This window comes from Mustela erminea, chromosome 8 (assembly GCF_009829155.1).
Source record: "Mustela erminea isolate mMusErm1 chromosome 8, mMusErm1.Pri, whole genome shotgun sequence".
Lineage (NCBI taxonomy): Eukaryota > Metazoa > Chordata > Mammalia > Carnivora > Mustelidae > Mustela > Mustela erminea.
This window is the reverse complement of record NC_045621.1, coordinates 71,122,461-71,190,132: the sequence shown is the minus strand read 5'-3', so window position 1 is coordinate 71,190,132 and position 67,672 is coordinate 71,122,461. Positions and strand designations below refer to the sequence as shown.

The 67,672-nt window shown below is 52.5% G+C and overlaps 6 protein-coding genes and 1 long non-coding RNA gene across 7 annotated transcripts; 1 reads left to right on the top strand and 6 right to left on the bottom strand.

Annotated features, from left to right (window-relative positions):
* Nucleotides 1-9,004: 9,004 nt before the first annotated feature.
* Nucleotides 9,005-14,655, bottom strand: HOXD4 (homeobox D4). The gene is made up of 2 exons (XM_032356022.1): nt 13,082-14,655; nt 9,005-12,530 (listed from the first exon to the last, which is right to left on the bottom strand). The coding sequence occupies exons 1-2, from the start codon at nt 13,515-13,517 to the stop codon at nt 12,193-12,195; spliced, it is 774 nt and encodes a 257-aa protein (XP_032211913.1). The 5' UTR covers nt 13,518-14,655; the 3' UTR covers nt 9,005-12,192.
* A 13,601-nt stretch (nt 14,656-28,256) lies between these two features.
* Nucleotides 28,257-30,406, top strand: LOC116597816. The gene is made up of 3 exons (XR_004288791.1): nt 28,257-28,452; nt 29,636-29,748; nt 30,320-30,406. It is a non-coding gene; the product is annotated as an uncharacterized LOC116597816 (long non-coding RNA).
* Nucleotides 30,407-31,186: 780 nt separating this feature from the next.
* Nucleotides 31,187-35,854, bottom strand: HOXD8 (homeobox D8). The gene is given in 3 exon segments (XM_032356017.1): nt 31,187-34,193; nt 34,561-34,813; nt 34,815-35,854. Coding segments are annotated over 3 exon segments (891 nt in total). The 5' UTR covers nt 35,160-35,854; the 3' UTR covers nt 31,187-33,900.
* A 4,732-nt stretch (nt 35,855-40,586) lies between these two features.
* HOXD9 (homeobox D9) lies at nt 40,587-42,872 on the bottom strand. Its single transcript, XM_032356016.1, has 2 exons — nt 41,877-42,872; nt 40,587-41,530 (listed from the first exon to the last, which is right to left on the bottom strand). Exons 1-2 carry the CDS (start codon nt 42,664-42,666, stop codon nt 41,289-41,291), a joined length of 1,032 nt encoding a protein of 343 aa, XP_032211907.1. The 5' UTR covers nt 42,667-42,872; the 3' UTR covers nt 40,587-41,288.
* A 2,681-nt stretch (nt 42,873-45,553) lies between these two features.
* Nucleotides 45,554-54,026, bottom strand: HOXD10 (homeobox D10). The gene is made up of 3 exons (XM_032356014.1): nt 54,014-54,026; nt 47,890-50,541; nt 45,554-46,516 (listed from the first exon to the last, which is right to left on the bottom strand). Exons 2-3 carry the CDS (start codon nt 48,842-48,844, stop codon nt 46,239-46,241), a joined length of 1,233 nt encoding a protein of 410 aa, XP_032211905.1. The 5' UTR covers nt 48,845-50,541; nt 54,014-54,026; the 3' UTR covers nt 45,554-46,238.
* A 2,464-nt stretch (nt 54,027-56,490) lies between these two features.
* Nucleotides 56,491-58,752, bottom strand: HOXD11 (homeobox D11). The gene is made up of 2 exons (XM_032356015.1): nt 57,504-58,752; nt 56,491-56,747 (listed from the first exon to the last, which is right to left on the bottom strand). Exons 1-2 carry the CDS (start codon nt 58,282-58,284, stop codon nt 56,512-56,514), a joined length of 1,017 nt encoding a protein of 338 aa, XP_032211906.1. The 5' UTR covers nt 58,285-58,752; the 3' UTR covers nt 56,491-56,511.
* Nucleotides 58,753-63,564: 4,812 nt separating this feature from the next.
* On the bottom strand, nt 63,565-65,794 carry HOXD12 (homeobox D12). The gene is made up of 2 exons (XM_032354671.1): nt 65,221-65,794; nt 63,565-65,071 (listed from the first exon to the last, which is right to left on the bottom strand). The coding sequence occupies exons 1-2, from the start codon at nt 65,792-65,794 to the stop codon at nt 64,833-64,835; spliced, it is 813 nt and encodes a 270-aa protein (XP_032210562.1). The 3' UTR covers nt 63,565-64,832.
* Between the last annotated feature and the right edge of the window lie 1,878 nt (nt 65,795-67,672).

Genomic DNA, 67,672 nt, shown 5'->3' with positions numbered 1-67,672 from the left:
CAGGCTCCGCGTAGGAGGAAGAGCAGCAAAAGAATTCCCTACTCCGCACTTTGGCCGGCCCCGCGCCCCGCGAGCAGGGAGACTATATAAAGTGGCCACTGCCCGCCTCTCGGAGCAGCTCTGCCGGGTGGCCGGACGCGGGACGGGACGCGCGCTGCCTCGCCGGGGGCCGAAGACCTGCTGCCCGCCGCTGCCTGGGGACGCCGGGAGGCTCGCTGGATGCGAGGAGGCCCGCCCGGCGCTCGCTCGCCCGCCGGGGCCGTGAACACACCGAAGGGCTTGGGGATGGAAGGGGCGGCAGTTGCCGGGCTGGGACTTGGTCGGTGGTCCTAGTAAATTATGGACTGGTAGAGTCAGGGCAAGTTGAAAGAGAAGGGGGAGGCGATGGTTTGCCGGTTGTTTCTGCTGTCTCAAATGTTTCTAAGGTTCCAGTTGGCCTTGGCTCCTCTCCCTGTTTCTTCCTAAACCAGGGCCTCGGAAGCCCACAGATCTCTTTTTGGCGTACCAGACTCTTGCTGGGCATCCCCGTTAATTCTCTGGAACATGGCAACGATTCTTGCTCCCTGTTGGCTTTGCTACTTTGGGATTCCGAAACCACCCCTTTTCCGGGTTGCTCCGTGGGGATATATTTGCTGCAGAGCTGGGATAGCTTTCTGCCCGAGGTCTTGTCAGCTCTCAGCCTGAGCCTCTTCTGCCCTATGGGAAGCCCTGAGCGCGCCTTCTAAATCATCCTTATTTAGCCCAGATAACTCAATACTTAATACACCCTGCATTTAAGGCACTGGGTTCACCCCATTAAATGACCATAAATTTGAAGGCCGATGATCGGTTATCATGTAACGGGCAGCAGTTCACACTGAGGTGATCCACTTCAAAGCTGCCCTTTGTTTTATGTCTTGATGTATGAATCCTGAGATGGCTACCTTGAGTTGTAGGACAGATGGAATTGTAGTGGAAATTATTTTTTTTAAATCACACTACTCACCACAATTGTGTGTGTGTGTGTGTGTGTGTGTGTGTGTTCTCAAATTTTGTCGGTAACTCTTTTTTGGTTCTTCGGGTTCCTTTTGATATTCTGTTGAGGCAGATCTGGAACAAAATAGAAAACTCTCAGTGGCAGTTGCTTCTTTCTTACCCAAACATGTTGAGAGACTTTACCCCTTTTAAGGGTGTCTTAATCAATGTGACTATTGTATATGTTGCCCACAGTCATTCCAGGCGCCTTCCCCCAGGCAGAAAGGAGACTTGGTTGGCTTCTAGAGAGTGAGTGGACTTTAACACAAAGTCTTTGGCGGGATGAGGGAAGGAAGAGCTCTGACCTGAGGAAAATGCCAGACCCTCAGGCAGGGGATGGGATAAGTGAGTCAAAGGCACAAGGGGAATTAGTTCTCTCCTCCTGCTTCAACTAGCCTCTAAGTACAATCTCCCAGGCCAAGCCCACCCTCCTAGGAGTGAAAGAGAACTTGCAGAATTAGGGCCCCAGAAAGAAGAGGAGGAATATGTGGGTAGGTCCTAGTCAATGGCTGTCCTACTCAGCCCCAGTGGAAAAGGAGCTGGGTGCTATTTTCTGTTTGTACGTTGTATCTTGAAGGGTTCCCCTGAATTTATTTTATTACAGTAGGTACCCACTATTTTCCTGGACTAGGCTGCTCACCCATTCCTGGGTAGGGATTAGGCCGCAAACCATCCAAGAAACAAACATCCCTTCCACCTTCACCCAGAAGCAGACCCAAGCTGCCCACCACTCTGGGTGCCTAACGGGTGCCTGTTCAGGTCAGGCCAAAGGAGAGACAGAATCCCCCCTCTTGCATCTGCCCTGTGCAATTTGTCGACTCAGTAGTCTGCAAACACTAAACCACGCAGGAGAAAGCCCCACACAAAGCGATCCGGTCCCTTCTAAAGACCAGAGCACGAAGCCATAAGCCTTTGAAGTGACCTTTGGCTCACACGGCAATAACTCACCCCTTAATGAACACCCAACGGAAGCGCCTCAGAGAGATCCCAGCCCGTAGGGCTCCTAATATCTTGCCGGGGCTTGAGCTTCCAAGCCAGCCTCAGGCTCAGGGGGCTGCCCCGGAGGGCTGTGCAGCAGGGGCATACTTTACCCAGGTCCTAGAACCTGACTGATGGGCCCCGAAGCCACTTTATATGATACATTCATGGGAACGGACATCAACTTTTGCCGCTTGACTGTTTTATTTTATATTATTTTATTTTTAAAAGAGGGTTCTTTGAAAGTAGGATCTTCCCCTCAGAAGAGAGCTAAATTGGGAGGCCACCAGGGCCAGCCCCGTGCTGCCTATAGCTTTTCTTTTCCCAGCCATGGAGGAACAGGGTAAGTGTGCTCCTGGGTGCTCTGGGATGCCCCGTGCACCCTGTGCTCTGGTGCAGGCTTGGGAAGGGAAAAAGAAAAAGGACCCCAAGGGGGACAAAGTTGGGCCACCCAGAGTCCCCGCTGCCTTCTCACGCTCTTCCCTGCTCAGCCCACCCACTGTCCAGCCCAGGCCCAACATCAGCCTCCTGCTTGCCCAGAATCGCAGGCTGAACCCGGCTGGCTCTGGTCCACCAGCTCAAGTACCCTTTCCACAGCCAGAAACTGGGGGAGCAGGAGGTAGCCCTATCTGTGAGCTGTCAGTGAAGAGCTGGTCTGAGGCAGACCCGGCCCTATACCCCAACCCCCACCAGCATCCCCTGTAAAAGTCTTTAGGATAGGGAGCCTTGGTGCGGATTATTGAAATTTTCGGGGAAGTTATAAGTGAGTGCTCCATGGGGCCAAATGAAATGCTGCTCGCAGTAATTGGATTCAGCTGACTAAGTTGGCAGGCGCGCCGCTCCAAGGCAGCAGGCGAAGAAAAATGTCCAGCGACTTTAAGTTCTGATGGAGCCAAGAGCAGGCGATTGACAAAACAACTTTCCTGCTCTCCTTTGATGGCCGATGCCCTTGGAAGTCAGTCCCTCTCTAGCTAGGGCCTGTCCCAACTTAGGGTAAAGGTCTGCTCCTTGCTTTTTGGGATCCTTCCCTACAGAGGCCCAATCTGGCCCGGCTGTGTGGCATTCTCCTGAGCCCGGAGCTGCTCACTTGAACTCATGGAGCTGCTTATTTGGGCATTGGAGCCGGGAAAAACCCCAGGATGAATTGTCCTGTCCTCCTCCATCCAGGAGCCACAGGATCCAGTAAACAAAAGGATGCAAGGAATTTAGAAGCCAAAATATGATTTAGCTTTCGTCCTAGGTTCTTCGGGGAGAAGAACTCAGGAGCCCTGAATCTTTTCTCTGACACTACGGAAGTCAAAACCTAGATTAGTGAGGGGGCATGTGGAGGAGCCTCTCAAACTCTTCTGAGTAGTTTGGGGGTTCTCTTGAATTTGGGGGAGAAAGCCTGAGTAGCACTTTAACCTCTAAAGGAAAAAAGTATTAAGCCAGCAGCAAGAGATAAAGGCATGAGTATGTGGAGCTAGCTCCCAGAACAATGCAGGGAGCTGGCTGGTCACAGAGTTTATTTTAAATACATATAAATCAACCTGCCTGTGCCCAGCCAGGCAGCCCAAGACACGGAATTAATATGACGCTCCATCTTACTTTGGCAGTGACAGTGTAAAAAAGTTTCTTTTTATTCATTTCATTTTCCAGCCCATTCTTGCAACTGCACATTTACCCCCAAAATACTTCCTCCAGCCCCCAAACCCTTCGCCGACCCTCTCCTCAAACTGCCACCTCCTCCCTCTCCAACCCTACCATCAGCCACCCCCCAAGCCTGGCAAGGTAGTGTGTCCTCCTAACCTTTGGGTAGGCGGGGAGCACCCCCACAAAGCGCACCTCCTTACGATTAATCACCGTCCTCGATGTATATGTAGAAGTGTATCTAGGTCTACGCGGACTGCCTCACCAATTGGCAATAATCAAGATCACAGATTACACAAAATAAATCATATTTAGTATCCCATTCAGGGCAGCAAGCAGCCCGGTGCCCGAAGATTTCCATTTTGTCATGCAATTGCTTACCTGGATCCCAATTTATCATAAACCTGGTGTCCTCGGCCTCAGAGGGGGCGCCAGTGGGGGGCAGAGCTAGCCTTCCCCCTTTGTCTGCAGACAACACTGTCCCAACCCTGGTCTTGCGCGCTCGCAGACGCGGCCATATACCCGAGCACACAGAATTCCCGGTAGAACGGAACCAGGCTGAGGTTCAACTACCAATAAACGCAGGAGGAACGAGTTCGTAGTCCCCGAGCTGGCTTCGCCCGCGCTGCGCGCCCGTCGGTCCACCCGCCCGCCTGTCCGCTCCCAGGCCCAGAGCGGCGGCCACCCGAGCCCCCACCCTCTCCTGGGTTCCTGCCCAGCCCTCCCAGACCCCCCAGAGCTCGGGGTTTGTTTTGCTTTCGGAATGTGGCCCTTTCTGGATTTGGAGAGAGCCCCGGAAACCCCCTCATAGTCGGGAAATACAGACGCTGCCTTCAAATGCGAGCATATTTGTTCACGTGACCCCGAGGGAAGATTGTACTGATTGAGGCTGAAACTTTCACGCCATCCAGCCCCGGAGCGCAGCCAGGCCTGGGGGCTTGGAGGAGGGGCAGGAAACGTGGGATCTGGGCCCATTCCCCGGAGCAGACATGGGTGGGCATGGAGCGGAAAGAAAGTCCCCGTCTCGTTCGGGACCAACCCAGCCCCAGCCTGGCCGCCGGCAGTGGGGATGGGGGAGCTGGAGTCTCTCCCCCCACGACCTCTGACCCTGGCCCGGCCTTCCACCGGACTGGCCCACGGACTGGAAATTTTAGAGGCTGCCTCTCAGAGCCGTCTCCGGAGGCGGCTGTGGAGCATCAGAGGCCCAGGGTTCCCTTAGCTCCCCGGCCGGCCGAGCCCGGTACCTCGCATCCGCACGCACCCAGGCAAGGCTCTGCCTAGGCGGACGCGCTGCTCTCCCCCTCCCAGGACGAGACAATTAGTTGTGGCACAGAAGAGGCTCCGGCCCTGAGGTGGGTGACTCCAGCTCCCAGACCAGGCCAGACACTCCGGGGGAACCCCAACCCCCCACTCCCACCCCCACCCTCACCACTGCTCGAGGCCTTGGCTCGTTCCGCAGACGCGGCGGCGGAGCCACCACTCCCGAGAGCCAGAAAAGACGCCTAAGCAGCAGGCCAGACCGGTAGCGGTTTCCCCTCTCCGCGCCTTGCGCACTCCACTCGGGCGCCCGCGGCCTGGAGCCGCCGAGGCGCAGAGCCGCTGTTTGCCGAGACCTGCGCGCCTCCCAACCTGGGCCGGGCCCACGGAATCCGCAGGCCCCGTGACTGACAGGCCGCGGCTTCCCGCTTCCTGCGGCGCCTCCCAGAAGGCGAGGAGCCTGCGGTATCAGTCCTGGTCTGGCTGATCTGAGAGTCAAGGGAGCTTCTGTTTAGAAATAGCACATCGGGACCTGTTCCCAGCACTCTCCAAGTGGTCGGGCGGAATTTACCGTCACAATTCTGCGTGTGAGAAAGAGTTAAGCTCCCAGCCAGGGTGAGCGACCAGCCTCTAGGTCCGAGCCTGCCAAGAGCTACCACCCCCCGCCCCGCCCCATGGCCCTCTCCCGGCCCGACCTGCACCCCGGAATCCCGCAACGCGGGATTCTCCACCCCATCCCCGAAGTATCGTTGTCATGGCCAGTGCTGCTTCTCAGTGGCAATGGGCACGGAGCAGATGCCCTGTCACCGCTTGCAAAGTCTCCGACAGGCGAAAGCGAGGGTGAATGTGCTCGGCAGCTCCGGAAGAGCCGGGGAGAAGGGGGTAAAGTCCTCCTCATCCCCCCTTCAGAAGCACAGAAGTCCCCGAGGACAGGTCACAGGCTCGAGCCCCTAGACGGGTCAGGGAGTTCCTCCTTTTGTTCACCTGGCCGGGCCTGGCTGGAGGCCCACTCTGGAGGCCTCTAGAAGCTGGACTGTAGGTGCCCCCAGCTCACCCCCACCCGGAGGATCCTGCCCCCAGCCTCCCGCCAGGGGCAGAGCAACGGGCCCGCAGCAAGTGTTAATCTCCTGCCAAAGAGGGGGGCCGATTTGCGGGAATTTGTCTCCAGGAAAGGATCTAAGCCTTCTTCAATCGGAGCATATGTTCATAGAGCAATAAACCGGAAAGATTTACAGTCCTCGCCCGGCCCCCAACAGCCTCGCACCCTTTCAGGAATTACTTACGATGATTTATCACATCAACCCGGGCAATTGTCACACTGATAAAATAGCCCGGGCCGGTGCCCGCCAAGCCCAGGACTTGGGAGACTGCTGGCTGCCCGGCTGCCAGCGGGGCTGGGCAGGCTTTTGTGGGCTCCTCTCTGGGCCTACCAGGGGATGTTGAGGTGGGTCGGGGTGGGTGGGGTTGGGGAGGGAGGGGAGCAAATTCTCATTGAGAAAAACGCAAGCAGCTCAGAGAAAGCGCCCGGAATCTGCGTCGGAGTCGCTTGCAAAGCACATAAACATTTGTCATCTTTGAATAATTGAATTAATGTATTATTGTTTGAATGTATAATTCATAGCGGAGGAAACTTTGTCTCTATCCTGACGGGGAAATATACACAAACCAAAAAAGAAATCAAAACATACACACAATCCCCAAACAACTACCAAACACAGCCAACTCCAGCTAGCGGAAATCATCCTCAAAGCCAACGGGAGCGGGAGCGAAGAAGGCGAATAAAGAGGCTCTCCTCCCCGGCACTGGCCCTGAGCTGCGAGCTGGAGGAGAATGTCCGCTGCTGTCCCAACCCAGAGCCCCTGGCAAGCTGCGGGTGGAGTGGGTGGGGTGGGAGCCGAGGGGCTAGTGGGACCTCAGGGCTCCTTGGAGGGTGGGAGAAAAAAAGGCTATAAAATGGGAGGCGACGGGACAGACAGCTTTTGCACCACGACTTGGCCTCTCCCGCATATCCCTGCCACAGCCTTCCTTTCGCCCCCGGGGTCTCTTACTCCAGCCGTGGGGACTTCTAACCCGTGCCTTTATTTTAGATCTTCGCCCAAATTAAAAATACAAAAATTAAGGGTAAGAAGGGGAAACTCTTTGCGGGGGTGACAGAAGCAGCAGAGCTTGGGTGGGAAAGGAGAGGAGTGGAAGAAGCAACTCGGAAATCATTATCTGTTGGTTAAAACCTGCCTGGGGTAAAATTTCAACTCGATTTTATAGCCTTCTATTATGACGCAAAGAAAAATTTACGACCCTCGCTTGAAAAGAGGGCCGGGGCCTTTTCTCACCGGTTTAAGAATAGGCAGCAGATGCCGTGACAGCGACCATTGTTCCCGGTAGACACAGGCGACCGGGCAACCTCGGCCCGCGTGCGCCAGGCGCGTCCCCCAGCCGGGCGGGTTTTTAACAACTCCTGTTGTTTCGGAGCAGCTCGCGCGCACCCTCGCCCCTCGCCCCTCGCCCCCTCGCCCCTCGCCCCTCGCACACCCCCACATGCTCACACACACCCTCTCGCGCGCTCGCAGACACACACTCGGCCGCTCTCAGTAATTTTTCATAAGTGCAAAGCTTTGCTGAACCAAAGGTCACCATCCAAGCCACTAACAACTTCTCGCCGGCGCGCGGTTCCAAATCAGGAAGCAAAGGGAACTATTTGTCAGCGGCCCTGACAGCTAAGTTCATTAAGGATTTAAATCTGGAGAAATAAAAGTCGCCAAAATATTTACCTGCTGGCCGCGCTCCCGCGCCCGCCACTGGGGGCCCGAGGGTGGAGGGCTTGGGGGCGCCGCGCGGCCCCCCTCGGCGGGTGATATTCTTGGGATCCCTGCACTTTCCAAGTCGGAGAGAGCCCTTTGCGTGGCAGATTAATGACGACTCCGTGTTTCTTAAGGGACGTGCTGAATTAATTATTTCGCCAATCACGTGGTCGGGACTTGTAGAAATCTATTCTTATCATCTTCCTCGCACTTTGAAAATTCTCCGGGTTATGAGAGGCCCTCCCCCGGCTGCCGGCGAGCCCCGGCCGCCCAGCCAGGCGCGGGGGGCAGGGAGGGCTCCCCAACATGGCGGGCGGGCGGGAAGCGCCGTCTGCCGAGGGTCCCGATTTACTGTACTGTACTCAAGCGGGCTCGGCTATGGACTCGCTTCCTCCTCGTCCCTGCCCGTGATTCAATACACACCACGGTATTGATGTATTGGTGGGCACAGGAGGAGCCATTAACCAGAAGACGGGCAGAGGACAATCATAAAATGTGTCTGAATATTTAAACTTCTGTCTGCACACTTATAAATACACATGTCCACGCGTCTGAGGCGAGCCCTTCCATATATTAAGGACACATGTCTGATTTTATGCATCCTGCTCATTTCCTGTCGCGAGCAAGCCCCCCCTCCCCAGCTATTTTGGGACTCCTGTCTTGGCCCACTCTTCAAGGCCAGGCAAAGACCAGAGAAAGCCCTCGCGGGAGGAAAAAAAAAAATAGCGCACGCCACTTTTTATAGTGGGGAGTGTTTATTGTCGTCTCAAGGGCGGAGGGGGCTCCAGAGGAAGGAGGGGCAGGTGCAGGAGGCCCCAGTGGGGCTGAACAGCACAGGAAAAGTAGGCGTCCAAGACTGGAGGCCAGAGGGATCTGGTCCCAGTAGCCACTGGCCAGTCCCAGCTTGGCCCAGAACCCAGCACTCTTCCAGAGTTGGGGGAAGGGGGCGCGTGCAGGGAAGTCTCTCTCCCACCACAAAACAAAGAGAGTCTGAAGGGGTCTAGGGCTAACCCGGGCCACACAGAGAGCCAACTTGGAGCCTCTTTTTAGCCTAGGAAGTTACTTATTTTCCTAAATAAATAAATAAATAAATAATGCCCTGCAGCCTGAATCCAAGCTTAGGCTTCTCAACGCCCACAAAATATGGTGGCCAAATGGGAGTGTATACTTGTAGGGGAGAGGTCAATGACAAATTTGCTAACCTTACACAGTTTAACCTTCACATGTCAGGCACAATGCAGAAAATAATAAAATAAATTGTTAATATCGAATGTTAGCTTTTAGAAGACTTAATGAAGAATGCTTCTGTGGAGGCACCAAACAGGATGGAAGTTTCGCTACACCTTTTATTATTTCAAATATAGATCAATGAATTACATCAAAACTACAGGCAACAATTAGTATAAATAATACTTTAATCAGTGGCAGCAGAACAGTGGTCAATTCTATTAAAAAAGCATCTTGTGTGAACAGACACCATGGGGCTGACTGACAATGTCATCTCCCAACAAAAGGCTGCAATGGACAAAGTGAGATGGGAGTCTGAGGAGCAATGTCCTCAGTAAACACTTCACTCCTCCCCAGTCACGACCCCAACACAGTTTAAAAAAAAAAAAAAAAAACCAAAACAAACACTTCTGGCTCATATTTGGGGGAACAAACTGGAAACAAATAAAAGCAAATGGGCACTGCGCCTTTCCACATCTAGGTTTCTCCAGAGTATGTTCCCAGATGGAAACTCATTTCCTTCCCTGCCCTGGGTGGTGGTGGTTGCAGGGGAGGCACTGCTTCTTCCCTGCCCCACTCCTGTGGGCCCAAATGGACGCTGGGGTCCAATTGGGACCACAGGGTTGAGGGCTGCCCCCTGGGCCATCCAGGCTCCATTAACATTTCAAAAGACAATCCCTGGAAACTGAGGAGAACTGAGACTTATAAACAAAGAAGTTGTTTCTCTGACTAAGTTACTTTTCAAAGTAGTGGGGCTACATTTGAGAAGAAGCTTGGGTTTTCTTCATCAAAACATGCCTCTTGGCTTTCCTGTGGGGTATGAGTGAGGGCAGCTATGCAGTTTTGGCATTTGGTCTAAAGCTGGAGTGAATAACCTGAACTTCTGGGAAGGGGGAAATCTATATAATAATCTTTATAATATATATGTTGTTTGGTGTTGTGAAAATATATTCTTTTTCCCCCTCCCAAGGAGAAGGTTCAATATATTCACAGATTTGGGCTTTAGGAAAGAATCTTAGCAACTTTCCAACTTGCCTAACCATAGCGGCTCTTTTCAAATGCTACATCCAAAGACTGCTCTCCATGTTAGAGGGAGAAAAAAAGAAGAGAAGGGTAGTTAGAGTCCAAAAGGTTAAGGGTTTAGAGGTCAGTCCTCCCGGCTGAAATACAGCTAATCGAATAGAAAATTTGTCCTCTGGATGAACCTGATTCTGTAATTTAGCCGAACTTCAGTAAAATACCTTTTCAGCTTCTCAACGTGAGGGCGTCAGAAAAAAGACGTCTTGACTATGTATGAACTCTTTGCTTTTTGTCATAGAAACAATGATGCGAATAATGCAGGAATATCCATCTTTAATATCCCGACGTGGCGATATTCAAGTATTGCCATGTGCAAGTCTGAGAGCCAGGCTCACCCCAAGGAGGAACAAAGAGCTGTCCCCAGGGTCTAATACAAAAGACCAAGGCTTGGAAGATACTTTAGAGAAGTGGAATTTCAGCCTAGGGACTCAGTGAATACCTGCTCTCAGTTCTCAGGAGACACCAAAGAACATGCGTGCAGAAAAAGTCTTTTTTTTTCTCCCTCCACCTAAATATATTTTTAAAAAATTATCTCGGAACCCTCTGAAGCATTTGAAGGACTGAAAAAAATAGCTCCAGGTTTGAATCTCTCTTTCAAGCTCATCCTTCTCCCCCCAGCCCCTTTTGCCACTTTTCCGTAGCTACAACCAAAGGGTTTCTTTTTGGAGCCTGAGGCTTTGGGGTTTAAACTTCCAAAGTCTTGTTTCATTTGAGTATATGAACTCTGGCCGTTACCTTTGACTCTTTCCCCCTTATCCTTAAGGGTCAGCATTTTAGAAAAATGAGCTTTGAACCCTTCTCAGGCAAGGCATAAGAAAAATGACTGAAGAACATCACTCCTGTTGTTTGAGAGTGATTGTTCTTAAACCACTATTCTTTAAGGCAAGGAAGAGGGCCTGAAACTTTTATACTTTGACAATTTCTGCTTCTAATTAATATGTTGAGGAAAAACTTCCTTACATTTGTTTAAAAAATAAAAACTTCAGGAAAAAAAAATACCCCTAAGACCAACTTTTGTGGACTTCTAGATTCAATTAGTTTTCTGTCTCTTTTTTAAAGCAAGATTTCCCCTACTTTCCCATTTCCTCCCCACTACATACCCCCTCTCCCATATAGGCCATACACCAATTCCTATTTTAAAAAACTGCTATATGGGTTATTTGGAATCCAGCATTTGGAATCCAGTTGGAACAGAAAATTCGGTCATTATCTAATGACCCAGAACATAGAGGATTTGTTTTCTTTCCCCAGAAGGAAAATGTTGGACCATTTGTTTCTTTCTTTCCCCTTTTCTTTAATCACCCAGAACTAGTTGTAAGCGCAGTGCTGAAAAAAGCACATGTGGAAATATATTTTCAAGAACTCAACTTTGAGTGGACCCTTTCCTTCCCTCTAAAAGGGTTAAGGGCCCCCTACACACATTTCCGGGGAGTGGGGAGGGGGTGGAGTTCAAAATAATGCTTACAGCCAGAAGTTAGTCCACACATCTCTGATTCTTCTCCCTGAAACTCAGCCCCTTTCACCTTCTTAAGATTTTTGGCATTAAGATGTCAGTTATTTCTGTTCCCCATTCATCCCACAACAAATAAATATTTAAGCAAATATAATCTAAACATAAAATAACCCGTTTCCACTTTCTTCTTAGACTCATTTCTTTGGGCATGGGGCCACTGGGAGCAAAATACTTTTTTTTCACACTGGAAATTATACAGATAACCAACAGAAAGTTCAAAAATCCTGGCCCACCTCTCCTGTTTCCACTGAAAGCACCTAGAGCAGGGTGGGAGGGGGGGTCAAGCTCCTGCCTCAACTCCCCCACGTTATTAAACCACAAAGATCCCTGGAGGGGTGGGGTGGGGGAGGATGTTCAACTTCACGCTGGGATAAAGTATCTCACCTTCATTTGCAAATTCAAAATCCAACAGCAGAGATTTTCATAAGTTTAATAACTCGCCAAGGTTTATGTTCTCAGTAGCTCCTGCCATATGATAATGTACTTAGAGAATCCCGCCCCCCTCCCACCCCCATTCCGCTCCAGGGAGGGGGCTGCCCTCGGGCAGGATGCTAACCTAGTCCGAGGGCGGCCTGCGAGTCCCAGGTCCACCCTACAGTACCTTAAAGCCCAGGGAGGTGACAGCAAGCCCGGCCTGCCCCCGCAGCTTCGGCTCAGCCGGGAGCGCAGGGAGGAATGGGCCCAGGTTCCCCACTTCTATAAGGTCGTCAGATCCGTGTGGTGGTCCTTGGCCAGCGGCTGCAAATGCTGGCCCGGAGCAGCTGAGGAGGAGCAGGAGGAGGAAGAGGAGGAGGAGGACGAGGACCTGCCTTTGGTGTTGGGCAGCTTGTGGTCTTTTTTCCACTTCATCCTCCGGTTCTGGAACCAGATCTTGATCTGGCGCTCGGACAGACACAGGGTGTGAGCAATTTCAATCCGACGGCGCCGCGTCAGATACCTGTTAAAATGAAATTCCTTTTCCAGTTCTAGGACTTGCTGCCTGGTGTAGGCCGTCCGGGACCGCTTGGGCTCCCCGCCAGTGTAGTTGGGGTTCACTGCGAGACAAAACAGACAGCACGGTCAGGTCAGCGCCCAGCCACTCGTTAGGCCCCTTGCCACTGCCGCTCACTTCCTGGCGCGCCCCGAGGCCCCGCGGCCCTCCCCGCACACTCCCCAGCCCGCTCCCTTCCTCCCTCCCGCCCTCGCGTCCTCCCTGCCCCGCGCGCACACACACGCACGCTCACTCCCACCCACCCTCCCACCCATCCCGGGAGGGGATCCCCAAATGTGCTCCCATCTCCCCGGCCCGAGCCGCGAGCTCCAGAATTCCCAAGCATTTGGCGATCCCCCTCTCCTCTACCAGGTTCCCTCGCTCTGAAAATGGAGTCCTCCCCCACCCCACCCCCATCTCCACCCCCTTTTTCGCCCACAGCCAAGCAGCCAGCCACATGGTCCCGGCCTGCTCCCTCAGCTATAAAAATTTATGGAGAGAGTAATTGCAGCGCCCATTGAAGCCCCGCACGCCCCCACCCACTCGCACCCCCTCCCAGGGGCCCAGGCCTCCAGGCCGGGGTGGGGACTGAGAGGTCGCTGGGCCTTGCCTTACCCGAATTCACGTGCACCTTCTTCATCCACGGGTAGACCACGGCGGGCTGCTTGAGGGCCGTCCCGGGGGGCGGCTGCTTGAGGCCGCCCGGCTGGCTGCAGGCCCGGGCGCTGGGCAGGGGCGCGGGCGGGGGCGCGGGGGGAGCGGGGCACGGCTCTCCTGGGGCTCCGTAGTGGCCGCCGGGGCCACTGGCTTCTTGCCCGTGACCCCGTGGGGGCAGCGCAGAACCGGGCCCAGGACCGCCGCCGCCGAAGGTCTGCTCACCGAAGTCGGGCCGTGGGTAGAGCCCCGGGGGCTGGAAGTCTGCACCCTGCACGCCACCGCCGTAGTAGTCGGCGCCCTGCTCGCCTAGGTAGCCGCCCTGCAAATACTCCTCGCACGGAGGGAACTTGGGGTCCACATACTTGGAGTTCACCATATACGAACTCATGGCCATTAATTTCAGAAGGTAGAAAATACTAATTTTTCTCGTGTTGTCTTTTTTTCTCCTTCCATAGGGCCCTCCTACTTGCTGTCAACTGAATAAAGTTGGCGGCCATGTGACCAGGCCAGCCAATAGCGAGGGAGCGAGTTTATCACCGGGTTGGTGAGCATCTCATAATTTTCACAAATTTAACTAAATAACATACGTGTAATCAAGTGACTCGCCATGGCACATTCGAAGGCCCCCACCAGATGTTAATGTAGTTCTAGAGTCCCCAGCACCCTCCTTCCTGGCAGGTAATCCCAGCTTTTGTCTGCCACTGACTTTGTTAACCTGGAGTGCCCTCTCCACTGCCGCCACCCGCCTGAAAACAGCCCCCCAAAATGGGTACAGTTGAAGGAGGGGGATGAAAGCCCAAATTTGTCAGGCTGCAGAATACCACCAGGAGGGTGGGTGAGGCAGCCCTGGACTTAGGCAGAGTACCCCAGGCAGGCAGGGCTCCCGCCCGCGGGAACAGGGACTCTGCCATACAAAGGCCGAGTCCTGGCTTTGTCTTCGTCAGGGTCACCCAAAAGTTACAACAAGCTGGCTGGCCTGAATCGAATCAGGCAATGAGTAACTGCCAAGCTTTCTGTGAGTGCCTAGGCTGGAGCGTTTCTGGCCAAAGCCCCTCTCGCAGGTATGGGAAGACTGCCACCCACAGCCCCCCCAGCTGCTGCAGCTGAGGGGTGGGCTTGGAAGCCGCGGATGGCACCCTCACCTCACCCAGATGGTCTCCAAAGGACCCTGCACTCCTTCTTCCCAACTGGCTTTTTCCCACATGGCAGTCCCTGACCAGTGAGTCCCCCTCACTGAGCACCCTCTGACCTCACCTCATACTCCCTCAGGGCAGAGCTGGGGCTGGGGCTACCTGGCCTTCCACCTTGCTCCCCAATCCCCCAAAACCTACCCCTTTGGCCCTGCATTCATGCAACCAATTAAAGGATTACACAGGAGCCTCGGAGGGGCTTCTCCAGGCAGACTCCATTATGTCACCAGGCTCAGCCCATCCTCCTGGAGTCTAAGGTAATAAAACAGAAAGAAAACTGACCCGCGCCCACTGCCTCTGGCCTCCGCTTCCGACTATGGCCATTTCGGAGAAACATGAAGTTTTTGCATCGACCATATATTCCCCTAGAATCGAATCTGTGACTATGTGGATACCACACAAATTCGGTTCTACAGGGTATATATAGACAACGTTACTAGCTCCGGGTTCCGGCCAGAGTGGGTACCCCGACTGCTGCCAGCCCCGGCCTCTTCCTCAGAGCCATCACGGGCCCGATGCAGCCACTCGCACTTTCAGAGAGGGTTCAGGTAGCTTGAAGAGCTTGGTGAAAATTTGCAGCAACGAGTTCCCCATCCTCCGTACCAGGGCCAGAGGGACCAAGCAGCCAAGGAGACGGGACAGTCATCTTAAGGAAGAAGGAAAGGAAAGGAAAGGAAAGGAAAGGAAAGAAAAGAAAAGAAAAAAGAAAAGAAGAAAGAAATAATCCATCCCAGAAATGGCGGCTTTATCACCCCCCGCTCCAGATCCAAATAACACCCCCTCCCCTTATCAAGTGGTATTTTCCTGAAAGGAGCAAATGTCCTCAGTGGCAGAAGAAAAGATGCAAGAGGGGAATATCCTCCACCCATTCTTTTTCCCAACGCGGAGGCAAGCCAGGTTGGCTGACAAAGCTAGTTCTCACAGAAGTCTCACGTTTACCTTCCTGGGCCCTGTGCGGGGCGGGCCTCTTGGTCCTGCTGCTGCTGCTGCTGCTGCTGCGGACCCCGCGGCAGGCACTGCTTGCAGGCACCCAGCTGCCCTGGGCTAGGGTCGGCGTGCTAATGGTGAAGGGCAGGGCGAGGGGTCATTCGAAATCATTTACAAACATATCACAAAGTTTCATTATTTTTGCTTTGCCGACAGCAGCACACAAGAGTACAAAAGTTCATGAATTGCACCCGCCCCAGCGCCTCCGCGCCGTCTAGGGCTCACCCCTCCGTTTGGGGCACGAAGAACACAGACACACTCAGGGCCCCGCTGGATTTCAGGGGCAGAAGGATGCCTGGGCTCAAGAGGGGGTTTTTGGATCTCTGACCGTAGGCCAGAGGTGTTAAAAATTTTTTTTTTGATTGTTTTGATTTTCTCCCTTATGATTCAAAAATAAGTTTCAGCCTCAGCCTGAATCTTGTGTGGTAGAGCAGGGAAACTCTCCTCTGCGCCTCCCCCCGCCCCCCAAAAGCCTGGCAAAATTGGTCCCTGCTTCTAGTCTGCACTTTGGACACTCCCCACCCCCATCCTTTGGTTCCAGGGCTTTAGCTATTTTATAGGGACTTCCTGGGTGCCAAATCTAAGGAGAGTCTGAGGCTGCCCTACATCAAATGCCCTTGTTGGGGGAGATCCCCCCCAACCTCCCCTAATGCCAAGCACTCCCAACACACCCACCTGCCTGGGGACACTGGGCCTAGGCTTTATCCAGACAAATTGGGGGATCCTGCTGGGCTGGGTGGGGACCGGGTGGGGGTACACATTTTCATATTTGTTAGACGCTGTGACCTGCATTTCACCTTATTGCTCCACTTGCTCAGACAGGTCAAAGCCAACGAGTTATTGATGAACAAAAGCGTTAAATATTCACCTCCCGCTCAACTGCCCATACAAATGCTTTTGATCTCTCGGGCTTTTTGTGCAGCTACAGGGCGCCGAATGTGGGTTTGCAAGCAAGGAGCACTGGCAGAGATAAGCACCCAGAGCAGGGGCAGCCGCAGGAAGGGGGCAAAACCAGGGTGTCCTGGGGACACCAGATTTTCCAGCCTGGAGCCCAGAGCTGGTTTTATTTGGGCCAGCCTGAGCACTAGAGGGGAAGTATGAACTGGGCAAACTCTCCACTTCTGGGGAGAAACACAGCCTCCAGGAAGTCAACTAGGCTGCCCACCCTGGAGAGCAAAGAAACCTGGCCCAGAGCCAAGCCCTGGCTTCTTCCACCCTGGAGAAAAGGTGTCTCAGCAGAGAGGAAGGGTGTCTGGCTTCCACCGCCCTCCTACATTCTATCTTCCATTAAAATAAAATAATCTCCATTTTGCAGTGAGGGAGGAGGTCACTGTTTTCTTCCTTCATTCTCCTGCCACTACCATCATCTTAATGAGATAGTCTTCCTGGAGATTTCACAGGCCTCCTCAGAAATCTACCTGTCTTCGGGGCACGTGCAACTCAGAAAGATCCAAACTTCTGAGTTCAGGACTCCAAGCATCTCTGCCCCCCACTGCAGCCCTACCACCACCACCAACAACAGGACGTTTGCCTGCAACACCAGTGGCTCTGCCTTGAAAATTCTGGAACTGCAGGCTAAGAGGACCAGAGGTGAACCAGAAGGGTTGCATCACTCCCTCCTCGCTCAGCCCGTGTCCCCAGCCCAGACCCCAAACCTCTGGGGCTGGGGCTTAGGGTGTGTGTGTGGGGGGGGGTGAGGAGGGATTTCCACTTAAAGCTCAGAATTCGCGCAGCCCTTCACGAAAGCGGACCAACTCCCCACACCCGCAGCCGTAGAGGGTGACGTTTTTCTTTCTTCTTTTTTATTAAAAAAAACGAGAGAAGAGAAGTTGGGCCAGGCTGGGCAGCGGAGGGGAACCGCGATCCTTTGGCGTTTGGCAGGCTGGTTCGAGCAGAAAGCGATGCTCGCCGAAACTTGTAAATAGGGCGGGCTGCTAATTAGCTGCAAGCTCTTCATAGAAGCGGAGGCAGCAGCGGGGCTGCACCTGTGCGAGCTAGGGAGGCCTGGGGAGGCCCAAGGAGACCAGGGTGAGAGCCTGCGGTGTGTTCTCTTGGTTGGGTGACTGTGAACTAGGCCCCAGAAAAATCTATCCAGGAGCACAACTTCGAGCCTCCACACCCGAAGAGAGCTTCCCTCGCACCGCCAGGCCTGGGCAGCCAGGGCCCCTCTCCCACCCGCCCAGTCCTGTGGGCCGGCCCTTCCGCCAACACCTCCCCAGTTCTCAATACCGCCTCTTCGCAATTCGGAAGAAACGGGAAGGTACTTACGGCGGCAGTCTCGCATGGTCTCGAACCTGTTGCAATGAAAACGGGGGTCACTTAAATTCCACAGGATAATAAAGCAGAGACAGAAGATACACGGAAAAATGACAAGGCCCAGACACCCCACCAATACCCAGACCTCCCCGCTTCGGGTGCCGCCCCCAGGAATTGCGCCAAGATCTCCGCGGAGCCGGAGACCGCAGTCCTCAAGGGCAGACCCAGGGAGTAGGAGAGTATTGGCCCCCATCACCTCCCCCGTTCCATGCACCCTTGGGCAAAACCTTACTGGTTGCTTGGCCCGACTCAGGCTGCCTGTAACAGGGTTTCCCCAGTGGGAAAACGGGAAGCGAGGAGAAAATGGGCCTTTGTGTGTTCCCTTCTGCACAATCAGCCGGGTGGGCGCAAGTTCACCGGGGAGGGGACAGCCGCTGCATCTGTCCCCTGCCCCAGGTCCCGGTCTGGGTCGCTCTGGCGCAATTCAACCCCATTTCCCAGTTTCGGGTGGGTTTCAAATTCCCCAGCCCCAACTAGCGCCCCCAAAACCTGGCTTCTCCCCTTTCCAAAGAAGGACCAGGCATGACTAGGACTTTCCTTCCCACTTCAGCTCCAATTCAAAACAAAGAGCAATTTCCAAGGGAAATGAGGACCTAAATGATAACCAAAGGAGGAGGAAAATCGATGGGTTGGAAGGTAAATAGCAATGCTTTAGATTGGTCCTGCAGCTCCATGGATGTGGCAGCATTTTGTCAGCATTGCTACTGGAGAGCCCACAAAGCAATCTTACAAAGCGGTGCTCCTCACAGGGGCTGGTGTCCAGCTTTAAGTTTTCTTCTATTCTAGGATGGCAGCCTTCCCTGAGAAATCTCAGAAGCAAAGCCCTCTCCATCCTCATCCTTTCTCTCCGCCCCCCCTCTCTCTCCACCTAGACGACCACTGTTTAATTCCACGTCTGAGACAGATGCTCCACTGGAAGGTGGAGAGAGACAGTAAGTTCCCTTTTGTGAGGTAGGAGCCCTCAGTTCCTAACTTTCTAAGTGCAGAAGGGAGGCGAGGATCCCAAGATTCCCACTCCATTTGTTAATTTCAGTTTAGGCTAAAATGAAAATTCACTTCTCTGGGACTTCTGCTCACCCCAGGAAGGAACGACAAGGCAGAGAAATCCCCCACCCCTGGAGCTGTCCTGGAAAAAGTAATAAGGGACTTACTGGTTTTCTCTCCTAGTGGGCAGGGGAACTGGGAGTAGCACTGTCTCCTTCTGAGCCTGGCGCTAGCTGGAGCCTCTCACTTCCCTATCGCTGTTCCAACAACCAAGCATCTGCACTTGTATGCTCTTAACCTAATTTATGGTGGGAATTATATTTTGGCTTGTCAACTCTCAAGCCATAAAACAAAGTTTATTGGAATCACGTGCTCGTAAATAGCCACTCAGGTCTCATCTCTGCACAACCATAAATAACCTTCGGCTTTAAACTTTTATTCACTAAATAAAGGTTCACTGCAACTGTTCTCTCACATTTAAATAGTTCCAAATATTCAGGATGCAAGGGGGGTCATATTCATATCAATACCCTGGGCTTTTCAAATAGCATCTTTTCAGACAAGTCTGTTTAAGTTGGGAGGTAGTGCTATTTCGAAAAGACTGGTTGGTGGGCATGTCTTATGATTCTTTGGCTGCATTCACTGTGAGTACCTTCAACTGCTTTCTTTCAATCATTTTCTGGCTCTAGATATGGTAAATAAATAAAGAGGAAAATCAAAGGCTACTTCTGACTCCCTTATACCAGGAATTGTTTGAGATTTTGTTCAAACTTCAACAGAAAATAGGGTGGTTAGAGAGAGGCTGGGTGGGCTTGGGGTGGGGGGCAGCAGTTGGAGTTAACACTTGGCTCTGTATTGTTGTGGATGGGCTCAGTGAGAAAGGTGAAGGTAGCTACATGCCTAGAGGTTTCTATAATTTGCTTAGCTCTGAAAGGGGAGCCTTTGCAAGTGACCAAACTGCTTAAAACAGCAAGACTTGGGGCTTGGTAAAGTGAGAAACTGGAGAAGAGCCCCATCGGGATCTTTGGCAACTGAAGCTCTAAAAGAAGGTTATAAAACAATAAAACAGCCCTGGTGTGAAGGGGACAGGGTGTGAGGAAGCAAATGAGGTTCTAAAGGAACCCAAGCCCAGGAAGTCAGATGTCCCTGCTCCCACTTGGCTAGGGGCTCATGGTCCCGCGCTCAAACCTGAGTGAAATGCTACAGCCCCACACTGCCACTCCCACTCCCACTAGAGGTTTAGCCTAAGAGACAAGGAAGGAGTGCGCTCTCCTGCTGAGAAAGCCCAGAAATGGAGCTTGGGCCCAAGCGAGCTCAGTTGGGGAGAATGGGACATTCTATGCTGGGCGAGAGGGGGGGTTGAAGCGATGTCCCCAGCTCCCAACAAGCGGGGTAAATCAAAAGAGAATTGACCCACAGCACCCTTCCATAGCCCGCCAGAGTTTCTACCAATCAGTGTGAAGACATGTATGATTTTGACGATTCTGATGAAAAGAATGGGGGTTATGTGTAGGTTTGTAGAGCACACACACACATACATGATTTCTAAATCAAATTCAGTTGCAAGAGTTCTCATCAGCAAGTTCCACCAAGCCTATGAAAGAGATCTCTCTCTACAAAGATCTCTTTGCATTCTAACTTCCACCCATTCTCTGTGTATTTCTAAGCCCTGTGTATTTCTAAACTTCCATCAGCTGAAGGCGGGGAGCTGTTGGCTCACACTCCATGGCATTTATTTCTTCTCCCCTCCCCCATTAGCCTCTTAGGAGGACCTTTTTCTTTTACAGTTGGTAGCATTCGTTTTTAAAACACGAGTAAAGGTCATCCCTTTAAAAAATGATTTCTGATTCTGTTAGGACTAGGTGAGCAGCTTCAAAATTAATCCCAGCTGATCCACTGTAAAAAAATAGTAATAATTAGAATTTGAGAGATTGAGAAAAGATTAAAGATTCTTTATTTTTCCTTAAGTTAATAAAACAGAATTAATCAAAGGATGTGTGACTTTCTAGGCAATGTGTGAGCTTTTCATGGAGGGTGGGGTACAAGGAGGAGACCAGGCTGGGGAGGTGGTTGTTCGAAACAATGCCGAGTGCCTGATCTGGGCTCGGTGGATATATTTTGAATGAGTGGCAATGAAGGACGATGACTGGGCTTGCTTGCAGGCTTCGCTGTGGCTCACACAAGAAGAATAAAATGACACAGCCTATTCTGTATTTCGAGATAATAACAGGAAAGTAACTAGCCATGCAGAGGAAAAAGGAAAGGAAGACTCTGAGGCAGACATCTTCAATTATTTTCTAATCTTAGGGCAGTCAGGCAACATGATTAAGGAGAGAGTGTCCACCTTCCTACAGTCTTCCCTTGCCTCTAAGCCCCCAGTGTCCTGAGCTTCTGTGAATGAATGAGCGAGTGGGAATAAGAAAGAACAAATTTGGTCTAATAAGAAAGCTGAGTATCAGGGAGAACAGCATACTAACTTGGGCCAATTTGTTGGAGTTTTCTCAAAGAGTTTCAGTAGTGGTGGTGGTAGTAACAGAAGAAGAGGTGTAGAAGCAGAGGTTGAAGACTTCTATAAAAACCTGTAATGATTTTGGGGAAGAGCAGGACTCTGAGACTATCTCACCTCATTTGCCTGGAAAGGGCCAGTCCTGGGAAATCCTGCCCAGAAAGCTCCCATGAGGTAGGGCTCCACCAACCTAGAAGCCAGAGCAGCTTCCCAGGAAGGAGGAGAAAGTGAAGGGGCATCTGCAGGTATCAGCTACACTCCAAATGTAATGAGGCCTGCCCTCTGTTCACTGGAAGGGCCACGGCTATGTGGCCTCAGGGAAGAATAGTCTGACACTGACTTTTAAGAGGCCTCTTGCCCAGAGGTAGTATGAACTTTCCTCTTAAACTAAGTGTCTGCATAACAAGAACAGGTAGGGATGGGACTTTGAATGAACTCCCAGGTGGGGGACAGATGGTAGAAGAAGACTATCTAGGCCTGGCACATGGGAACACAGGATGGGGGTAGAGTCAGGAAGGGGCTGAGCAGAGAGTCCCAAGCAGGGGGGAAATATGATCCCACGTTCCTGGCACTATACTCTATCACTGAAAAAGGAACACTTTTCCCACTACCCTGAACCCTATCTCCTACAATGGAGTCTGTGCTTAGGAGCTCTGGCTTGGTGTCCTCTGGGAAGAAAAGATGACCCCAGAGCAAAATTCCAGTAGTGAGAGATGAGATCCAAATGAACGGGCCCTGAGACAGGGCCTTTGATGATGGAGCCTGGGACTAGAAAAGACTCCAGTGGTCTCCAGAAGGGTAGGGTCTGGGATGGCCACCTTAGTACTTTGAGAAACAAGAGTGGAGGTTAGATGGCACGGGAGTTGGGGATGGCTGGGGGCTGCAGTGGTCCCCTATGCCATAGGCCAAACATCATCTGGCATGGTTGAAAGCTAAAGAGACTATATATGTTTTGAGAGAAAATCTGCCCCAGGTGAACTCCTGGTTAAGCCAAGAGAAGTCGCTTGGCTAAGGGCTGCAGAGGCCTTGTTAGGAAAAGTCTATAAGCACAAATCATGGAAACCAGGACTAGGGGTTGGAACCTGGTTGCAAGGGGTCTGCACAAGTCTGTGGGTTGTAGCATGAAATACTATTTACATAGCTCTTTTAAAAAGAAAGAATCTCAAAAATCTGGAAAGGCTGATGGATATTGAGGGGATAAGTCCTCTCCAAGATATATCTTGATATCACTGTGGCGCAAGTTGGGCTTGCCCAACTTAGCGCTGGAGCCTAGATCTTGGAACACAAGCAAATTAAGAGGGAGTAGGACACTTCTGGCATCCTCTGCTCTTGCTCATTGGCCTTTTGCTTTTTTACCCTGCTCCAGATGTCAAGAGGCTAAAAAGGGGATACTTGCTTTGGTGCGTGGGACTGACAAGTGGAGGTGGAGGTGGCTTTCTCAAGAAAGGCCTAAAGCCTTTGGTAGGAGTCACGAATGGGCCTGCATGGGTGCAAGGCCTCCTTGGTCTGCCAGTCTACCCACTGAGGGCCTAGGGGCACTTTCCTTCCAGAGGTATCCCTGAAGCACACCCATAGGCAGATGCCACACACCTAAGACCCAAGGGGACAGGGCCTACAAGGCCCGTTACAGCAAGAGGAAGCATCCCCGAACTAAGTTCTTCTGGGTATGTCACTGCCTGTGTGACCAAGCCTAAGGTCTGTCTTCTCCTCTGTAGAGTTCAAGAATTGGGTGAGTGAACCGGGTCTCTTTCAGTTCTAAAAGTCTAGGCCTGATGTTGAGCAAAAAAGAGAGAAGGATAGAAGCAACATGTACTGAGTGCTTGTTATGTGCCCAAACACTGTTTCAAGTACTTAAGCAGTGAGTTAACATACGTAAGGTTGTTAGAATAGTGCAAGGCACATAGTATTGCTATGTAAGTAAAGAAAATAAAAAAATAAAAAATCTTCATAACAGCCCTTGAAGGTACTTTTATTCCTACTTTTGAAATGAGGAAATAGGCCCCTGGTTATTATCCCTACTTGCCTAAGGTTACATAGCAGGTAAGTGGTAAAGATTTGAACCAAGGCGATCTGGACTGAGAACATACTCACCTATTTAAAATCTCCAAGTTAGCAAGAAATCAATGTCCCCTTCCCTAAATGGGAGCAATTAATTAATCAGCCTATGTGGTAGTGACATTAAAAAACACAATTAGAGAGGGAGCTCCAGGAACCATGGTGGGGGGGGGTGCTGCTGCACGGTAAAGGGAGCTTGGCCCCTGGAGGCCAAAGAGCATTGAAGAAGCAGGAGAAACACTTGACCAGTAGTTCGAACTGTAAGCATGCTTCTTAATTGCTTTGGGGAGAGTGTTTACAAAATGCAGGTCCCAGATATTCTGACTTAATAAATCTGGCCTGAGCCAGGAACCTGAGTTATAAACAATTTGAACTCAGGTCTTTATTAAGAATCATTGCTCTGAAGTATGGAAAAGAGAGAAGAAGAAGGCTGCATTGCCAACAGACAATGGGAGATCAGTGGGGTTGGGTCAGGGGCGACTGTTGAAGTTGGGTGTCACAGTGGTGCAAGAAACGACCCATCGAGTCCACCAAAGTTCTGAAATGGGCGCGGGGGTGAAAGTGTGTGGCGGTGGTGTGGGAAAGAGCTGCTGAGCATCTGCAGTGTTCTCAGGCTGCAAAGTCAATGAGATTCGACCCCTCAGAGCCTCAAGGACACCCAGAGGGAATCCCTTGGAACCCAGGCCCTGTGGTTGGAGAGTTATGGCGAGGCCCGTCCGCCTGCCCCGGGAGGCGCTGGACGTTGTGCTTTTCAAGGCTGCTGATTCTGGGTACCAAGGATCGCAGTTATGGGTAGGTGGCAAGAACAGTAGCCCAGCCAGGGGATATGGTTAAACACGTCCCCTCCTACCGCCCGGCCCTAGTGTCCTGCTTTTAGGAGCCCAGCGCGCGCAAATCGCGCCACCTCCGGGAAGACGGAGGAAGTGAGGTGGCCCGCCACCCTGCAATCTGCCTTCAGGTTCTGCGGCCTCGGGTTGGCCTAAGCTGTCCATCCCGGGAAGCAGCCCTCTGGGGTGGGCGCAGTACCTCCGACACTCCACAGAGGCCGAGACCTCCACAGAGGTCGCCACTAGGCGACCAAGAGGAGAAGGGAGCAGAGTCACGTGTCCTCCCCACCCCCGCCCGCGCCCGGGGCCTCACCCGCGCCGCCGCAGCGGGCAAGACGCTTGTCCTACAGCGCCTCCTCCTGGACAAGGTGCCAGACAGCCGGGCAGGGGGACTGAGCCTGCCCGGAAAACCCGAGGCTGAGGCTTCTTCGCGCGGGTGGTGGTCTTCAGGCACCAGAGCCTGGGAGCCCGTCCCTCAGTGTCCCCTGGGGGCGGCCTTGGGGCGGCCAGAGGTCCAGAGGATCCTGAGACACCCCCTCCCGCCCCACCCCCAAGGCTCTCGACCCAGGATCATGCATCCCCCATTAATTAGGCAAGTTCAGGCAGAAAAATCCCTTCAGTTTATCCGTTTATTTATTTATTTGACCAATCTCTGCTGAGCCGCTGGACCCCTCAGAGCCCTCGAACGGGCTGCACGGGTGTAACAAAATCCGGAAACGGTATGGCTGAAGGACTGGCCTGAAGTTTGGCGGTTTGAGCAAACGCCAGGAGGAAAGGACTTTTTCTAAAGCAGAAGAACCAGGCTGGAAAAAAAAAAAATCTGTACACTTCCTGAGGATCACGCATAAAAATTTTCTTTTAAGGTGTTAAAAGTGTGCGTGTGCGTGTGTGTGTTTCTTTTAACACCTTTCTTTGAAAGATTTGGCTTCCCTTTGGCCACTAGCTCGTATTTGCAGACTCCTAAACTGGATGGGATGGTGAGTCAAGATGATTGAAAATAACGTAGTCAAGGACAACATGTTTGGCTATATTTAGATTGAAGGCTGGAATAAAGGAAAGATGAGTAGTGCATAGGAGGGAGGGAGGGAGGGAGGAGTGGAGAGATCAGGTTCTATCTTCCTGCCCTGGGTCCACTCGCCCCCTCCCCCATCCGTGCCTTCTGGCTGGATCCCGCGGGCTGGGCTATTTCACTGCACATGCGCCAGACGCCAAACTGCGCTTAGGGCACTGAACTGCAAGAGCAGCTCGCGCGCTGATATGCGGTTTGCGCCGCCTAGCACTGCTTGCGTTCTTACCTGCGGAGGAGCTTGGACGCCCCATCTCAGAGAGAGAGGATGCGTTACTTTCTCTTTTCTTTCTTTCTTTTTTCCAGGAAAACTTGTGTTAAAAGCCCCAGCCGTCCTTTCTGATTTGCAAGCCCTGTTCCACCAAACCACCCAATCTCCATGTTGCCAATGTACACTCTCAAGGTTGTCATCTGGATCAGCAATTTCACATCTAGTACTGGTTTCCCTCGACTGGTTCATCGAGGCAGGGGAAAACCACCCTACGTAGGTCGAGAAAGCACAACTTAACCTTCTTTCTGCACAACCATCAAGTCTAAGGGACTCGTTCCTAGAAAGAGGGTATCTATTCACACCAATTCCGGAAAAGTGGCCCTAAATTGGACTTAAGTCGGAATTCCGAGTTCTTGGTGGCTTCTCCCTAGCTTCCGGTGCCCCCGCGTGCCCTGCCCCGCGGCCGCACTGCGGCAAGGCCGTAAATACCTCTAACAGCTGCCTGCCTGCCCAGAGTGAAATACTGTCTTTGTTCCGATTTCCCCCGCTTCCCTAGCTCAGAAAACAGAATTCTGGCGAAATATACTTATTTGAAGGAGCATCTGACTGGAAAATACGTTTGGTTTTCAGCCCTGGGGCTTGGCCACATTTATAACAGCGAGTTTTGCGCTTTTCCCTGGTCCTCATGAAAAGTGCAAGCCCAGCTCTCAGCCTGACCGGTAAAACACCGAGGCTCCGACATGTCAGCGACTCCCTGAACTGTAAACGGAAAGAGGTTCGGGCTGAGGACGCTGGGAATTACACTTCCTGGCTTAGGAGCTTTCAGAGTCAAAGTGTTTCTTACTTGATTTTTTTTAAAAATTGAGTTTAATTTTTTTAAAAATTGGGTTAACAGGGACAATGGGGGCATTTCCGGCAGTAGCAAAAGCGTTAACTAGTCTCCTTCTGGACTGAGTTCAAATGTGATTTGCAGATTATTTACTCCCTTAAATGCAATCGACCGTTAAGTTCCAATAAACCCTTAATGCTACCACAGGACTTACAAAGAACCCTTCAGTCCTCCGTATCTGCCCATGACCTCACCCTCTGCTGGGTAAGAAGACCTGTGGTAGGCCTAGGTTTTTAGTCACTTGGGCACACTCAGCCACCCAACCCAGGGAAAAAGCAACTGAAGCTGCCAAAACTAGGGCTTGGTCATCATGATCACAACTCCTCCCCACCCCCACACTTGTCCCAGCCCATCTAGGGGGCTCCTTAGGCTTTGGAACTGCCAGGGGACAGGCCTACGTGCCTCTGATCTGGGGCCTGCTTTTCAATAGGTAATGCTTTTTACCAATATGAGACAATGATCTCAACAGCCATTGTACCGTAGTGGCGAAATAGTTACAAAATACAGACATTCCAAATAAAAAATATCACTGTTTCTTATTTGTGAGACCATAGTGAGCCACGACAATTCCTCAGACGTCAACTGCCCACAAATAGTGGCCCTCCATTTTGAAGCCAGCGCGATTCCATCACTCGTGACCACAGAAACCTTTCTACACAGATGTCATTTATTGTTTAGGAACACTTTTATGGCCAAAACGATTACAAAGAATAGTTGGAATATTATTAGGATCTGCCGCTGGGTGCTCTGGAGGCGGTATTCAGCCGCGCGCAGGTCCACGCCATGCGCAATGCGGCATATTGTCCACAGGTTTTACTCTCTCACAAGGTGCTCATGAGGGAATAGTCAAGAGGATTTGAGAGATGCATCCTCAAGTGCTGTTCAAAATCGGTGGGATAAAAGAGCATTCCTTTTTTTTTTTTTTCTGCAAAGGCTTTTCTTTTAATGCATAGATAATGTTTCAGTTCAGTATTTTGAAGAAAAGGATAAAATGTTGCTATATATGACGTTTATTGGAAGGCAAAACAAAACAGAACAAACAAACAAACAGACAAAACCCCACCACGACAGTGCAATTAGAGAGCAGGATATCTATTCTTTTCCTATTCTGCCAAGTAAGAAACACTCGCGATATTTGAACTTAGACACGCTGTGAATTTCTTAAATATCTGTTGATTTTTACCCAAGACCTGCACCGGATTTTATGATCCCAATACCTCCCAAAATATGTATTCATTTTGTGACATAAAATAATCCAAATTCACTTGATAGATCATTAGATGTGGGAGGAACCTTTCTTAAATTGTTATAAAAATTCTCTAAGAACGAGAGAAACGGTTAAAAATATCTAAAATTCCATCTCATACATAAGGCCCAGTAAACCATAAACCCTAGAAATTAGCCAGCATCACTCACCAAAGCCTAGATTAACAAACCGAACACATCCTGGGTACGCAGAATCCACCCCACCCCCACCCCAGCCCCAACCCTCAACCCTCAAAAAACACCTGTTAGCCTCCCAGATACCTCTGACACAGACATGCCGCAAAACACTGCTCTATACTATCGAGTGCCTTTAGTGACCCGCGGCACAGCTAAGACGCCCAGGAACCATCTACAGATTCTTCCCAGGGTGGGGACTGAGGGGCTCTCGATCCAGTGGGGTCCTATCTCTCCGAATCTCGAGGGGGAAATGAGGCTTCCCTTGGACTTCCGAGCTCAGCTGGACCCCAGCGGGGGCCCCAGGGGACGCCTGCTCAGAGATGGAGCGATTAGGAAGCAGGGGGGCGCAGAAAGCCACCCCAAGGTACCGGAGAAGTATAGGGAGTCGGGCCAAGCTCACCGGGCTGCCCAAGGAGGTGGGCGCCTGGAGCTCCTCGGCGGCAGTGCTGGGCGCGGGGAGGAGCGACTCTTACCCGGAGGCTGCCGAGCGGGAGGCGGCGGTCGGCCGGGGCGGCTGCAGTAATCCATTAAGCGCTGCCGGGCGACGTGCACTGGGGGCTGCAGGGATCTGCTCACGTTGGAGAAAGGGTCGCCCCGGAACCGCGCGGCTTCAGTCCCCCGGAGCAGGCCGGCTGCTCCCGGCGGGCGGTGTCGGCGCCGGCGGGGGCCTGAGCGCCCCGGGCTCCTTCCGGGCTCTCCCGCCCGCCGGGCTCCCCGCCGGCTCCGGAGGCGGCAGCGGCGCGGCCGGAGCGAAGCGGCGGTGGGGCCACGTTGGGCGCCAGGCGGGAGCGGAGGCCGCCGCGGACCCCGCAATCCCGCAGCCCGCGACTGGATCCCACCTCTGCAGAGACAAAGGTTAGAAAAAGAGGGGGTGAGGCTCCAGGAAAGCAGAATGCGGGGGGAAATTCGCCTGGGAAATCAGGAAAAAGGCCGTGAAGGCGAGCGGCGCCTGCACATGACCAGCCGCAGCCAATGACGACCGCAAATAGGTCATAAAAAGGTCTATTACCAAGTTGTAAATTTTCTTCAAACAAAAAGGAATTTGCTGCAATTCCTTGCGGATTTTGCACATACAGCTCGCAAGCGCCATGTTTTTTCCTCTTTCTCTCCCCGCTATCTTCTGTTCTGTGTGTGTTCCTCCTCCTTTTCCTTCCTTCCTCTCTTTCTTCCTCTCTTTCTTCCTCTCTGCTCCTCTTGGCTCTCTCTGCGTCTGTTGCCTCCATGGTTCCTGACTCTCACCTTTTCTAGGAAATATTTCTTTTGCTCTTTTTTGGTTTGGCTCGAAACCTCTGCTGAATAGAGCGTTGTGTTGGGAAATGAATGCGGTGTACTGCACAGGCGCTCCGGGAGGTGCTCCTGGCAGTCACCCCCCTCCGACTCTCCTTGCGCGGGTCATTTGGCTTTCCCTCCCCTCCCGTCACAGAAAGGCCCGCTCCCGAGCGGCAGCCAGGCACTTTCGGTTTTTGCCCCTCTCATCTCCAGGCAAGCCAGACCCAGTGATCTAGCGCAGAAAACCTGGGCTCTGGAGGCCAAGAAAGCCCGCCCTCCCCCTAACACCTCTCCAACACAAATTGGGGTCCCTCCCATTTCTTGGGGTTTCTGGGGGTAGGAGAGTCACCAACCAGCTCAAAGTCTGGAAATGGTTTTGGGTACTTGTCAACTTCTCCAAAATAACATTTGAACTCCCAATGCTTGGCATTTATCTTGGCAGAAATATCCTCCTGGAGAGTGCTGGGTTCAAGGGGAGGCAGTCTTTCTGGATACCCTATCTTCATACCCTTGCTATGTCTCCCCTAAGTGCAGTTTTTATTTCTAATTTAATTAGAAATTTATTTCAATTTAATTATAGTTTCCCCTTCTTCCATTGCCCCCCAAATGTCTGTCCATCGAAAAGACTGCTCAATGCAACATTGAAGAGGAGAGGGGCTCCATTTGTTCCAGTAAAGAGCGGACCCTCAATTTCAGCCTTGGAAAAAAAAAAAAAAACAGTCCTTTTTCTTCAAAAGCAGGAGTCACATTCCTTTTGTACTTTTGATAGGAGCTACTCCAGAGAACACCAGCTGAAAGTAAATGTCCTTGAGGGCCCCAGCAGTCTCCTCATCATTAATGCATGGGCATGACCATCCAGGCTTCAGAACCTGCCTGAAGGAGGTAATCCATCCCCCTATCCTTCAAGGACACCATCTTTGGACTTCTAGTAATGCATTTATAAATACTTGCATTGGATGTCTACGGGTAGATTTTCTGCTATTAACATCATCATATCCAGTAAGTACCTAAGTGAACAGAGACTTAAACAGAAAACACACAGCACCCTCTAAAGCAGGCCATTTGTATCCCTTGAAAAGTTTTCGGTGATCTTGGATGCTTTTTATTAAAGGAATTCTGTTGCCATCTGTCAGCAAAAGTGATACTTTTTTTTTAATTTTAATTTTTTTAAATTTGACAGACAGAGATCACAAGTAGGCAGAGAGGCAGGAAGAGAGAGGGAGGGAGGGAAGCAGGCTCCCTGCTGAGCAGAGAGCCAGATGTGGGGCTCAATCCCAGGACCCCGGGATCATGACCTGAGCCGAAAGCAGAGGCTTTAACCCACTGAGCCACCCAGGCACCCCAAAAGTGATATTCTTTCTAGAAACAGTGTGCTCTAACTTTGCTGGAGGGAACCACAGCAGTATCCAAGGTCCATTAAAATATTCTATTCCCCTGTCCACCCCGATTCCAGAAGAATCAGCAAACACCACGGAAGCAGAGGACACAAGCTTGGATGTGAAATAGCAACATCTTATGCATTGAAGAATAATAAAACAATGTTTTTAATTACAAAAGAAAATGTGTAAGAATATGTGGGGCAAATATTGGGGCCCTTCCAAGCTAAAACACTTTACACTGATCTGTACATATGGAACTGAACAGAGATTGCTCACTTTAAAATTTTCTAAGAAATTATCTCAATTGCCAATTTTCCTCTAGCCACATAAAAGCAAACTTTATGACCCTCCTTTTCAGCCTGGGGAAGGGGGTCTGGGAAAAGACTTTGCACTTTTGAAAAGGCAGCCATATTTGCACTTTTTCCCCTGTGCAGAGTTGTAATCCAGGCGATGTGCTGGGCTTTGTGGAACCTCACAAAATGGCAGTCTCCAAACTGATTTTTCTCTAGAAACCTTTGAGACCCACACCCTTTTGTGTGTTTCTGGTTCTTGCAAACAGAGAACCTAAATCACTTGGAAGGCTTGGTTCTTTCATTCAAGTATTAACATTGGAGGGTCCTATTTTTCTCTAAACGGTTTACAGACCTCTCTAAGCAGACTCTAAGCAATCCAGGGCCAAAAAGCATCGCTCAATTTTCAAAGGATTGTCTGAAGGTTTATGCAAATTTCTGCAGCAAAAATGTTTGCTCGTTTTGCTGCAAGCCTCAGATGTTTACAGATTTGAGCCAATTAGAAGGGTATCTTCTGTGCTCCTCACCTCGAGTCTGTCTGCATGAAACACCATGATGGGGAGTTTCTAGCCACTAAAAGAAGGTGATGTGTGTGTGACACAGAGAGAGAGAGAGAGAGAGAGAGAGAGAGACAGAGACAGAGAGGGAGAGAGAGGTGTAATTCCCCAAGCTCTTTATTTGAAGACAGATCTATGATTTTCCCAGCTACAAAAAGAAACATATATACCTAAATTTATTTATGACCAACATTTTCTGCAATGTGTAATCTATGTGTAAGTACAAATACACCAAATATATACCCAGAACACCACAATTTGTATATGTACAAATACTCTGCAGTGCATCACGTACTACAACAGAATTTTTTTCCGTACAAGAGCTACAATTTTACTATGGGTTGGGGGCGATGGGTCAAGAAGTACATCACTTCCAGAGCAACACAGAATATAGAGGAAATAAGAACATTGCTACCTCCTCTTCATTTCTTGATTACCACATCCATTCATGCACCAGGTCCCGAGTCTTGCCCCAAATCAGTGACTCTATAACCACATTTTGGGGAGCATTTTTGAGTGGGAGACAGCGAATTTTGCTAATAGAGGAATCACTTAAATGGAAGGCAGCTGGAGTTTAGCAGCAAGAAGCTCTAGCCAGCCTGTGGCCGCCACCACCATTGCCACCGCTACTCTACCAACCCCCACTGCCACCATCCCACAGGCTGTTTCCTAGCCATGTTTTCAGGGGCTTGGCATCTTTGCTCTAGAAACCAACAGCAGAGTCTCAAGCAGCACACGGAGAAGAGCGTTTCCAAATCCAGCATGCACATTTGCAGCTGTCTCCTCTTGTGCAAATGTTTCTTAAGCTGCAGGCCACCCGTGACTTAAAATTGTCTTTCCTGGCTCAGGTCAGTGAATGCCACGGCCACAGCCTCTTCCCTGGATAGAAAGCTAGGAGCTGTTTCACTTCTGGCCCCACCGGTGCCAACATTTCCTAGGTCCTTGAAGTGGCAGGCAAATAGCCCACCAATGCCTGAGGGGCTGATTCAGGCCTAAGAGAGATTCCATTTTTTTTTAAACCTGTGCAATAAAAACCACTCTGGAAATTAAAATGTACCTCTTTAAAAATAAATGCATCTAAAAAATGCGAAGAGCCCGTCAATGTCTACCTTATGAGATGCTTCTCATTTCGTCATGAGAAGTATTAGTTTACTTGAATTTTTCCTCTTCTCTACTACCCCGCTTCCCCCTCCTCTTCCCTCATAAAATGGCAGCTGCAGGAGCAGCCTCCAATGGAAAATGGATATCTTGTTAATAACAGATCGCAAACCCCAGCATCAGCACAGGCTCAGCGGAATAATCTGTGGTGTAACCCGGACTCTGGGTCTTCCCCCACTGGGCCCACAACTTGAGTCCTTGGCGAAGTTCAAAGCTTTCACAGTATCTTAGCAAGGTTATTTAGAGCAAGATGCAGCTAGGATCTTGAGCCTAGCCAGCCCTCTCTGGAATGAAAGAGACCCCTCCCCTGCATTTATTTATTTATTTTTACAAAGGAATGCTTGTAACCCACTCCTTTCTTTCTCTTTTTTCTTCCTCTCTCTCTCTCTCTTTTTTAAATCAAATAGAAGCTTTAGTGACACGTTGCCTTCCAGTAGCCCAGACAGTGGTTCCTGACTCAGGGAAAGGATTATGTGCGGCGCTCAAAGACACTACCTCTAAAAAAGATTCATTTCTTTATTAAGGAGCTAGCTATGTTCTGGAGCGGTTGTTTACACTCAGATTTTTCTGCATTTGCTCTCAGGGCTTGTTTCAATAGGTGAGGCCATCCTGGAGAACAGCAGAGGACGTACCAACCGACATCTGAGGCGCACACAAGTTGGCTCAAAATGGGCGTGCAAACAGAGCGAAGGAAATACAAATAAATATGGCACCTATTCAAAAAACGGATCACAGCAGCGGCCACAGCATAGAGACCTAGCGATTTCAGGCGATACCAAGCGCAGTTCAAAACGAAAGCAAGTTGAGAAATGAGAGACATTCCAAAAGGCGACTTGCCAGAGTGAAAAGTTAATGAGTGAAAATGTTATAATTGGCTTTTCAAGTATTCATTCACTTTAGATGATTAAATTGCCACAATTTGTATAGACTACAGAAAATTATTAAACATCAACTACGACATTTTCCTGAAACTTTTGTCATTGGCCCAACATCTTCCCCAAGCTTAAGGAAGCTGCAGAGCTGGACGACACATTACACTCTCCAGCTAACATGTGCTTTATGAATATTTGGCCCAGAATTTTCCCAGAGATATTACATTTACAAAATACTCAAAGAAACCTTGTAGGAGTAAACAAAAGGCACCCAAACCATTCATTATAAAAGCAGAAAAAGAAAACATAAATAATACGCTTTAATCAAATAACATAAAGTAAATATTCTGCAGGCATAATTTTTTAAAAAAATTAATAGATCTCTTTTAATTTACTCACCATAAAGAAATGATTTTAAGTGTTCAAGTGCACTTGTTTGATTAATAAAGCATTTTATATTCAATTATTTAGTGCTAATCATTAGGAAGTTTATGTTGTTGAGGCAAATCACCAGCTCAGACATTAAAAACTACCATTATAAAAATATAGCAACAAGGTCAGTATCAAATTACCCTTACATAGGACAGCTCAAGGGCTGTGATACTAGAAACTTTAAACACCCAAACCCCTCTCAAAGCGCAGAAACCTCAAGAGCAGTGACATGAAGGTAGCTTGAAATACAGGTAAAGTCCTTTCCAACAAAGAAAATAGATGGTGTCCAACAGCATGTGTTGATCATTAGTTTTAACAGTCTGTGGTAAAATTTTAAAGGTAGAAGTTAATTTGTCAGGCCTTCGGCTCTGTCTTCCTCCAGCTCTTGGGCTTCCTTTTTGGTTTCCCCATCCTTTGCCTCCTGTCGGGAAACTGGGAATTTGTCCTTGTTGTTCTCTTTTTTCCATTTCATCCTCCTGTTCTGGAACCAGATTTTTACCTGTCTCTCCGTGAGGGCTAGGGCGTGGGAAACCTCAATTCTTCTCTTCCTGGTCAGATAAGGGTTAAAAAGGAATTCTTTTTCCAGCTCTAGAGTTTGGAAACGACTGTAGGTTTGTCTTCCTCTTCGTCTACCAGGAGCTGCTGATTAAAAAAAAGAAAGAAAGAAAACAAGCGTTTTAGAAATGTAATGGTGCCTCTGCAGGTTGCTGGAGTTTTCTGGAACGTGTCTAAAGGATGAAATACAAACAAGTCTCTAGCTCTGATATATATAGGATACGCAGGCAAGAGAAATAGAGAGGTCTTCACAATTACTGTCCCCATCATCTTTACGCGGTTCCTACTTTACGAAAAAAAAAGAAGTATTACTTTTGAATAAGAGCTACGATAGCTACATAAGGAAAAAGGAGAGGGCAAGGAAAAGGTAGTTTTAAAGCTAGAACGTGAGATGAAAGCAGATTTCTCCCCCTCTCCCCGCACTGGAAAAAAAAAAAAAATGCATCCCAACCTTGTGGTCTCATCCAGGGAAACATTTGAGAAGGAGACGAGCTCTGATTTAAGTGGTCTGGGTCCTCGCCAATATTACCACTGGACGATTTACAGTCAGGATATTGTACCAGCTCGGCCTCTTGCTGGGTCGTAAAAATCGGCTGTCTCTGTAAGTTATCGTATCCGTAAAACTTCGCGGGCTCCCCGTGACAGGCAATCCCGCCGCAGGGGGGAGGCGGCGGCGGAGGCGGAGGATGCGGAGGAGGAGGGGGGGGCGGCCTGGTAGGCTGCGGCCGGGCTGCCCCCGCCGGGGTGGAAGTAGTCCTGGCCGTGGCCCGGGCCGCCCCCACCACCGCAACCCGGCCCGGCGGGCGGCGGCGACGGATGCGGGTGCGCGTGCGCCTGCGGGGGCGCGTGCGGGAAGCCGGCGGCACTGTTGCCATAGAGCTGCAGGGCGGCGGCGGCGGCGGCGTGGCGGCTGCCGACCTCGGGCGCGAAGTGACAGTCGTAGTAAGTGGGATTGATGGCCTCGCCCGCCGCGGCCGCCGCCGCCGCCGCCGCCGCCGCGGCCGCCGCCTTGTACTTGGAGTACAGCGGGTTCACGAAGTAAGAGCTCATCGGGGCGGCGGCGGCGGTGGTGGTCAGGGGCCGAGGTAGGGCGGCCCTGGGCGGGCGGTGTGCAGCAGGCAGGGAGCGCGCCTCAGCGCGGCCGCACTGCCGCGGGGGCCTCTGGGGCGGCTGCTCGTTCCGCCGGGGCCGCCGGGCTACGTTGCTGCTGCTACCCACCCGCCCGCGCGCGCGTCGCCTCTGAGGCCCGGCCGCCGCGGGCACTTGGCTACTGGACGCTCATGCCCGGCTCTCGAGCCCGCCGCCTCGGCCTCGCGCCGCCTCCCTCGCGGGTCGCGGGGCCTCACCCAGCCCCCGCGCTCACCGCCCGCCCGGCCTCTCCCGGCGCGCGCCGGCTCGGCCGCAATATAATCGCCGACGCCCCGGGTGACCTGCCCCGCTGCCTCCACTGTTTCCTCTCAGGCACCAGGCGGCCCTGAGCGCACCGGGACAAGAAAAAAAGTGCGCCCGGCCCACGGGGACACTCTTTGGCTTCGGTTTACAAACGCCCGCTCTGGAGGGAAGAGAAAAAAACACCCTCTACCCGCCACCACCTCTCACCTCGGCCCCCCCGCGGCCCCCTCCCACCGCTCTCGCCGCCGCCGCCGAGGCTGCCGCCCCGGTGCGCCCCGGCGAGGCATTTTCGCACCACGCCACTGAGTGGAGAAGATGGGGGCGAGATAACCGCGCGGAGGGATCCGCGCGGAGGCGACACCGTTGCTCCCGACGGGACTCCTCACCCTGGCCGGGAGATGCCTCCGCCGGCCTTAAAGGGGGCCCATAAAGCCGCACTGCCAAGGGCTCGCCTTGCCCCCCGGGGCCCAGGGAATGTGGCTCGCGGCTGGCGTGGCGGGGGCGCGAGAGAACCTTACACTTGGTGGGGGGAGGAAGGAAGGCCACTCCCAGGAGGCCAGGGCAGCAAATGACTCCCTCCCCTGGCCCCTAGAACAAACCCCCAGAGGTTGGCCGTGGCTTTTGCGCTTCTGGACACGCGGGCGCAGACCGGGGAACAAGGGCAAGTGGTGTAGACCTGACCGCGTACATTTGGGTTGGGTCCGGAGTGGTTTGATTAAAGGCCACAAAGGTGATCCCAAAACCTGGCATTATCAAAGCGAATCTAAGGCCTTCTTTTCCAGGCGGGCAGGCCTGGTGGAAATGAGATGTACATTTACCCTTGACGCACTGCACGCCTGGCTGAGGCTCCCAGGTTAATTGATATTTAATGGAAATCATGCCTATGAATATAGTTTCCATCATTTCACCCTTGATAGACGTCAGCACCAGGCGCAGGGGGAACTGAGGAATGTGGGGGCGGCGGGGGCGGGCAGATTAGCATTGCTGAGGGAGTAAATAGAAAAGCGGACAGAAATGTTCCAAGGCGGGAAGGAGAACTCACGCTCGGGTGGGTGGTATTTCCTCGAGCAGGACGAGCGGCTCCCGGGTCTCAGCCCCGGCACGGAGCGGACCAGGGCAGGCGGTGGCCCCGGGCGAAGCGCGGGGGGCCGACCCCTGCAAGTCCCCACTTGGAGCCCCGGGGCCGGTGTTAGGATCGCTCCGGTTCCGGGCAGCTGCAGGCGGCACCCACAATCTGCTAATGATTCTAGTTCATCTGCCAAGCCTGTGAAGTGACTGCTGAGAGCGGGTGCTGCATTCAGCTTAAAAAGTTACTCATTTTTCCGAAAGAAAGGAAAGAGAAGGGTCATCCTAGCTTGAAGGATGAGGAAGAGAAACGTCCCGTGTCATGTGGGCAAGTCGAATGTGAACCGGCAAAGTATTCCTGGTTTTACGTGCTCGCTCGCCGTTAACCGCCGTTTTCTCTTCCTCAAACCTCCTTTTTTCTCCCTGTCTACTCCCGTATTAATGTCCAACAAGTATAGTAAGTCTATGTTGAGTGCGTTTTCCCTCGCCGACTCGGCCTTTCTCGTGAGCTCTTCAAATGACCGGGGCCCCTTTTCCTTAGGGATAATCTATTGCTGTGAGGGCACCAGGCCCACACCAGCCTTAACCGACCTCGGAAACATGCCCCGAGCCCACGGAGGGCGCTCCCGCTAAAGCTAAACCACACTACGCCGGCCTTTCACGCCAAATGCAAATATCTAAAAACCCGAGACGGCCCCCAAAGGCGCAGCAGGCGAGTCATTTCCACCACCCCCTACTCCTTGTGGGTTGGTCCTGTCTGTGACTGCGATCCTGAGGTCAGTCCGTGTGGACTGAATCATATTTTGCAAATGGAGAAAATGAGATCGAGACGGAAAGGCATAACAAGATAATGTTTAATACTCTTTCAATTGTTTCTACAGAATGGCTGAAAATGGTCCAGGTAAACGGATGGTTAATGAATTTCCAGATGATAAAGGCATGCTTTATTTTTTAAATGAGTGGGGAGTGGAGGGTGCGGGGTGGGGTGAGGGGAATGGGGTTTGTTGTTTTCTGCCGGACATACCCAGGTAAAACTTCCTTAAAATCCGAAGGCGAACAAACCTATTCTGATAGTTAACGATTTGTACTTCAGCCTTGCAAATACCCAATTAAAAGAGAATTATTCTCAATAAAGCCTTGGAACCAACTTTGTAATTGTGGCTTTTTAAATTTCCGTGTTTGGTGTGTGCGCGTGTGCGTTATTTAAACTCTAGATCAATGAATGGGTTTTGGAACAGAATGGGAAAAAGAAGAGCGAGCCCAGATCTCAATACTACAAGGCACCTTCCAGAGCTGTGTTTTTCCTTGGGGGTGGGGGGGGGCAGGTCGCAGAAAAGAAACACAAATACTACGAAATTCATTTCTACACATTCTGGCCTAATTAAGAAAGCATTATAACACAACATTTCCTCTTGGGACAAAACACTTAGCTCTCCCTCGCCCCCCACCCCAAGCATTCTGTTTATAATCTGAATGGGAAAAGAGCGCGATTAACTTTGTAAATAAAGATCTATGCTTTTTACATGCTTGTTTTGATAGACTGCATTAACTTAACCATAACATTTTATAGTTTCAGCTGTGCCATAGTCCAAATTTTCTAAAATCCTGACTAATCCAAAATTTTATACCTAACAAACACGCTTGGAGAATTTAATAGTGTACACTGCTTCTTTTTGGTTAAATTTATCCTGATTAAGAATTAAAAATAAGATTGTAAATATTTTAAATCAAAACCTTCCTTGCCGCAGCGCCAGCTTTACGAGATCACAAAGTGGAGCAACAGCGCTCTCTAGTGGCAAAATGCCGCCTCCAGTCGACCGAGTTTAACTTCCCTTTATCCGACTCAGACCAGTTCTAATCTTGTTCTTTATTTTGACTGGGGCTTGGATCGTTGACACTAATAATGCTCCATCCCTTTGATTGTCAACAAGTCAAGTGCAGTAAGCAGGGGCTCCTGAACGCCAAAGATATCTGTACTCCCGAGAGCTTCCAATAGTGTCTTTTTCAAAAGCTTCCAGACCTTCTTTTGCCAGACACAGTAGGTCCCCATTCTGTAATCGCCCACAGTTACAGGATGGGCTGGGCTGAAGAAAAATTACAGCTTTCTAAATATCAACTACAGCAGGCTTTTTTGTCAGAGGAGCCAGGCACTTTGAAAACGAAGAAATGATAGTTCATTTTATTGGTATTTTCTTTTAAAGCTTGTTGCTCAGCAGTAAATCCTGAATATTTGCTATTTTAACTTTTTATTTTTAATCCTTCAGGCCCATTTCACTGGGCAATCTGGGGAAGGCAGAACTAGAAACCAAATTAAAAGCTTTTTTCTGGGTCTCTGAGCGGCTGTCTGGAAAGGCCCTGTTTGGCTGTGTTTATTGGCATTTCTATACACAATAAATGAGATTTTAAATTTATATCACAAGTCACAGAGTGAGATAAACTGACTAAGCATTCCACTTGAATTTTTGTTAAAGCAAAGACTTTTTAATCAGCTGAGGTATTTCCTTCGAGGTTAATCGTTTTTCTCAATTTCAAAAATGTTTTCTTCCAATTCAGCTGTAACGATTACATTTTTTATAAGCAAAGAGAATTTAGAATTTAGAACAATACTTTTGTTACAAAGTTTGGAATGGGAGGCCAGGTACTTTTATGAAAGGGCATTTAAATACATCTTTCCCTGCAACGATTCAGCTGGGAGACCCTGGGTTCCAGTAAATGATTCAATATCACTAACTTCTCCCCAAATAACAGGCCAATTAAAAAAGAAAGAAAACGAGCTAGACCGCCACCATAGTGAAATATTATAAAGAGCCACCCACCATAGGCTGATTCTAATACTGGGCTCGTTTTAAAAATCAGAAATCTATCATCTCCTCTTTCCTACCCTCCCCCATTTTTATTTCCTAGGTGCTCACACCTCACCGGGAACTCTCAAGCCCATGCCTTCTTGGTCCAACACAGTCTTGTTTATATTTTATTGTCCAGATTTTAAGACCCAGTTTTGTCTGCATTTTTCCCTTCCTCCCACAAACACAACATCAAAATGAGATGGTTTCAAAGCGAAGCGCCGAGCCTGTCGTAAACTCATTACCTCCAGACGTCTCGCCGGCTCGATGGCTTTATGACACCTTGGCTCTTCCTGTTTTCAAAGAGCTCTAGGTATCGGGTTGGCCGCAGGGGCGGGGGTACGCTGCACCTTCTGCCGGATCTGGGCCTTGGCTTTCCCTCCCAGCCCCCCTCTGCTTTTCCTTCAAGTCCCCTGTTTCATCAGGATCCCCCCAAACTCTGCCATTGCCACCCCCCTTCTTCCACCTAGCCCAGGCCACCCGGCGCCACCCATTCTCCGGCCTGCAAAAGCTATGCTGGGCCCGAACCTTCACTTACAATGACCTTCATTTTAGCCCCTGAACGCAGACCTTAGAGGGCCAAGCTGGGGGCTAAACTCGCACTGGAACTGAGGGGGGGAAGGGGCACTAAGATGGGGTGGGGGTAGCTGCCGAGGAGAGCCTTGACCATTTTGATCTGCTAAGGTCACTTTGGGGCTCTTGAGTGTGTGCAGGGCAGAAGCTCGGGCGCAGCCTAACTGGCTCAGTCCTTCAGGAGCCAGCCAGCCTTTGGAGGTGGGGGAGTTGCTCCAGAATGCAGTTGGCCTTTCCCTTGTTTAGAGAGGGGAGGGGATGGCTTGGTACCCTTGAGTAGGCTGAAACGGGGTGCGATGTGCCAACTCCCAGGGAAAGTGTGCCTGGCTTCTGGGGCCCAGGGGGCTCCGCTGGGCACTGCTGTGAGGCTGACACTGGGCCGAGGGCCCGGAGTTGGCTGAGAAGCTGGAAGCACGCTGGGGGAAGGACAGAGCAGCCAAGGGTCCCCCTCTGCCCACACAAAGGATAGACTCAGAGGCACATCGGACCTTAGGTGGAAGGGCCCCAGATTTTTAGCAGTGTCTCCCTCCCAGGGATGGGAGAGAAGTCCTGTGGGGATGGTATTTTGCAAAGAGACAGAGAAAGCAGACACACAGTGTTCAGGGCCAGCGTCTGGGCTCCGTTTGATCAGGTCAGCATTTATTGGTAGGAAGCGGTAACATTTACAACTGGTCCTCAGGCAGGAACCCGGAGGGCCTACACCCGCGGCCGCCCACGCAAGCCGAGCCCTCCCCAGGAGCGATCGCCCCTCCAGTGCACTAAGAATAAACCCCCCACCCACCAGAGGCCCTGTGCTCCCCTCTCGGCCTCATTTCAGGTCTCAGTGAAGGGCCCACGGGCTCCCTGAGGAAAGGGGACTTTCGTAACTGGTGGGCAACCTGGGCGGGCCTCCCACCGTCGTCGCTCTGCCTTCATTCTCAGAAGTGGGGCGCCCTTGGCCCCTGCTTGAGCAGCGCTGGGGGCTAAACTACAGCACTTTTCAGAAACATAGAGGACATTTACACAGGGGAGGGCTCCTTAATCCAGCGTGCACTCACAAAATATAGCATTTCCTATGGAACCAACGGTTCAGGAAAGGGGGGGGGGGAGGCAAAACCCAAAGCCACTTCGTTTCTCCAACACAAAAGCGAGCAAATACAGAGTCCCCCAAATACCTCACAGAGACCAACCACACAGTCACTTCTACCTAAAAGGGAGAGGGGGAGGAAATGTCCGAATCGCTGGAGAGTTTCTGGAAATCAGCACCCACAAACAAAACCCCCACTGCCTTTGCAGCGCACAGTGGTCCCGCCAGCGCCGCGTCGGGTCAGTCTCCTTTGGGGCATTTCTCCTTGCTCATCTTTTTCATTTTCATTCTACGATTCTGGAACCAGATTTTGACCTGTCTCTCTGTGAGGTTCAGAATCCTTGCCACCTCGTAGCGCCGGTCCCGGGTGAGGTACATGTTAAAGAGGAACTCCTTCTCCAGCTCAAGCGTCTGGTATTTGGTGTAGGGACAGCGCTTTTTCCGGGTGGAGCGAGCGTGGATCCAGTTTGCTGCAGGGTTATCTATGAAGAGGGGAGTTTGGAGAAAGGGATCGAGGGGCGGAGGGGAGGCAAGGAGAAACGACAGGGTGGGGGAGAGAGGTCGTTAAATTAATTTCACCGAGGATGGCCGCTTTTCACAACTTGGGGGGAATTATCATAAAAAGCCTTAATGCCCGCGCTCTGTTTACCGTACAAACCGCGCGCCTAGGGTAGGTGGTTATGGGAAGCTTTTTATGGATGCGTGTTGCTCGCCTAGGCTAGAGTAGGCGTCTAGACGTTTTTATAGGTTAGTAAAACTATCAGTTTTGCACATTCGAGCCTTACAGGTTTCAGCAATAAATCAGGGGGCAATTTCTTTTGCACTTACTTGGGTCAAGTTGCTGCTGCGGCGGCTGCGGATGCTGCTTCTCCTCCTCCTTCAGTGGGCAGCCTGGGCTCGGGTGGTCGCTGCAAGCCGAGGGCTCCGACGAGCCTCCTGCTCCGGACCCGGACCCGATCCCTGCCCCGGGCGCGGTTCCCCCAGCCGCCGCTGCCGCCTTGTCCCGTAGGAACGAGTTGCAGGAGAACTCGGGGCCGCCGCTCCCCTGGGACTCCCGGGCCGCGGAGCACTCAGTCCTTTTGGAAGAGGAAGACGTGGAAGTGGAGGAGGAGGTGGAGGTGGCGGCGACAGGGGTCTGGGCCGCTCCGGTTTCAGGCTTAATCCCGTAGTGCCGCCCGTTGGGTGGGCCGCTGGGGCCGGGGCTGGGACCAGGGCCCGGACCACCTCCACCCCCGCCGCCGCCGCTCCCGCCGCCGCCCGCGCCGCCCGGAAAACCGGGCAGCGGCTCCATCCAGGAGCGCATGTAGCGGCCGGGCTCGGAGGCGGCGGCGGCCAGGGGCGGCGGGGGCACGTACGGGTGGTAGAGGCCGCTCATCGCCGCCGCCGCCGGGGGCTGGGCGGGCACCGCGGACCACGAGGCGGAGAACACGGCCGATTTGGGGGCAAAACTACACGAGGCAAACTCGGCGGCAGCAGCAGCCGGGCTGTCGGCCACACCTGTGGGCCTGCCCTGCGCGCCGGGCCCCGGCGGTCCAAAGCGCGCGGCGAACACCTCGTCGCCCTCATGGCCTATGAGCGAGTCCACGTAGTAGTTGCTGAGGGTGCCACTGGAGGACATTTTGAGGCGCCGTGCGCTCCCACCCAAGGTTACACTGCCCGCCGCGGCGCCGCTCCCCGCCGGCGCCGGAGCGGCCGACTAGTTCGCAGGCTGCAGCTTCCACCATTGGTCGCGCGGCCCACGTGATCATATTTACCAATACCGGGAGTAAATCAGTCCGCTAAACTGGGGGCTGCTGTGATTTAAAAAAAAAAAAAAAAAATCATCATCAACATAAGCGCCGCAATTAGAGCCCATGGGCCGGGTCCGTGCGCCCAGCTCGGTCCGGCCTGGCTCGGACAGCCTGCGGTGGCTGGAACCACTACGCCCGACCGTGGCCGCAGGAGGCGCTGGGACTATTTGTTCGTCTCTTCTTGCAGTCCTCGGTCCTGCAGTTCAGACCCAGGCAATGCCTCTCCAGCCCGTGGACTCAGCTCCCGGCCGGGAGTGCCGGGCGCACCGAGCACTGGGCCAGAGCCCCGGGCGGCCCAGGGCGCGCAGGGCGGCGTGCGGCCCGAGGCAGGCCGGCCTTCGGAGGCGGCCCCCTGGCGCCCGAAGGGAGTTTTTTCCCTGTGCCTTCTTTGCTACCCAAACGCACCCCTCCCTACACAGACCCACACACGCTCTCTCACAGCTTGTCGTGTTGTTTAAAACAGGTGGAAGACCTCTGTAATGATATTATGCCTTTCAATAAAAATTTTATGAGGTGTATTTGATTATAGATTAATGTGTCCCTAATAAAACGGACGGATGGAGCAGCTCAGAGGGCCTCCTCCCCCTAGCACACTCACACACGTCCGCGCAGCCACACACTCCCCCGACGTGAGGCTAAGCACACGCCACGGCCCGAGGGGTGAGCTGGGGCAGCCCGGCCCGCCGACTGGGTGCTTCGGCGGCCTCCGCTGGGGCTTCTGTGTGCCCTCGGAAGTGCTGGCAGACTGCAGCGTAGGCACCGCGGGGACGGTGGCGGCCAGGATGCCTTGTCTTTCTCCGGGGCTGCTGGAGAGGCCCTGGAAGAGAACACGCCATAGGGCAGAACCCAAATGCTAGCGCAGGCCCGCTCCCGCCCACCGCCCGCAGCCTGCCTCAGAGAGGCCAGCGGGAACCGCATCTCCCCGGGGCCAGGCCGCTTCTTGTGGCGCCACTGTCTTCCGAATTCTTCTTCTTCTTCTTCTTCTTCTTCTTCTTTTTTTTTTCCTCCAGAAGTAAGGCTGGGCAGCCTTGAATCTGAGGGAAATGCCCATTGTCACTCCCAAATCCATGGTACAAAGCCTCGGAAGCTCGGCTGGGAGCCGAGACAAAAGCAGCCCGAGAGCGGGCGGCAGAGGATATATTCCTCACTCTACAAGTTGCCCAGAGCACCCTTGGAGGGATCCCAGCCCACCTCGAACCCCGGAAAGGACGGGGGTAAATGGCTACTTATGGCCTGATTGATTGCCTTTGCCAATGGCTTTCTGATTTTGTTCCAGAGGCGATGCCTTTGCCTGTAGCACGGGTTTTCCTCTGAGACATGGCCCCCTGTCAACAACTAATGGCGCTCCCCACATCGCAGGGAGGAAACGGATAAGTTAAAATTGCCCTCCTTCTCCTGCCCAACCAATGGAGGTCTGGGCAAATCTACTCTTGTGTTTCCAACCTGGCATTGATTCCCAGCCTTCTCTCTCCCACCCCTAAGAAATGGCTCTCCTAAAGGGTTCTGTCTTGGAACTGGGGACGGTTCTTGGTTTTCAGGAGGAAGTTTAAAACTCTGAATAAATACTGAATTTCCTAAAGACTCCCTTGATGGGAACTGTAAGGCTCAGAGCCCCTGAATAAATAGTTTCATGGGGAGAAAAAGTGAAAAGGACGTGTTTGGTGAAGCTCCTTGAAGTCGGAGGAGACCTTTTGAAACCACAACACAACTTGAGGAAACGAATTCTCTGTCGGCTCTTCCCTCTAAGGCCTCTTCTCCTTTCTCCCACAAAGGACTAGATAAGCCTGGACTCTTTCGGTGAAGGCTGGCTGGAGTTTTCCAAGCTGGGTCAGCAGCTGGACATTGGACTTCATGTGAAGTCATGTTCATTTGCAAAGTCCCTTTCAGTCACCTTTTGTACATTTTCTTGTCTCCCGATACAGTGGCTCCACCCAACAGTTTATAGTTAAATAGGGGGAGCATTACCTGGGGAGGAGGAATCGTTTTAGAAAATTTTACAAAAATTTCATGTGGGCCACTGAAAGCTAATGACTGAGCTTGAAATCCTTCTACAAGGAAACCAGGGCAAAGTGGGATGGGAAAACTCACCCATCCTCGGCTTCGCTGTGGCCTGGCTCTTCTTGCGCTTGGGATAGGGTGGGGGTGAGGGCAAGGAAGGGGGCAGAACTGGAACCGTGGCAGTGCTAGCTGCTGTTTGTCCTTGTTCCTGTAAGGGAGGCCGGCGGCTTCCAGGTGGGCCAGACTGATTTCAACCTAGCCCCTGATGATGGCACACCAGTCAGAAATCACCAAGACCCTACTGAAAGTGTTAGAAAATAACAAAACCAAAACCAAAGACAGGAAAACACACAAAAGGGAGCTGTGGGGAAAAAAGCAGCAGGGGCAGGGTCTTACTAGGCTCTGGTTAGAGGGAAACAAACACCCATCTAGAATTCAATTATGTTACTATACTGGGGAGGTGGGGGGAAGACTCCCCTTCTTCCCAGCTAGGAAAACAGCACACCTTGGCTGGATTATCACTCCCCTCCACCAACCACTGCTGAATTTTAGCACCCTAGGCCTCCTTCAGCTTCGCCCATCTTCCTCCTTCTTGCTCTCTGTCACCGTCCTCAACTGCCCCAAACAAGCAATTTAACCGGAAAATAATCTCACCAAAGGCTTTCATTTCCACTGTAACATAGGTCCATTTCAGAAAGCAGAGGGAGCGAACTCGTTTCCAGAGTTTATTGCATTATACATGCGACCAGAACATGCACAGAAAGGACAGGTTGCTGTTGTACTTCTACCAAACCACAGATGCACCACAAGGGAAGGCTACAAGGCATAAATCGTCAATATTCCATCTCACCAAGGACAATTGCTAAATTCATTTGCGAAAAGATACATTGTAATGTGCTTTTTTAGTCCCCCTCCCCCCAAAGCTTGTGGGTTTTCTTAATCTTTTTTTTTAAATATATATGTAATTTAAGTACTTTTAAGTACTGAATGTATTCAAAAACGCCATGAGATCATGGACTAACCACACACAGAGACCTTTTGCATTAGGAAAAACATGAAAAAGTCACATTGCTGGATGGATGAATGAACTGATGGATGCTGTACAGTTCCAATAAGTTAAGACCCAAATGAAAATGCGCAGTAATAGTTACCCTGCATTACGATGAAAAAATAATAAATTACACGTGCTAGTTTCTTTAATATATATATACTCATAGGGATTACAGATCACTTGCAGCACGAACAGAATGACCCCAAAGTCACATTCTAGCAGGAAACAAAACAAAACAAAACAAAAAACAAAGAGCAATGAAGGTTTTGTTTCCGCCTTCCCAGTCCTCCAGCTCTCGGCCCTGGAACGCGGTGCCCCCTCTCCGATCCTGGCCTCCGACGGGCCTGGGACCTAAGAGAAGGTGAGGTTGGCGGTCAGTTCTCGGATCCGGTTCTCTCGGCTCATCTTCTTGAGTTTCATTCGGCGGTTTTGAAACCAAATCTTGACCTGCCTGTCGGTGAGGTTAACGCTCTTACTGATCTCTAGGCGGCGCTCGCGGGTGAGGTACATATTGAACAAGAACTCTTTTTCTAATTCCAGCGTTTGGTGCTTAGTGTAAGGGCACCTCTTCTTTCTGCCACTCTTTGCAGTGAGCCAATTGCTGGTTGGAGTATCGGACTTGATTTCCTCTAACAAAATTAAAGGGAGAAGAAGAAAAAAAATCAAGAATTTTTTTTTTCTCTCAGTCTTTTCAAATGTACCCTTGGCCATGACCCTGCTGGCAGCCAGGCCGCTTTGGGAAATGCTGGTATTAAACATTACTCATATGAGGTGGGCCCTGGAAAGGATTTGTAATTGACGCCAGATTAGTTTAAATGCCCAAAATGACACGATGGGCGGGTACTCTTGCCCTCGGTGTCAGGGTTCTCTCTCTCCTTCTCCTCTCAACTTTCTGATTTGCACAAAACATCAGTACAATAATAAAGTTTCAGGATCTCCCCAACAACATTCTAACTGGGCAGCTTATAATTGGGCTGGAGTGGAAGAAGCAAACCACAGCCTGAAGAAGACTACCAACCCCACGGCTGCCTCACACCCCCAAGTCTGCCACTTCTTCCCCATTTTTCCTGCCCAGGCGAGGAGCCCCACAACCAGGTTGATAGTTGCCCTTCTCTTTCAAAAGATAACCAAGGAAGTGAGTACACCTTCTCCGACCTGCCTGGGGCATTGCTGTACTCCCCAGAATTTCTTGCATTCTCATGCTTTCTTGACCCCACACAAAAGCATCCTCCCACCCCCAGAAATGTGGCTCCTTACTGTGGCCCACCTCTGGGCACTGAGGGAGAGGCTTAAGGGCAGGGTTCCTTCTAAAAAAGCCAGCACTCCAGGCTCTTTGCCCCAGCTTAGCCCTAAAGCTGGCCCTGCCGGGTGGGCCCTGCAGATTCCATTCTCCCCCCCTTCAGCCTTTGCCCTCTTTGCAAATGGATTGCAAAGCTTACGGCACTTTCCCCCAGACAAAGCCAAGGTTACCTAACCCCGCAGAGGCTGGGAGCTCTGTTCCCCAGTCCCAGTGCCAACCAGCCCAGTCATTTCGTTCCCATTGCCGCCCCCAAGCTCGCAGGATGCGGGGTGCATACACTTGAACACGAACACAGTGCCTTGGACCGCCTTAAAATCATCATTGGGTGAAAGGCAAAGCTGGGACTGCAAATCTGAGAAGGAGAAAGGAGGTTTTGGGGCCATGTTTACGAGCCGCAGGTCTCATTTGCCCTCTTTTGTTGCATTTCAGGTCTAGCTCAGGAAAAATAAACCCGGCAAGCCCTTCCTCTGCCCAGGCGCCATCAGCGTGGGGCCAGGACCAGCCAGGAGGGCCAGGGCAGCCGGGGAGAAGCGGGGACCATCTCAAGACTGAGACTGCCCCTCTAAAAGCCAGGAGGAGCGGCACCTGCCAGTCGGGCCCCGCCTCAGCTGCCCGGGCTCAATGCTGGGCACCCAGGCGCTCCCTCTCCGCCGGGTTCCCGGGCTGCACGCCCCGCTGGGGTGGCAACTTGTTCATACCGACCTTTGCTTTCCTTCTCCTGTACTTCGGGACTGGACACGGAGACCTCAGCCAGGCAGCTCCTTTCTTCCGGAAGGCCGCCCTTGGCCTCGGGGCTCTCCACCTGGGAGACTTTGGTGGGCTCTTGGCCGCTCACAGGCTCGTTCATCTTCTTTTCCATCTGCAGCTGGGCGGCCGAGAGCTGCGGCTTGGCCGCGCCGCGAGGGTTGAGCTGGAGCATGACTGTGGAGCTGCCTTCGGGGCTGTTATTGTACTCTTGGGTTTTCCCGGTGGCGTAGGTCTGACTCAGTCTAAAATATCCAGGGACAGGAACTTCGGGGTTCTCAACGGGACAGGACTCAGGGACCAGCCTCTGGTACGAAGGGACCTCAGCAGAAATGAGTTTGTTGCGCTTATCAGAATACATGCAGCAATTGGATTCTTCCTTAATGTTGGTGGTGAAGGAGCAAGTGGGGACTTGCTGTGTAACAGGTTGCTCTATTCGACACGATCTGTTCGGGTCTGTCCAACTGTCTACTTGAGGTATATAAGGATGCACATTCATACCCATATTTTGGTGGTTCACTTCTCTTTTGGCCAGAGACGGGAGCAGTCCACAGGTTTGCATTCCATAGGTCCCCATGTCTGCGCTAGGTGGTGGCATGTACATGCTGGCGCTGCTCGAATAAAAACTGTCACTCCTGCAGGCACTGATCAAGGAATCTACTAAAAAAGTATTAGCAGCAGGAGAGCTGTTGGGAAAGGACATTTTGGGGAGGAATTTGAAGAAGAGAGATTGTGTCCTTTGTAGGCTGACATCTCTAGGAAAACATTCCCCGTGTAATTGTGGATGCCTCTGCCGACCACATGACAACCAAGCCAATGAGATTTGAAAATGGCCTTGAGCCGCAGCCTCCTCGCAGGTCACGTGCTCCAGAGCCCGGCCGGCCGGCCGCGTAAGCACGGACAACAGCGACATCTACTACGCGCCCGCGATAGTGCGCGCTGGAGACAACCGGTCCAGCGCTCTCCGTCGCCCGCCAGCCTCCCCGGGGCTCGCTCAGCCGGTCAGCCCCACTCGCGTCCCCCGCTCCGGCCTCTGGGCCCCGCTAGCGGAAGGAAAGCCTCAGCCGGAGGGGCGTCCGGGAGAACCGGCGGGGAGGGAAGCCAGAGTGCCGTGCGCCTGCACACAGAAGCATGCCCCCGCACACACCCAGGCAGAACGCGCCCGAAAGCCGGGGCACGGGCGGGGGGTGGGGGCCCGGCTGCTTAATTTTCTCCCGGGCAGCGTGGGAAGGTGAGTCGGATTCCCCGGGCTCAGAGACATCCCACCCCAGGGAGCCACAGGAAGGATGTCTCACGCAAAGACGCGATCAGTTTATCGTGGGGAGCGGAGGCAAGAAGGGCGGAGAGGGCTAAGAGGCCAAGCTGGCCGGCCCGGAGCCCCGAGGACTGGCCGGCCCTGGCGCTGTCCATTCCCTCCTCCAGCCCGAGGGAGATGCGGGATCCAGGCCCCTCCGCGCCCGGGCGGCCTGCCCAAGCCTTCGGCTCTCTCGAAGGAACCACACCCCGACCTCTGCGGCCGGGCCGCTGGGAGCATTCAGCCCGGAGACAATCCCTCGCCAGCAGTTGGCTATCCTCGAAAGCGTCCCTCCGGTTCCCAGCGGGAGAACTAAACCGAGGTTTCCTTCCCTACACACCCTGATAATAATGAGCAAAGAGGAAGGAAGGAAGGAAGGAAGGAAGGAAGAGAGAAAGAAAAGAATTTTTTCAAGGAAAGGGGAAAACTCTTGCCCTCAGACTCCAGAAGTTTGAGAAAACTGGCTGGGCCGAATAGGAAAGAGAGAGAGATGCAAAGGTGTCATTTGGTTCTTCTGCAAAGAAAAATATGTTTTCCTTTTATGGATTTTGTAAAAGCATTGGTTTCTGACAAGTGCAAGGTACAAAAGGTTGTGGAATTTATTAATACATATTAAGAAGAATCAGGGCGATCAATAAAATTCTCATCTACATTCTTGGGCTACTTGGTAATTTTCTTGCTTCTGAAGGTTTTTAAAGAGTTATACCCGCTGTTGCCACACACGGGAAGATATTTTATTAACAAATCAATCGAGACTTTGTAAAGGATAAGATTAATAGTTAAGATTTAGCATAATGGCGTTCGCTTTATGAATTATTGAAAATTATACTATTGATTTTTCCCCTTCGCTACTAACCAAGAAGGTCAATTTTTGTTTTAACACAAATCGTCAAATATTAAAAGCTATACTTTTGTCAGAAGTTGAGTTTTATAGTTTTGGACAATTCCTAAAATTAATTGACACCATTTTGCTTGGAAAAGGGGAGGGAGAAAAAAAATAAAGGAGGTGGGAGAAACTTAGTCCTCTGTTTCCTTTGGTGACGGAAAGTTCTGCAAAGAGGATTTGGTCTGGGGTTGTGGTTGAGCTCATTAAAGAATAACCACCATCACCACCATGGAAACTCAGAGTTTTACGAGAAACTTCTCCAACAACTTCCTTTCTTGTTCTCTGGTTGCAGGCGGGTGAGCCGCCCTTCGGAAGCCCCGGCCTCCGGGCAGCAGCGGGGAGCTTTAACCTTGATTTCCAAAGGCTTGCCCTGGTTGAGGGGCCAGGCCAGGGCACAGGAGCCGTCCTCAGGCTTCCCAGATCCCCTTCCCTGCATCGGAGAGAGGAAATGGGCCCCAGAAACCCTGATTGTGAAACAGTTCTCTGTCCGGAAAGGCGTCTGTGTTTTCTTCTCCCCACACTCGCCCTGTCATGGGCTGGCTTTGGGTTTCAGGCCCAGAGACTGAACTTGTGGGCAAATTGGGTTTCCGCCTCAGCTGAACATTTCTTTGGAGCCTGAGGCTCATTAAAGCGCTTCAGCATTCTGGGGTGAGGGGACTAGGAGCCTGCTCACTTCTTCACAAAATCCTTTTCCAAAAACCCTCTGCCCCCCTCCCCAAAAAGAATCTCCCCCGGCCTGCTGGAAACAGGCGCTGAACATTATTTTCGGCCTTGGGACCACTTTGCCGGTCCCCTCGAAGTGCCCTCGCCCAAACAATAACCCCTTTTAAAAAACTTCGCGGTGGCAATGAGACAGACCTTTTAAACCTTTACGCAGCTGTTCAAATACAACATCATTGTCAGGTTAAAAGCCTGGCGCCTCTAACTGCTCCGGCTGCGGGATGCCGGGCGGCGAAGCCCGAGGTTTAAACATTACCTTTCCTTAGGGGTGGCTGTTTTTAAGCTTGAGGATGGGGGTGGGGTGGGGTGGGATGGGTGGAGAGGAAGGCAGGGGAAAAAAAATCCAACTTTTGACTCTAGTCTCTTGCTGCTCCTTTTCAAAGCTAACAGCCACGGACCGGCACCCCAAAAATTGTTTTATCAGAAGGTGGAGATCGTGATCCCGGCCTCAGCTAAGCGTGCCCAGGGCTGGACAAAGTGCCCGCTGCGCACGCTCTCGGCAGGCGCCCTGACGCCAGCCTGGCGCTCGGGGACTCTCGTCCCTTTGCCTCTCAGCCAGGGTCGCTGCCTGGAACTCGGTTCTCCAATTCTCCCTATCCCACTCGTGAGGCAAGACTGTTCAATCTAATCGGGAATTTTATGCCCATCAAATGCCCTTTCATAATCTTTATTTATACATGAAGAAAACATTCAGGCTAAAACCCAGCAATTCCTCGCCGAGCGGGTAGGTCTATGGTGAGCCAACATAAGCAGGATCTGCCTTCCGAATTTGGGGGCCTTTCTGTTTCAACTCTCGGGGCCTTTGGGCTCTAATTCTCCCCCCCCCATTACATCTGGCTTTACATGGTTCTTCTCCATTCACAGAAAATATGTGTCTCTGCTCTGATTTTGAATCTATTATCACAAAATTCTCTTTTATTCCTTCTCAAGTATCTGTCTTTAGACCAGTTCCTTGAAGCCAGGGATGCCAATATTTCAGAGGAATTTTATAATAAAAATAGAGCAAAATAGAAATAACACAAGGAAATGATCTGGACCTGGAAGGATGGCAAGTTCGGTTAAGACTCTAAGGCTAAGTTGAAGCAAATGAAATGAAAAGGCAGTGGCTTTTAAGGCCAGCCTGTATTTTGCTTAGGAGTATTTAATGTAGCTGCATAGCTGCTGTTTTCGATCATCTTTAGATCAGTTGGAGCAGTTACCATTAATAATAAATCAATATTGCACTATAAAGGAGATGAATATCCATATTTGTACCAAGACATCCTTCTCCCTGGCACAGCTCTTTCCAGAGAAAAAATTTAATAGAGTCGCTTTAGCAAGAAATTAGCATTTGTAATCCAGAAGTGGCTTGCATCTGCGCTCTTCTGTCACCAGGAAGAATAGTGACCGTGGGCCTGAGTAGACTTGCGGACTCCTAGGTTAGCCCTGAATTTGGGCCCTGAGTGGCCTCAGGGCTGTGCTATTCCTTGGGGGCAGATTGGATGGGGACAAATTTTAACGGCTGCTTCCCCAGGGAGCCCCTCCAGGTTGCAATGAGCACCTTCCAGCCAATCTGAAAAGAAATCGAGGGGGCAAATGGGCAGGCTGTGGAAGCCACCACCAATGAAGCAGGGTCTGTGGAGACTCTGCAAAAGAGCAGGCGGCCGGGAGCCTCTTTCCTTCCCAGACACAAAAGACTCCTACTTGGCGCACTTTCCCTCCACCTCAGGATCTGAGATCTCAGTGATTCAAAATACATGGCTGTACTCCATGAGCCCCACAGGCTCTGAACAATCAGGAGGGGTCGGGTCTGCAACCCCCGGAAGTCCGAAGTCCGGGTCCAATCCTCTGTCCTTTCTCAGGCCCATCTTGGGTGCTGCGGGTAGGAAGGGAACTGCAGACGGCTCAACACCCGTTGTCTGAGGAAGGCTGTCAGCCAAGGCCAAGGGGCTTCGAAAGCCCACATGCACCCTTGCTGGAGCCGCCTGAAGAAGAATGTAACGACATTTGGGGAGGAGTGTTCTCTCCCCACCTGGACTGAGACCCAGGTTCCGCTCGGAGAAATGTCGCTTCGCAGTAGCTTAGCAGGACCCGCGGTCAGACAGGCGGGAGCCGGGGGTGCCCATGGGGAACACCTATGCCTCTGGTTGGTGCCTCACTGGGGGGCTCATGGTGCCCCAGACTCCACTGAAGCTGATGCCAACTCCCAGGGGTGGACCCGGGGCCTTTGGTTCAGGGTTTGGAGAAAGGAGACAGAGGCAGCAGAGCTGAGGAGGCCAGCACTAATTCTGGGCATTGCGGGGGCTTTACAATGAACTTCGGGAAAGAAGGGACAGGCACTTTCCCCCAGAACAGCCCATGCCTGTCCTGGAGCCCTCCCTTTTGGACAGAGGATGGCGACGCAGGCCCTCCCCAAAGTCAGGGGCTTTGCAAAAGGAGGTTGGGGGCAAGAGGGCATGCAGCAAGAAGACTGCTTCCGAGAGCTGGTGCCAAAATCAAACTCCGTTCTCAAGGCCAGCAGGCAGCTGAAAAGAGTGTCCAGGGTTCTATCAAACGCAAATCTCGTTTGCTTCAAATGCAATCCCTATTCTATGCCGCCTTGCCTCTTAGTAAAAACGTTTCCCGGGGACAGCCTGCCGCTTCCTGCAGCCGCACCAGCCCAGCCCGGCCCCGCGCCCCCAGTTCATAGTCCTGCCTGCGCTTCTCCCTACGGGCAGCCCCGGTGCCAGGCATGGCCGGGTTGGGGGGCACTCCCTTGCCCAGAACGACCCCCTCAGTCCCGACGCATCTCATTTTCTCTGAGACCACACTCAGCTAAGTTGCCGGCCCCCAGATCAGTCTTAAACAAAAGCCTTTTAATCATCCCAGGCAGTCGGAGAGTATTATCAGGCGGACGCTGTTTTGGGGAGGAGTTGGTCCTATCCTCATATTGTTCTCCATAGTCAAACCAATCAGACAATTAATATCTCTAATTTAATTAGCTCTCAATGGCATGACCTATTTCGAGATGTATGTATCGGTCTTTTAAAAAAAAATCTCTCCTTGACACCACCAGGTTATACCAAGGTATTCTTTGCAACAGCGTTATCTTGAAGGAGACAACGATTGTCTGTTTCAGGAATATGGGTAGCTCCTTTTTCTCTGCTTTATACAACTTCCCACACCTCGTCACTGCTTAGAACAAACAAAGAGTAAACAAATACCTTAGTGACCCGGTGTTTCTAACCGGCTGAGATTGTCTATTAGAATCAGCATTGGGAAAGATAGGGTACCGCGGCCTCTCGGCCAAATGCAGCTTCTGGAACGTGAGCGCGCCCCCGTGTGGCTCTCCAAGGCCATGCAAACGGGAAATGGTATCTCTTGGTTCGGCTTACCTACGGTACTGGACACACAAGCTTGCTACATTTAGACGCAGTTAAAAAAAAAAAAAAAGATAGATGGAGAGAGAAAGAAATAAAGCAGTTTTAAGCTCCTGCAACGACCATACTACTAGGGCACTGACATCTTAACGGACGCCCAGAATTCCACACAAAGGAATCCCCTTCCGAACGAAATTATTCAATTGTAAGCTTTGTTTCTCTCGCTATTTTCACCAAAGGTTGAAGGACACTTTGGAAAACAATATAAATATTTTTAGTTTTGTTCCATATCATAGAACGCACAATAACTTATCTGACGGTGCAGCAGGTTTTTTTTTCAAATACAACGATGGTGTAAATCTGACTAAAGCTTCCTCTTTCAAATGCCTGCTTTGAAAGCCGTGGTTCTTCATTAAAGCAAAGAGGACTGCTGTCTGTGACCACCCCCACCCCCGCAAAAAAAAAAAAACAAAAAAACCCACCTCAGTATATACTAGCTGTATAAAAAAAACATGCTGGTAGACACTTAAATCTAACCAGTATTTTAAAAAGAAGTCAACTGCTATTGAATTACACAAATGTTTGAAGGGAAATTAAGATTATTGATCCTGAAATTAGGCATTTGCTTAGATTTATAGTGAGCCCCTGATATGATGCTGTGTGGTCATAAATGTATGTGGGGGTCTGGATATGTGTAAGCATGTCTGTGTGAGAGTGGGTGGCGGCTGAATATCACAGAAGTACTTTAAGGCGCCTAATTATTCAGAAAGGTTAAAGGTGATGACCTTGACATTTTGGAAGTTCAAAGGCATACACTTATGCACTTATGTTTTTCCTCCTCCTCCCCAAACTTTGGCAATTAAAAAAATTTTGCATTTGGAAATGCATACCTCCTCTGAAAATGCATGGGGTACTGTACATCTTCTGGGTTTCTTTCTTTCTTTCTTTCTTTCTTTCTTTCTTTCTTTCTTTCTTTTTTTTAACACTTTGGGCTTAGGAGAGGTTAAGAGTCATGATTCACTTTACCTTTTTTCAGAGAAAGAGATGCTTTTCTCACTCCTACAGTTTATTGCACATTGCGGAAATCTCTTTTGGGCCCACCAGAAGGTGTATAATATAACCCAATTAAGCTGTTTAGAACTTTGGCTTTTATGGTGTTGTCTAGACAGTTCAAGGTTTTGTAAACAGCCTGGCCTGGCCCAGCAACATAATGTGCAGTTCAGCCCCCACCACATTCTTTAACTTGAAGCGATAAATGCAGTGAGAAGTGGGTCTGCAGCCTCAGGCCCTATTCCAGGGAGGGGTCTTACGTTCTCTACCACATGCCTGCTGTGACCCTAGCAAGGATCCCAAGCCCTCTGGACCACTGGTAACTCCCTTTTAGCAAACTTTTTTTTTTTTCAAAGAAGCTTTCTAATTTTGGTTTCTTTTTTTAAGGGTCCTTGGGTCCTGACACCTTGTTAAGATTAAATTTAGATTTTCTAACAAGTTTTTTTTTTTTAATGAATTTTGTCTCTTCAGAAATTCCAAGTTCATTAAATTGGGGGTGGGGGGAGTAGACTTCCTTCTTAGGTTCCTGCTGCCCCAGCCTCACTGCTTGCAGAAAGCAGCACCAGAATGGCTGGGTCACAGCCTTAATTCAGAAATTCATCCCTAAAGTGATTTTTAAAAGGGGTGTAGCCTAGGCAGGGTGGGAGAGAGCTACTCTTATTTCAGCGGGATTAAAAAGCATTTCACCTGGTTTTCAGTTGCATATGGGAGAAGGTTCTGGCCACCAAAATCCCCTAATCAGACACTAAATTTCTTTAAAGAGTAAAAAATCCTATAGTGTGTTGAAGCTGTAACCTCCATTTTACCAGAAACCATTTATTCACACAAAACACAGTGACTTATGCCTTGATACGACAGACCAACAGGCCGAAGATACATTTCCCAGAGTTTAAATAATCTGCATTCACCAAGGGGATGATCAGTTCCCTTAAACTCAGAACAAAAACAAGCACCTTCCAGCCTAGCGGCCTAACTCTCTACAGATCCCACAGCGTCCCCACGGGGACTCGGAGAGAAGGAGGGAGAACAACAGCACATTGGCGGTAAAATTGTAAAGGGACGTTTGCATTTACCATTTTCCCCTTATTAGGATCCATTCGGCCAAGTCCCCGGCCTCGTCCGCAGGCAGCAGTGGTCGCTGGGAGGTCCCGAGTTGACCGTGGGAAGGAATCGTGGAGTTCCACAGAGAAGAGGCGCAATTAAACCCAAGGACACTGGGCCTGCCCAGGGCAGCCTGCTGGGGAAGTGGGTGGGTGAGTGGGGCTCGGGAAGAGGGGTGCTTCCTGGAGCTCTCAAAATAAGGGGTTTCCAGTGAAATACTGCAGACGGTCTCTGTTCAGTTTCTTTTCTTTCATTCTGCGATTCTGGAACCAGATTTTGACTTGCCGGTCAGTGAGGTTGAGCATCCGAGAGAGTTGGAGTCTTTTCTCTTTGTTTATGTACACGTTAAAGAAAAACTCGCGTTCCAGTTCGCGGATCTGGTACTTGGTGTAGGGACAGCGCTTTTTCCGGGACCGCTGGGGGGCCACTGCAAGTCAAAGAAACCAAGAGGTGAGAGAGGCCGCTGGCTGCCCACTCCCAGCCGCCCGCCGGCCCAGGCCCACACGAGGGCCAGGCCTCGGGCCCTTTGGGGACGTCCCCCGCCGCCACTGAAAGGCCCTGCCTGCGTCGTGGGGGATGATATATGGGCGGGCACAGGAGAGAGTGCGGGCGTGGACCTGTGTTCACGCCTGGACACACACACACACACACACACACACACACACACACACACCCTGGCACGGAAGTGGAGAAGCAGAGGGCAAGGCCGGCTCTGAGTTGGAACCTGAAGGGAGAGAAACACGAGCGCGCCCAGGCATCTGCTCTACTCCAGTCAGCAGCGCGCGTCAGCCAGAGGCTTGGATAAAGTCCAGTTCAAGGATCTCCCCACCCCACCCCACCCCACCCGCCCTTAAAAGCAGGAGGCTCGAGTGTCCACATTCACAAAGTGGCTTGAAATGTCCCCCTTCACTCCAGGGTCTCCAGCACCACCCCCCCCTCCAAACTGGGGAAAAGCTCTCTGCAGCGATTAATGTCCCCTTCGAAGTCTACCTTAAGCCCACCTAAATTGGTTTCCTATCGTAAACACACTTTACAACGGCCCGGGAAATCTTATAGGATGTATAAACCCCTTCGAACGCTTATAAAGTGGCACATAAAACGGCGCAAGCAGAGGGAGGCCCCCGCCGCCCCCCCGCGCCCGCGGCCCCCCGGCCCAGCAGCCCACCCCGCACCGGGTGCCTACCTGTGCCGCCACTCTTCTCAGCCCCCGCCTCCCCCGGGGGCCCCTCGCCATCGCCGCCGCCGCCTTCTGCCGCCCCCTTGGGCTCGGAGCCCGGGGTCGCCTTGGCGCAGGGACTTCCCCCGCCGCCACCGGCCCCCGTCTTGGGGTCGCCCTTGTCGGCAGCGCCCTCGGGCTGCGGCGGCGCAGGAGGTGGAGGGGGCTGCGGCCCTGCGAACGGGGGCCCGGGCGCAGCCTCGTAGAACTGATCAAAACCCTGCGGCAGGATGCCATTTCGGCCCACGGCGCTGTAGAAGTTGGAGGCGGCGCCCGCGGGGCCGTGTGGCGGCCCGGGAGCGGCGCACACCGGCTCCGGCGCCTTGAAGAGCACGTCCGGCCGGCGACCCGCGGGAGGCAGCAGCTCGCGCTGCATGGCCGCCTCCTCCGCCGCCGCCGCCGCTGCCGCGGCCGCAGCTGCCGCCGCGTAGTAGGGAGCGTAGCCCCCGGCGCCGCCGCCGCCGCCCCCGCCGGGGCCGCCCCCGCCGCCGCCGCCCCCCGCGCCGCCGCCGCCGCCGCCGCGGTACGGCCACTTGGCGCGCTCCAGGCCGTAGTCGCGGAAGGCCACTTCGCGCACGGGCTGGACGTGCGGCGCCAGGTTGGAAGAGTAGGGGAAAGTCATCTGGCAGGACGACGGTTGCGATAGGAACGACGGCTTGCTGGCGAAGTCCGACGGGGCCACATAGTAGGCGCAGCCGGGCAGGTACATGCTGGCTGCGCTCGGGCCGCACTCATCAAAGTCGTTCATGGCTCCGCGGCGTGCGCGCCGGCGAGCCCCGGGCCGCTCCCCGCGCCGCCAACCTGAGCCATCGATTGCACAAGAGGCTTGGGCCAGGATCAACTAAGCAAAAATCCCCACCGGGCGCTGACGTGCAATTCATCTTGATTGATTCTGGTGGTAATTATGTCACGTGACGCCATGGAGAGAAATGTCCTTATATCTATATCAGCTCTCGCCAACACGCCCCGGGACGGCTCCTGGCGCCGAGACACGCGAGCGCTGGGGGCGGATCAGTCTCTCGCTCCAGCCAGCACTCCCCGGGCGCTTCCCGACCTGGCTGAGCCTCCGGCCGGTCACCTGTGCGCCGCCGGCGGCTGCCACTGCTGGGTGCATCTGCCACCGCCCGGCTGGGCCGCCAGCCCGCGCCCGCCCGCGCCGCTTTAAGTACGCGCACCGAAGCCGGCGGGGAGGAGGAGGGAGGGGGAGGAAGGGGGAGGAAGGGGAAGGGTAAGAAGCGGAGAGCGGAGGGGGGGGAGCCCCAGCTTGGGGCACAGGGGACTAGGTGTGAGGTTGTGAGGTTCCCACCCCCCACACCCCTTCCTGCAGCAGCTCCCTCCCCCGCGACGCCGCCACCCTCTGCAGCTTGCGGGTCAGGAGCTTGTTGCTTCTTGCTCAGGGGGCGTAATTGCGCTACTCTCGGGGCACACGGAGCCCTGATTTACATATTTCTCAGCCCTGCGCGTTCATCGCAGAATAACTTGGCTCTCTCCACTACTGACCCCGGGAGCGCGAGTGCCAGGCTCGAATAAACCTACACCAAAACCTTACCAGGAGCTCACCCAGGCCAGGGCCTCGGTGCGCACTCGGATCTCTTGCCCTCTCTCCTCCTCTCTCTGTTCCTGTCTTCCTTTCTCCTTCCTCCGCCTCCCTTCGGTCTTCTCACTTCTTTCTTTCCCGTCCACTCTTCTCCCACTCCCTTCTCTTGTTCCCTCTAACCTTCTTCCTTCTCCTTACTTTCCTCGTTTCCTCTCCTCTTTCTCTATCTCCTGATCCTCTCTTCCTTTCCCCTTGCTGTGTGTCACCACCTCTGTGTTCTCCCTGTCGTCTCTCTGCCTTTCCTCTCCTAATGCTAAAGCAAGGAGAAAGTTTAGCCAGCAGAGACGCCCCATGACCCTCTAGAAGTTGGGGGGTCTGGAGAACAAAAGGATCTGGAGTCCTACTCTAAAGGTGCCTGGTCTCCCACTCCCCACCACCGGAGACAAACCACTGACGCCTCCACCCTCCTCACCCTCTCTGCTTTTTGGCCTGAACTAGGACCAGCCCACCTCACAACCGGCCCATTCCCTGGTCGGAGACCGGCCCAGGGCTACGAATCCCCGCCGCTTGGTCTCCCCTAGGCTCCTGCGGTGCCCTTGCGCGGGCATGGTCCCTGTGGGGGTGCGGGGGTAAGGCCCCCCCCCCCCGGAGGTCCCTCGGCTCTGGGGAGGAGAGCAGAATGCTCTCAGCAGCTTTTTCCTCCTTGGTTGAACTCTGCAGTACTTGGCCCCGAGAGACCCCCATCCATTTGCCCCAAGGCCTCACTTTCTTCCACGGCCGCCGGGTCCCTCTTTCCTAGCCCGGGGGGCCAGGCGAGGCCTGGACTCCCGCCTCCAGGAGAACCAGCGCTTTTCAAAGGTAAAATCGGTCTCTCAGAAAGAAGCTTTCCAAACCCAAATCCCAGAACCAAGGGCAGGAAGTTGCCCCTCTCCCCAAGATTCCTCAGCCCAGGCAATTCCAGCACGGGGTTCTTGGCCTCAGCCCTATGCCCAGAGCGGGCGGTGCAGGCTGTGAAGCTGGTTCCCTCCCTGGCCCCGGCCGCCGCAGTGCCCTTGTGGCGAGCTCTGCCCACCATGCCGACAGACAGAGAAAAGGCGGGTGATCGGAGCTCATATCTATTTTCTGGCCGCTGTCCCCCCCCCCCTTCTCTCCTCCCTCCTTTTCTCCCTCCCACTCATTTTCCTCCGCCCCCCTCCCACCTCTGCTTTCCTCCCAACACTGCGCAAACAGGTCTGTGGCGACTGGAGGGTAAGGAGGCTCCCCCCGCCCCAGAACTGCCTATCGTTTTGTGAACCCTCCTTCCAGCTGGCACCCTCGCCCAGGTTCCCTCTCGCCCCTTTCTCCTCAGTCCAGACCGCCAGCACACTTATCTGCCTCTCATCTCCATCGCCCGCCAAGCCTCTCACTTTCGGCTCGTGGTCGACGCCCTTGGATCTCTCTCCTAAAATGGCTCCCCGGACACTAGCCCTGCGGCAGCTCAGGACCCAGGGCAGCAGCTGCAGGGACCCCCCCACCCAGCCGGGTCTTTACGTGTCTGGGAGTGCGCAAAATTCTCGCACCTTCTCTTTGCACGGGGTGGGGCGCAGGCAGCCCGCTGCCCCCAAAGCGAAGCCTGCTGACCGCTGAAGAGGGAAATGGGGAGGACGGAACCATTCAAGTTCAACGACATGGCGATGGCGGCTCCGCTTGGAGCGGCGCTTTGGCGGGGGAGGGTGAGCCATCAGCAGCGGCGCGCGGGTGCAAAGGGGAAGGGGCAGCGGACCCCTCTCTGCGCGTTTGCGCAGATCCCCGCACCCACCCCCAACACTTGGGCTTTCATTTTGGGCCCAGCCCGCTTCGGCCTTTTGCCCCAGCTCCCTGCTGGATCCTCACTCCGAAACCCAAGGAAAACCGCAGCCTCCCGACCCGCGCGTCCCGCGAGAACCTACCATGAAGACTCCAGCGTTGTGGCCTTGTCCTTGCCTGCGCGGCCCCACTCGAAGCACAAGCGCATCCGACCCTTCCCGCACAGCCAGCTGCTCCGCGAGTGGTAGCTTTCCGCGCAGCGCCCAGACGCGATGCGGTAATTTTGAGCCACCCAAGATAAGACACTAACTTGACCTTAACTTTGTCAGGGCGCCCCTGGTATCTGGAGAACGTGAACAGACACTGTCTGGCAGCCCTCGTAAAAGCTGACTGGGGAAGGGATTCTGAGTCATTTCATTTATTGCCACTACAGTTCTGCAAGAATGCTTTTCCTCCCTGCCAAACTTTAATTATTTATGCTCTTTTGGGAAACGAAAGAAGAGGAGAAACGCGGGGAAAAACACCCAGAGCCAGTCCCTTCCCTGCAGAGCCTTCGGAATGGGCTCCCTAAGTCAAGTGACTGGAGAACAAAAATGTGGGGAGATCACCTTTGTCCAAGGACAGTCGGACAAGCGCTGTGCACCCCCCCTCACGAAGGAGGGGATGATTGCAGCTGGGAGAGGCGGGGTGAAGAGGCACCCCCCCCCCCCCCGCAGACATGAATATTTACAACGGTTCTGGATTTCTCCTCCACCCAGCCGGCCTCCCGGAAACCTCCCTAGTCCTCCTCCTTCAGGGAGAGCCCCCAGGCCTTAAGAGTCCCCCGGTGGGCCCTCTGAGCTTGCAGCCGGTTGAATGCCAGCCGAAGCCATTTTTCTCGTTTAAAACCCTTTTTCTCAGTCAAGAGGCCTGCCCAGACTGCAGCATTTCAGACGTCGCATTTGTCTTTGTGTAAGAGAATGTTGAGCCCTCAGATTTCAGCATCATTTCTCTCCGCATTTGTTTCTTAGGAATTTTGTCGTGGTTCCAAATCCCTGCCAGAACCTTGGCTAGGAGAGGAGAGAGGACATCACCGCCTTTGTATTTGTGCGGATCAGTAAGGGGGATAAATTTGAAAAACACTGCTGAAGCTCCAACGGACAACGAGATTTTACACTTAGAATAATTTCAATCTCTTTGAGGAGTGGTCTTCATGAATTTCTCCTCCAACCCCACCTCCCAGACTAAAGAGAAAGAGCACGATGATTTAATGGTATACATTGGAAAGAAAGTGTTTCTCCATGTTATCCTAGGGCCTGCATCTAATTCCGGTTTCCTAGTCCTTTACCCAGCTCTCTGGACGTGAGGTCTGCGTCTGGCCTCCGCCTTTGTTCGGCTGTTTGGGGGGAGAGACTCAGCTCTGGGTGCAACTAGCTCCCGGAGCCCCATCAGGTGGGAAGACATTTCTAAAGATAGGGACTCACAATCTCTTGCTTTTTTTTCCCCTACTGTTGTATTTTTTTTTCTTAAAAGAGCTGTTTTTTAAATGTTTTAGAAAACACATCAAATTTGCTTCAGGAAAGGGGAATCATAGCCCATGAATACTTGGTATTAGAGATTAAATGATTTTGCCAATTCTTCCACTATCTAAAACTAGGAATTCTCTAGTTTTCATTTCAAAGCTAGCCGGGGTCTGAGGTCTGCAAGCAGATAGTGAATACTGAGCAGACTTTAACTTCTCCAGCTTCAGCTAGAGGCTCCTAAGGCCTACAATGGCGTGCAGAGGCCACATTTCCCAAGGGAATGTGCTGGGCTCCAGACAGAAGTGCCAGGATGCAGAATTTCCATAGGGCATAGCCTGTTCCAAAGTAGCCTGGCTGAAACATGGCAGGGAGAGATGCTTTGTGTTGAAATCTGAGGAACCTCATATCTTGACAACATCCTCCCCCAACAGCAAGCCCTAAAGTTTGAGAATTTAGGCAAAATATAGAAGCACTGGCCTACAAGCTAAGAGTTCACTTAATGCCTTCCAATCTGCTCAAAGACCCCCGTCTCCTCCCACTTGGATGCTTCATACACATTTTGTTCATAGGCTTTTATACACCATTTTCGGACTGACTTGGAAGCCATTTTCTCATTTAATGAACAGTCAACACCTGCAGTGAAACCACAACCAGGAAAGAAAAACGAATTTGGTGGCCTCAAATCACGAGGAGGGAATTTGGAATGTTTTTGAAAAATTGACATCAGTCCCTTGACAGCTTGGCTGGGACCTGTATATTTATTTCCACTCAAAACATTTTGATGTATCTGATATATACAAGCTATTGTTTTTTGGACAAAATCAAAACAACACAGAACATGCACAACAACTATTAGATAGCAAAGAAAATGTAATTAGTCTAAACATAAACTGCGGTAGGTTGGACTGAGGCTTGGGGCTCTCTGGGAGGTGCTCGCTCCAGATCTAGGGCCTAGTCCTCCGCTGAAAATAAGTCACTGGACTTGGGGAAGGAATCGTCAACTCTTTGGCTGCCATACATCTCAGTAGGAGCTGGGGGGGGGGTGTTACTTCTCCGAAGGAGAGGGAAAAGAGGTAGGAATGGTAGAAGGAGCTGGGGGGGGGGCTCAGTTTCTCTGACGGTAAGGCAGGACACCCCAGCACAAGCAAAACAACTCCATCTGGCATCAGGAACCCCAGTCTCTACAAAGCAAACCCAGCAGGGCCCAGGGCCTTACAGGCGCCCCTGAGGCAGGCCAGACGTGGGCTCAGAAAAGGCACAGTGGCTGAGGCACAGAAAGGCCCCCTGTGGAGCTGTGCGGTGGGGGGGGTGGTGAAGAGGGTGAGAGAAGGAGAACTTCTCTCTACTTGGTCAACAGCAGCGACCAGGGGCTAAGGATTTGAGGGACCTCCTTCTTCACCCCCTGGCTGATGGAGGAACTTTCATCTCTCCCTATGGTGGCCCATTACCTTAATTCAAGAAAGACGTGTCCACAACTTTACCCATCTGAAGAGGGAAGCCATATTTACAGTTGGAATGTAGGACACCCCTCTCCTTGCTCACTCCCTTCTCCTCCCCCTGGATATTTTTCCCACCTCCTAGTGCAACCCAGCCTCAGAGCAGATTAGCAGCTGTCCTCACCAGAGCTGAGTCCAATTATCGAGTGCAGGGCTCTGGCCTAGACATATGGGAGGAGATAGGAGAAGTAGGAGAAATTTTACCAGTCCTGTCTAGAGACCGCAGTTTGCCCTGGAGCTTCAGCCTCCCTGGAATCCACGGGAAGGAAGTATCCACCCCATTCTGTCCAGCTGGAGGGGCCAGCTAGCCCAAACTCCGAGGGGTCTTCAAATTTGTCCAGCCACACCGTTCCTCCCCTCCGCTTTCCTCCCGAAGTCTGAATGTCTAGGGTGGCTTTTGTCCTCCAGAACCAGCCAGGGCAGACAGGAGGGGGGCGGTGCCCTTTCTTTCTCCAGATCCAAGTTTCTGGCTATGCCACAAGGGGCTTTGGCTGCAAAGAGACAGAATTGTGCCTGCAGCCCTTTTCTACTCCTTCCCGAAGGACTTCCCAGATTTAATTCCACTCAGAGCTCTAGCAGGGTGCCTACTAAATTCAAAAAGGACTGGGGAGAAGAGGAAAGGGAGTCTAGGTGGGAGCAGAAATCCAAGTACAAGGGTGCTAGAGTGAGCGCGCGTGTAAATAACCCAGACAAGAGCTAGGACAGGTGACCCCAGACCCCCACTCAGGAAGCCTCAAGGCCAAGGTAATACTTCGGCTTCTGCAGAACCCTCCCAGAGAGCTGGAAGCATAGAGAGAGGCCCGACTGGCCCGGTCTCCAAATCCTCTGCTGGCTTCCGGGGCGACAGACTGAGCGGAAGGGTGCTGGGGACCAGCGGAGAAGGAGCGGAAGGAAAAGCTCCCATCCACAGCTTTTCTTACACGCCAGGTCTCGGCTTTAAAAAGGCAGGCCTGGCCAGCCGCGACCACGCGGGGAGCTAGTATAGCGCCAGTGCCTGCTCGCGCAGGACCACACGCTTCTTTTTCATTCGCCGGTTCTGGAACCAGATTTTGACCTGCTGGTCGCTGAGGTTCAGCCTGTTGGACAATTCCTTGCGCTTCTGGCGGTTGATGAATTCGTTGAGGAGGAATTCGTTCTCCAGCTCCGCAATCTGCTGCTTGGTGTAGGGTTTCCGCTTCTTGCGGGTCCTCCCTGGGGCCGCCCCCCACGGCAGGCCTGCAACACAGCCCCAACCCAAGTCAGCCCAGCCGGCCGTTCCTTGTAGCCTGCCCGCCCTCCGCGGCCCCCTCCCCCTACACACTCTCCCCTGCACCCCACCTCCCAACCCAGCCTAAACTGGCCCAGGGAGCATGGCCACCGTTTACCGTCGGGCAGCGAAGGTCGCAGGCAAGAGGCGACGCTCGCCGCCTGCACTGTCATGTTCAAGTTGAGCGGGCCCTTGGCGTCGTCCTTGAAGCCGGCAGCGCAGGGGGTCCCCTCGAGTAGGGTTGAAGAGCCCGCTGCCGCACGGCCCACGCCCGCGTAGTCGTACTTGGCCGCTTTGAGAGCAGCGGCCGCTGGGGCCAGGCTAGACTCGGGGACGAAGGGCGGCCGCGCACGGCCACGGTCCTCCGGCCCGGCAGCCACATCGGGCGCATAGAACTTGGCGGGCTCTTCGGGTCCGTCCTTGGCGCCCAGGGGCTGCAGGCCGAGCGGCCCGGAACCAGCCAGGTAGGGCTGGGAGAAGCTGCCGAAAGCGGTGGCACCGGCAGGCTGCGCTGGGGCGCAGGAGGCGGGCGTGGTGGCCCAGGGCAGCGCGCCTCGCGGGTATGAGATGGGGGGGAGTGCGGCCAACTGGCCGCCATTCGGCCGCAGGTTGGAGAAGTAGAAGGAATCAGGCGACTGCAGATTCAGAAGCGAGCCCACATAGCCCGCTCTGTAGAGACTGCGCTCACACATCTCCAACAAAGGGCTTCGGCTGCGCTTGCAGCAGTATTTAGTTACAACCGGGAATAAGAGGACAGGCTCAGACGATTGGACGAAACTTTGCCTGCAGGTTCTTCAAAGCCGGTCATTTCAGCACCGCCTACATCCCCCCCGACCCGTTTCCCCCCCTTCAGGGTATTATGATAACACCCGCAATATTGGATGGCGAAGGACGAGGCTGCCAGGCAGAGCCAAGGAACGTGGAGCGAAGCTGAAACCACTGGGAGTTCCCAGGCTCAGCTTCAGGAGCTGGGGACATTGGGTGCCTTTGCCCGAGTGTCCCTTGGGATCCTTATTGGTCTTGATTAGCTTTGAACTCCCTTTTTCCACAGGCTGCCTGGGCCGGGCTTGTTTCCACCAGCTTTAAGTTGCAGCTAAGGCCTTTTCCAGTACTGTGCACCTACCTCTAGGCTTGCACGGAGAGCCCACGGTGTGGTGGGGCTACCAGCTCTGTCCCTAGGCCTGAGCAATGCTTCTCAAAAGCCGATTCCTCCCTGCCCTGTCCCTCTGGAGAGGATTCTGCCCTAGTGGTCTAGCAGCGAAGACCCACACACTGCCTGAGCCCAGCACAGTCCAAGAAATTTGCTGATGGAGGAGAAATGAAGCGCAAACTCTGCCCAAGTTTGGCTCCCAGGAAGGTGGTTTCACACCAGTTCCGGTGTGCTTCTCCATGGTCAAGCCCTCTGCTCCCAGGAAAGTTGAGGCCATCCAAGTCCATGGAGAATGCTGGCCAGGGAAAGGGCAGCTGCACTGGACAATTGTGGCCAAAGGCTGCATTCCTTTTATTGCCTGGAGTCACCTTGGTGACTACATCCTGCCAACCAGAACTCCAGGCTGTTCAACTCTGCAGCAGGCAGATCAAGATGAGCTCCCCTGACCTGATGTGGAAAGACAGAAGAGCCAGAGTCATTCGGCTGGGAACAGCGGGGCCCACCGAGGCAGCAGGCTGGCAGCATTCCTCGGCTCAGTGCCTCCAAGGCGGCTGGCGGGTTCGGAGTTCTGGTGAACAGGGATGAGGCGGGGCCGCTTTCCCTAGCAGGGAGCAGTGCCGCCGCCCCCCTCCGCAGGTCCTCCAATTTAGTTTGGCCAGAGGGCTATGGGTCCTTCTCTCCTGCCTGGGTCCCAAGATCCCCAGCGACCGCGTGACTGGAGCCCGCCCCAACCTGCAGCCCGCCTCGCCGGTCCCGGAGCCAAGCTGGAATTGGTTAGACCGCCCGCTCCGGCACGGAGACCACACAGGCGCCGCCGGAGGGCAAGGCTGACCACCGCTCTCCGTCTTTATTGTGTGAGTCATGGCGACCGATTGGGCGGCTCTGGGGAACGCAGTCGGTCTCTTCCTCCCGCTCTAGGGCGGGGGCGGGGGGTGGGCATGGGGATGTCCGGGACTCTTCAGGGTTCTGTCAGAGTTTCTTTAGGAGTTCAGACTGAGAGACAAATGCGCTCCCGGTCCTTTTGAGGGGTGTGGGGTGGGGTGGGGTGGGTGGGTGGTGTAGGCATAAGCTGCAACCTCAGTTCCTAAGGATTTAGGGGATCCAAGCTCTCATTTTGGGAGACTCTCCCTGTTTTCCAGGAGCTACAGCCTCCCCAGACCCGAAACTCCAGCTCCAGGGATCCCTGCAGTCTCATCTCCTCCTGTCTCAGCATACAGTGATGCTCCGGTATTTCCAGGTTCAGGGGTGTCTTCTCCGGACCGTTAGGCATCCGCACAGCTGCGCTTTACCCCTAGGGTCTAAAAATATAAAGGGACTAAGTGAGAAACAGAAAAACTAGAATAACTAGACTCCCTCCATTTCTCCTTGGCTCAGAATGGTGGCGCAGCCGCCCTACCTTATCTTTTGGATTTATAATTTC

Bases quoted from the DNA above. Each gene is read 5' to 3' on its own strand.
- HOXD4 (XM_032356022.1), bottom strand. From the start codon at position 13,517: ATGGCCATGAGTTCGTATATGGTGAACTCCAAGTATGTGGACCCCAAG. The intron at 12,531-13,081 runs GTAAGGCAAGGC...TTTGTCTCGCAG, and splicing joins GAAGGTGCACGTGAATTCGG to TGAACCCCAACTACACTGGC.
- HOXD9 (XM_032356016.1), bottom strand. From the start codon at position 42,666: ATGTCCTCCAGTGGCACCCTCAGCAACTACTACGTGGACTCGCTCATA. The intron at 41,531-41,876 runs GTAAGTGCAAAA...CCCTCTTCATAG, and splicing joins GCAGCAGCAACTTGACCCAA to ATAACCCTGCAGCAAACTGG.
- HOXD10 (XM_032356014.1), bottom strand. From the start codon at position 48,844: ATGTCGCTGTTGTCCGTGCTTACGCGGCCGGCCGGCCGGGCTCTGGAG. The intron at 46,517-47,889 runs GTCGGTATGAAC...TAATTTTGTTAG, and splicing joins ACAGGAGAAGGAAAGCAAAG to AGGAAATCAAGTCCGATACT.
- HOXD11 (XM_032356015.1), bottom strand. From the start codon at position 58,284: ATGAACGACTTTGATGAGTGCGGCCCGAGCGCAGCCAGCATGTACCTG. The intron at 56,748-57,503 runs GTAGGCACCCGG...TTTGACTTGCAG, and splicing joins TGAGAAGAGTGGCGGCACAG to TGGCCCCCCAGCGGTCCCGG.
- HOXD12 (XM_032354671.1), bottom strand. From the start codon at position 65,794: ATGTGTGAGCGCAGTCTCTACAGAGCGGGCTATGTGGGCTCGCTTCTG. The intron at 65,072-65,220 runs GTAAACGGTGGC...GCTGTGTTGCAG, and splicing joins GCGACCTTCGCTGCCCGACG to GCCTGCCGTGGGGGGCGGCC.